General features: G+C 40.3%; 2 protein-coding genes across 3 annotated transcripts; one reads left to right on the top strand and one right to left on the bottom strand.

The window, feature by feature from the left end:
- Positions 1 to 43,715: 43,715 nt before the first annotated feature.
- LOC107782102 (cytochrome c oxidase subunit 6a, mitochondrial) lies at positions 43,716 to 47,274 on the top strand. Of its 2 annotated transcripts, XM_016602937.2 has the most exons (4): positions 43,724 to 43,937; positions 44,639 to 44,745; positions 46,007 to 46,049; positions 47,034 to 47,274. In XM_016602937.2, the coding sequence occupies exons 1-4, from the start codon at positions 43,820 to 43,822 to the stop codon at positions 47,066 to 47,068; spliced, it is 303 nt and encodes a 100-aa protein (XP_016458423.1). In that variant the 5' UTR covers positions 43,724 to 43,819; the 3' UTR covers positions 47,069 to 47,274. The 2 variants fall into 2 exon arrangements, with proteins under 2 accessions (XP_075105915.1, XP_016458423.1); XM_075249814.1 differs by lacking the exon at positions 46,007 to 46,049 and having other exon boundaries at positions 43,716 to 43,937.
- An 11,155-nt stretch (positions 47,275 to 58,429) lies between these two features.
- Positions 58,430 to 61,520, bottom strand: LOC142177114 (uncharacterized). Its single transcript, XM_075245581.1, has 6 exons — positions 61,070 to 61,520; positions 60,802 to 60,952; positions 60,502 to 60,624; positions 59,653 to 60,313; positions 59,369 to 59,533; positions 58,430 to 58,801 (listed from the first exon to the last, which is right to left on the bottom strand). Exons 1-6 carry the CDS (start codon positions 61,518 to 61,520, stop codon positions 58,430 to 58,432), a joined length of 1,923 nt encoding a protein of 640 aa, XP_075101682.1.
- Positions 61,521 to 72,089: the final 10,569 nt, after the last annotated feature.

Genomic DNA, 72,089 nt, shown 5'->3' with positions numbered 1-72,089 from the left:
GTCTGGGGAAATCCTTCACCATATGGAGAGTGACGCCACACTCAAAAAACAAGCTCTGGGAAGACGTGGCGGCTGTGACTGGCTCATGTCAGGTTTGTTGGAGTGACCACTTATAGCACCTCGTGTAAGAGGTATACTAGATACTGGAGGTGCATAATAAGGCTCCTGAGATCTAGGAGGAGCTGGAATACCACTGGCAGTTAGAAGAGATAAATGAACGGGGCGACTCACATAACCCCTACCATGACAAACTGTAGTTGGGGCACGGGCACCAGAATAATGGCCCGACTCTCGAGACCTCTTGGCCTCTCTCTCTCTTCCGTATCCCGAGAAAGTATGCCCTCTACTCTCCTAGCAATACTCACTACCTATTGATACGAGATATCCATCTCTAACTCTCGGGCCATGCTAGTACTGATGCTGGGAATGAGTCCCTCAATAAACCGACGGACCCTCCTCGAACTATAGAAATCAAGGCTGGTGCATGTCTAGACAAGTCACTAAAACAGACTGCATACTCTGAAAGCGTCATGGCACCCTGGCATAACTGCTCAAACTCCGTGCGCCATGCGTCCCTAAGGCTCAGAGGGACATACTCTCTCAAAAACATGTTCGAGAACTGAGACAATGTAAGGGAAGCTGCCTCAGCTGGACTGTCCAACTCATATGTATGCCACCACTGATATGATGTTCCTTGAAACTAAAAGGTAGTGAAAGAAACCCCATTCGACTCTGCCATGCCCATAGTGTGAGGATACGGTGGCACTCCTCCAGAAATCCCTGGGCATCCACTAGCACTAGACCACTGAATGTAGAAGGGTCATACTTCTTGTACCTTACAAGCCTACGATGTTCCTCCTCTGAAGTTGCTGCCCTACCCTCGGGTTGAACTGGGGCTATAGGTGGTACCGTTATAACCTCTAGAATCCGATCAATGTGGACTCGCTGCTCTAGGGTGTGGGCAGCGAGAGTGTGTGCTCCTCCCCCGATCTGAGATGTGGCTGCAGTAAGGGGAATCAACCCTGCCTGAGCTAGAGTGTTGTGCATGCTCATGAACTGTACAAAGGTCTCTAGAAGAGCTGGAGTAGTAGTAGGCATATCAGGTGCCTATGCTCCGACTGGAGCTACTGGTGGCTCCTCGGTAGCAGCTCACTCGGGTGCTCTGTGTACCATGTGTGCCTCATCGACCTCTACCCCGGCCTCAGGCGGCTCTAGTAGGGGTGCGGGTGCCTGGTTCCCTCTGGTAGCATGTGTACTCATCATCTGTGAGAGAACAGAAGACAGAAGTTTAGAATTTCAAAGTCAATAATCTCGCACGACTAGGAATTCAAACGAAGTGGAATTTTCCTAACAGTTCCATAGCCCCTCGAAGATAAGTACAAACATTTCTGTACCGATCTGCGAGACTCTAATAAACTGGCTTGTGACTCACGACTCTTATGAACCTAGAGCTCTAATACAAACTTGTCACGACCCAATTTTTCCCTCTGTGAGTTGTCGTGGTGGCACCTAGTCTCTATGACTAGGTAAGTGTAACACTTTGCGGAAATGAAATAAAAGTATGAACATTAACTACTATCAGTAACAAATATCTAATAAGCAACTAAATGCCACTCGGCATATACAATTATCACCTTTGAAATGTACCAAACAATTTCCCAAAACTCGGAATACGGTAAGTCACAAGTTACTAGGAAGTCTTAACTGTTCTATACATCATCTCTACAGAAAAAAGGAAAAATATGAACAGAGGGGGATAAAGGGGGACACCGAGGATCTGCGGACGCAGGTAGATGTACCTTCAAGTCTCCAATAAGCAGCATTGACTGCAACTAGTGATGAGGCTGGTCAGATGAACCTGGATCTGCACACAAAAAACATGTGCAGGAAAGGGCATGAGTACACCACAATGGTACCCAGCAATTGTCAAGCCTAACCTCGGTCGAGTAGTAACGAGATCAGGTCAGGACCCTACTGGTATAAATATAATGAAATAAGACAGAATGAAATAAGGCAGTAAAAATAAATACGGAAATCTAACAAAAATAGAATCAATGAAAGAAAATAGCTCATAATATAGTGATAACAATAGGGGATCTCCCGTGATACCATCTCGTACTCCTAAACGTAAATGTGCAGGGGGATCTCACGGGATACCATTCCGTACACCCAAAGTAAATATGCAGAATTGGGAGGTCTCCTGGAATATCGTTCTGTGTCAAAAAGTAAATATGTAGTACATGGGGATCTCCCGGAATACCGTTCCGTAGTCCCAAAGTAAATATGCAATACATGAGGATCTCCTGGAATATCGTTCCGTAGTCCCAAAGTAAATATATAGCTCAAACAACAGGAATAACAGTTACAGCTAGAGAACCTAAAGTTTAGACTAAGTGCAAGTCATGGAAGGCAGGAAATTTTACTAAACTTGTTGCACTAAGTTCAAATAGGCAGTTAAAACACGTGGGCATGCTATTCTAACCTAAACAGGATAGTTACATATGCTAGTGTAGTTCAAACTCGAACCAAACTCAAATCAATCCGTTACAATGCTCTTTCCACAAATCCGGTTCCAGATGGTCCAAATCTAGCCAAATCAATTACAAAACATAAATATAGCTACAGGAAACTAATCTAACAAATCAAAATTAAAGCCAAGGCAAGAAATTGGAAAAATCTCCCAAAAACCCTTCGCGGGCCCACATCTCAAAATCGGGTAAAAGTTACCAAATATGAACACCCATTCACTCACGAGTTCACTCGTACCAAAATTATCCAAATCCAATGTCTAAATCCCAATCAAAACTCAGAAATTCGATTGGGGAACTTTTCCCCCATTTTCCCAACTTTTCAATCGAAATCCAAAATTAAATGGAGCAAACAACTTTAGATTAATGAAATACAACTAAAAACGAGTTAGGAATCATTACCCCACAGCTCTCTCTGAAAATCCCTCAAAGAATCGCCAATTTCCTAGTTCCCAAGTCCAAAAATGGAGAATGAATTCAAACCCTCAAAATCTCTTTTTTCTGCCCAACGAACTCGCTTCTGCGAGCCTTCAAATGCATCTGCGGTCCCGCACCTACAGGAAATCCATCGCTAGTGGGAAAATCACTTAAGTCCTCAAAGGGACGCATCTACAATAAGGTGGTTGCACCTGCGTGTGCACACTTGCAGAAAGTCCCCCCCCCCCTTTTGCGGTCCTTAACCGCTTCTGCGAATACCCTAGCGCATCTGCAGGCATTGGAGATGCGGAAATCTCCTCGCACCTATGATCCCAGCCTGGTCTGTCCAAATCCGCTTCTACGCTTGTTTTCCGCATTTGCGAGCCCGCACCTACGGTCTTCCCACCGCAGGTGCGAAAACACCAGATGCCTGAAACTTCAGCAATGGCCTAAGTCCAAATTTCAACCCGTTGAGTATCCGAAACACACCCGAGGCCCCCAGGACCTCAACCAATCCTAAAACACCATAAGAACTTAATCGAGCCCTCAAATCACATCAAACAACGCTAAAAACACAAATCACCCTCCAATCCAAACTTAATGAACTTGAAACTTCCAAATTCGACAACCGATGCTGAAACCAACCAAACTACGTCCGTTTAAACCCAAAATTTGCACACAAGTAATATTCAACCCTACAGATCTGTTCCAACTTCCAAAATTGGATTCTGACCCCAAAATCAAAAATTCCACTTCCAGCCCAAACTCCAAAAATTCGACTTTCGCCGTTTCAAGCCGAAATGAGCTACGGACCTCCAAAATACAACCCGAACATTCCCCTAACCCCAAAATCACCTAATGGAACTAACAGAATTGACGGAACTCCATTCCGTAGTCGTCTTCACATAGTTCCGACAACGGTCCAAATTCTAAGGCTTAAACTCCCATTTAGGGACTAAGTGTCCCAAAACACTCCAAAATCCAAAACGAAAGCTCCCGGCAAGTCACAGTAGCAGAAATAGATATGGGGGAAGCAGTTAACAGGGGATTGGGGCTCTAACTCTCAAAACGACTGGCTAGATTGTTACAATTATTGAAAAAGTCAACAAAAGTCAACAAAAGTCAACTTCCGCACCCGCTTGGTCCAAACCCGAAATTCGGACAAAATCCGATTATCCATTCACCTCTGAGCCCGGTTATGTAATTTGTTTGGAAATCTGACCTTAATTTGAGGTCTAAATTTCAATTTTACAAAAATCCCTAATTCTACCCAAACCCCCAATTTCCACCATGAAAACACTAGATTTTTGGTTGAAACTTATGAAATATAATGGAAGATTGAAATAAAATAGGTTAGAATCACTTACCAATGAATTGGGGAAGAAAGGGTCTGGGAAAAATCACCTCTAGGGCTCTAGATTTGAAAATTTGAAGAATGAGAGAAAAATCCTATCAAGATTAGATTTTACCCAGTTGTAAATGTCGCAATTGCGAACCCCGCAAATGCGAGAGACGCTTCACAATTGTGAAGTCTCAACAATCCTGCTGCCTTTGCAAATGTGAACTTGAGGTGATCGCAATTGCGACACCAGTTTTTGCAAATGCGAAAAATCCACCCCAACCCACTTTTCGCAAATGTGGTGGTTTCTTCTACCTCAAAATTGCGTAGTCTGCAGACCTGATGCACTTGCAGTTCATTTAAGCTCAAAAACACTCCGTAGCCTATCCGAAACTCACCCAAGCCCTCAGGTCTCCAAACCAAACATACATGCAAGTCCAGAAACATCATACGAACTTGTTCACACGATCAAATCACCAAAATAACACCTAAAACTACGAATTGGACTCCAAATCAAATGAAATTCTCAAGAAAAGCTCATGAACTTCTATTTTAACCACTGGGCATCTGAATCACATCAAACCAACTCTGTTTCTCACCAAATTTGACAGACGAGTCATAAATATAGTAATGGACCTATACCGGACTCTGAAACTAAAATACAGACCCGATATCGACAAAACCAAATATTAGTAAATTCTTAAAATTATTATCCTTTCAAACTTTCAATTTCCAATAAAAATTAATAACACGAGCTAGGGACCTCTGAATTCGATTCCGGGAATACGCCAGGTCCACCAACATGCAAATTTAGGTACTGCAGAAGTTACCTTGAATGTTGATACTTTTTTTATAACTATCTTTCTAAATTTTAACATGACCCTTTATGAACCATACTTAACCGAAGCACTAAAAACCCAAGTCCAAATCCTAGGAGCCCCATAAGCCAAAGATTCTATCCAAGCCACTCTTCATCACCAAATAGCATGGCAGGTCCAAAATGATTCCAAGGATCTCTGCCTTGCCGGAGAAGAAAATTCTTTACTCTTGGACATTGATGCTACCCAAGGAAATACCATGTGCACCCAAATACCCAGACAAATTTCCAGAGATGAACTAGTTAAAATTCTTCCTAATTCCTGGATCACAAATTGTGAAAAGTTAAGGGAACCAGAAGAATCTCTGCAATCTGGTGAGCCAACTTTTACCAAAAGAAATGACAAAACCCATGAGTTTTGACCATTCCCATCTCAAAAAACCCCAATAAAACCATTTTTTCTTGCCAAATGATTCAACCAAAAGATACAGACCCTGATCCTGAAAGTGAACCCTTTTGGAATATACAAACTATTATAGAAGAACATGACTGGTGTCAACATTTTGACAAAGAAGGAAAAAGAGTTTGGTGGTTCAAATGCCCCTTTAGGGGACACTGCCATTAGGATCTTGGTTGCGACTGCTAAGACTGTTTGGAAAACCCAATTGGAGAATATGATGAACACTACCTGCGTCATTGGGAAAGATTTGGCCTCAATGATACCAAACCAAAATCCAAGAAAAAAAGGGAAAACCACTGACAAGCAATTTCGAGCCAAATATGAAAACAAAGATCCTTCAATTGGCTCATTAAGTCGTCCAGGTAAATATGAATTTCTTGTCAGTTACAAACCCCAAGAATGGCCAAAATTACCAGAAAAATTCACTCCAAGCTGGGAAGATAGTGAAACCACAGCCAAACCTAAATTACCATCATCCCATACCCTAGAATCCAAAAAGCCACTTGAACGTAAAACTTAACAAACTCAAAAAACCACAAATTCCACACAACCACAGATATTCATGCTAAGTCCTTCAAGCTCCAGTCATACTCAAGATTTTCCTTCACTTCAACCTTTTGAAAAAGAGGGTACAAGCCATGCTCCAAAAATCCCCAAGAAAAATATAGTTCTACCTACTGGAGAAAAACCCCTGACAAGTGATATCGAGGCAACAATGAACTGACAATCAGAAAATTCCATCTGCCAAAATAAAGTATTGAACAACATTGGCAACACCGTAAAGAACGTGGCCCATACACAAAACAAAATGATGAGAAAAGTGAAAACAATTTAGAAAAAGGTGGAGCAGACATCGTCTCACCATGCTGGACTAATCAAAGCCTTGGAACTAAGGTTGACATATATACAATATGAGATGTGTCCACCAGGAACTTCACTTTTCTAATTCCTCCAACAACAATAAAAGTAGACGATTTCCTTCATAGAACAAATTTAACTTTTGAGAAATGACCACTTTGAGACACAAAAGACCCCAGTTTTCCCCTCAAAATCTACCTTCTTCCCTATGCCGCCACAAGCATATTACCCGCCTTAATTGGACTACACCTTTTCTACTTTTCCAACTACCTCACAAAATCCTATTTTTTTCACCCAACCCTCAAAAGAAGAACATGATTTCGATATTGCAAAAATGGTTAGGGAAAGAAAAGATGGTCTTACGGCCCAAAAACAAACCAAGAAAAGGCAAGATCATGGTAAAAGTTTAAAAGGGTCCAACCCCGAAAATCTGATGATTTTTTATCAAAAGGCTCCAGACCTCTATGTCTCCCAACCAAGAAACATGTCATAAGGCGATACCACATGGTCGGAATCTCTAAATTCATCAGACGATGAAACAATGGAAGATAGCTCTTAATCAAGTAATGAATCCACAACAAACTCTTCCAAAGATGACGATCCCCCAATATTTATATACCAGCCAAGAGACCCAAAAATATCTGAAGTAGATGAGGAACAAGAAGGCATTACAGATGAACCAATCCCAAAAGGAAGATATGAGCCCATGGCATCAAAACCAGTTGGAACTGGTTTCTACACTTTCACCTTAGATGACGTCAAGGTTTCAAAATGGCCTCAAAGGATCCAAGACTTCTATATTTGGATGGTGACCAAAAATTTGGTGGAACGAGAAAAGTATATCATCCTATCAGAACTCACTTCACGGTTCTTAGGAATCCTCAGAGATTGGTGGAACTCACTTGGGATTCATGAAAAAAATACTTTTCTTACTTCCCAGGACTTTACCTTCAACAACAGAATCCTACATGAAGTTTTTTGTGGAGATACTGGACAAAGATATACTTCGAGATTAGTGGAGACATCAATCTGAAGCAAGCCTTTGCCTCTATCCTTCCAAAGTTATTGGCAAGCTGAACCATGACCATCATTGAAAAAAAGTTTCAGGCCATAACAATCCCACAAGTTCGTTGTATCAGGCAAGCTATTTTCGTCGCATTGGTTGACATTTGTACGAAGCTCTCTACCCTAAAACAAATCATCCAACACAATCCAGCGCTTAAAAAGCATGACGCAATCTGATGTAATCACCGGATCAGGATGTTCCTGCCACACATCTAGGCGATGGAGAGGATTCAGGAGGTTCAGATGGCCAAGAATTCCATATAGGAAATAAAGATCCGGGAGGCGCAAAAAATATTTCAGACAAAGGAGGCCAGGAAATTTTCACAAAAAGAACATATGCTTTATTTGCCACAAGATTGGACATTTCGCAAGAAATTGTCCTCAATCGAGGAAATCTGTCAAACTCTTGCAAGAAATTGAAGATTACACTGGCATACATCTCAAAAAAGAAGAAGACCTCGAGTCTATATTCTCTATGGACGATGAACCCATTGAAGACACCTTATTCACTCTTGATATATACGAAGATCATGGTGATGACCACTATCAAATTTCTGAACCAGCAGCTAAAGCTATAACGACCCAAATTATCCCTCTGTGAACCGTCGTGACGGCACGTAGTCTTTACGACTAGGTAAGCCTAACATTTGCGGAAAGATGAAATGAAAACATAAAAGCTAACAACTAACAGGGAATTTTAAATAAGAAATTAAGATGTCGCTCAGCATATACAATAATCACTCTCGAAATGTACATAAACTCTCCCAAAACTCGAACATCGTAAGTCACAAACTACAGAAAGAAAACAGTATTTCTATACTCCAGAGTCCTACAAAAGGAAATACTAAAGCTAGAAGTGAGAATAGAGAGGGACTCCTCGGTTTGCGGACGCGGCAGATATACCACGAAGTCTCTGAAGATCGCCTCGCCTCACTGTGAGTATGGCTGAGCCGACGAACCTGGATCTTCACACGAAAAACATGTGCAGGGAAGGGCATGAGTACACCACAATAGTACTCAGTAAGTGCCAAGCCTAACCTCGGCCGAGCAGTGACGAGATCAGGTCACGGCCCTAGTGGTATATATATAATAAAATAAGACAGAATGAAATATCCCAGTAAAAATAAATACTAAAATTTAACAAGAATATAATCATAGAAAGGCAACAGCTAAGATCATAGAGATAACAACAGGGGATCTCTTGAGATACCGTCTCGTAGTCCCAAATGTAAATGTGCAGGGAGATCTCCTGGAATACCGTTTCGTAGTCCCAAAGTAAATATGCAATGCAGGGGGATCTCCCAGAATATCGTTCCGTAGTCCCAAAGTAAATATTCAGTACAGAGGGATCTCTCGGAATACTGTTCCATAGTCCCAAAGTAAATATGCAACTCAAATAATAGAAACACAACTACAACACGGAATCCTACAGTTTAGACTAAGTGCAGGTCAAGGAAGAAGCAGGAAATTCACTAAGCATGCTGCACAGAGTTCAAATAAACAATTAAGACACATAGACATACTGTTCTAAACTAAACAGGATAATTACATATGCTAGTATAGCTCAGTTAAAAGGAAAACATGTATTTTACTTAATGAAAATAGGGTTTGCAACAATAGCCCGTCTATGCACTCGTTACCTCACGTACACGGCGCACATATATCAAAAATAGTACCAGATCCTAAGGGGAGTTTGTATACGGCGAAATCGTATGGTCCAATTTCTCGTCATTAAGGCATTTCAGGAAATCACCTCGAGACCTCGAGGTTGCAAGACTGTGGTCGAATTCCCTCCCTCGAGGTTCGTTGACGACCGACCTAACGATAATGTTGGCCGCGGTCATGATGGGAATGGGGAGTTCCCTAGGCATGCAGCTAGTACTGGCAGAGCCTGGTGCCATCTAGTTATCCCATCCCCCTATATTTGTAATTAATACTTTTGTACTATGTTGGGATTCTCCTCCTATATATTTGTAAGGACTCTGTTGCTCCAGCTGCTCCATAAAAAATATACAAGAACTTTCTCTTTTCCCTCTAACATACTCTCTTGATATTGTTGCTTTCATTTATTGTCTTCATACTTGTTCTTCATTTATTGCTTATCATTGGCCATAAAGAGCCTCCCTCAATTATCCCATAACTGCTATCCCTACCCCGATTGCTCTCAATAGCTCGTAGCTAAGCCCTGAGATCGACCTCGAGGCCCAGAATTGACAGCCTCAAGCCCCAAGTAGCTAGCCTATCGGTTTGATTATAGCTCTCTCCTTAACTCCATTTCGTATTTAAATCTCATATACTTAACATCAACTGCTTAACAAACTAGCATAAAAATAGATCACGTATTTTTAGAGTCCCATCAACAAATTTAATTATTATTACCATTTTCACGGTAAACAGTTTGGCGCCCACCATGGGGCTAAAAATAATAGTGATTATTTTCTTGCTGGTTTCGTCACTCAACGCAAGTTATCTTTCACACTTTTTCTTGTCCAAGATCTTTGATTTCAGGTCAATATGTCTAACTCGGTGAATGGAGGCGAAAACAACAATCTCGTGGAACACGGGAAGAATGGTAAGGATGTCTGGGTGTTGGCGTGCTACCACAAAACCCTGGGAATGTGCCTGAACCAATCCCCATGGATGCGGTCTCGCGCGACGCCCAACGCATCAATATAAGCTTGCATACTGACAGGAGCGTGCGTTAGGGAGATCCACCAGAAGCTCAGAAAACCTCGACCAGGGAAGAACGTGAGGTTAGCCTTCACGTTATTTTTGAAATGTTGCAGGCACAACAGCTAGCTATTGCTCAGGTGCAAAGTCACTAGAAAACTCTCAGCACGGTAGCCCCGGAGAGAGCTCCCCCAGCTGAACAGGTACCTAAGAGATCAAGCAATAACGAGTCGATGACCAATCCCGCCATCGTAAAAATGCTTGAGGACCTCACTAGGAGGATCGATTCGGGCGAGAGGATGATATAAGCCAACGACAAAAGGGTTGAAACCTATAACTCCAGGGTCGACCAAATTCCGGGCGCACCCCCAGTCCTGAAAGGTTTGAATTTGAAGAAGTTCATACAAAGGTTGTTCCCCGAGGAAGCAGCCCCGAAACCCATCCCAAAGAAGTTTAGAATGCTAGAACTCCCGAAGTACAACGGGACCTCAGACCCCAACGAACACGTTACTGCCTACACCTGTGCGGTAAAAGGCAACGACATAAAGGACGACGAAATCGAGTCTGTCTAGTTAAAGAAGTTCGGGAAAACACTCTCGAAGGGGTCCATGATGTGGTATCACAACCTAGCTCCCAACTCCATAGACTCATTTGCCATGCTAGCAGATTCCTTCATAAAGGCACATGTCGGTACTATCAAAGTCGCAACGAGAAATCTGACGTGTTCAAGATCAAGAAAAGGGAAAATGAAATGCTGCGTGAGTTCGTGTCTCGCTTCCAAATAGAACGAATGGAACTACCGTCGGTCTCTGATGACTAGGCGGCACAAGCCTTCACTCAAGGCTTGAATGAATGAAGCTCGGTGGCTTCGAGACAGCTGAAAGAGAATCTGATCAAATATCCTGTCGTGACCTAGTCGGACGTCCATAACCGATAACAGTCAAACATCAGGGTCGAGAATGACCAGCCGAGAGCCCCATCGGGCTCAGTATATCCAAGAAGGCTCTTGGCAAAAGAGCCAAATCCAAACAAAGAAAGATACCAACCATACACCAAAGACAGAAGGAACGCTCCGAGGCGCAACCCACCTCACAACAATCGAAGGATAGACCGAGGACAAAATCCTCAGAGACTCATCAGCAGAGCCGGATTTGATAGGAACGTGGGGCCAACAGAGGTGCCTCGCTTATTAGAATACAACTTCAATGTTGATGTATCGGACATCGTGTTCGCCATCAGCAAGATCAGAGGTGCCAGATGGCCCAGACCTGTACAATCGGATCCTTCGCAAAGAAACTACAATTTAGTATGTGAATTTCACAACACACACAGGCATAGGACCGAAAATTGCCGGCAACTCCGGGAGTAAGTGGTCCTCTGTTGGCCAAACGGTCGAACGAACAGTGCCTATATAGTCGGTCCACCGATAACGAAACTATGTATACTTGTGTCAAGCAATCAAAGGATATCTTTTGTCAAAGCATCTCATACTCCAAAGGAAACTCAGCATTTTCGCTAAAACGATTCCTTCATCAAAGACGTCCCGAATACTCAGAGACTAGCGTCAACAATTCGATACCTGCATAACCTTAGGGTCAGAACTCCAAACTCATAAGCCCTCAATGAGGCAGCATGAAAAGCACGAAACATCTCCAAGACCAAAAGTGCCCCGAACACTTGGGGACTGGCACCGATATCTCCAAAAGCGCACGACCTTAAGGTCGGGATCTCCAAAATCCTAAGCCTTCGACGAGGCAATACAAAGTTTGCTAATAATGGCTCCCGAGTCAAGAAACCCTCGATGACTCAGGGACTGCCGTCAAGCGCCATCTCCATCGACTTATCAAGATCCGAGGCTGTACGACCCCGAGCGGGCAAACTCGGTCTAGTAAGACCTATACAAGGCAGCAACTATATCTGTAAGACCTCAAGCAAGGCATGAACCACACTTGTACCAAGCGACAAAACTGTAAGACCTCAACGACATGAAAAAACTGTAAGACCTCAATGGCATGAAAAACCTGTAAAACCTCAACGGCATGAAAAATCTATAAGACCTCAATGACATGAAAAACTTGTAAGACCATACTAAAGGCATAAACTCGATCTCAAAGTTTCGGCTATATATCGAACTTGCAAGACCCCTAAAAAGGCATACCCTCGATATAGATGCCGAAACTATTTCACTCGGGACTCAAAGGCTCCGGCCAAACACAAATGATTTCGGTCATATGGCTGTACCAACCGAACTAATGTGACTCGGGGACGCCCGACCGTCGCTACAAGGCGTAAGAGCCATTGTCGCCAACCCACACAGGCCTTCAATTACTCTGAATCTACTTTGAAAAGAATCGATTAAACAGGCTACCCTCGTCATAGGCAAAAGAGCTTCGACCATGTTGGCTCCAAATCACAGGCTTCGAGTTACTCAACCTCCGAGCCAAACCTCCCGAGGTGCTCAAACATCGCTGCAAGTTACTTGAAATTGAGGTTCTTCCCGAACCGACGAGTCAGGCAAAAATTACTTCAAAAGTCCTTAATGAGAGAAAAATAAAGCCTACATAAAAGGTCTCATCGACCAAGCGTGTAAGAGCCATTGTCGCCAGCCTAATGAGCCTCATAGCCGCACACACGAAAGGCCACTTCGTCCCAAGGCATAAGAGCCATTGTCGCCAGCCCACACAATTTGGAAAACTTGAGGGTCGATTGAGCTCGAGTCGAAACCCGACTCGGAGACTGAACCCAAAATAGTTAACTATATATGCCTAAGGGCAAAGCGTACCAACTTACATTAAAAGGCCACTTCGGTCCGAGGCGTAAGAGCCATTGTCGCTAGCCCACGCAAACGAAAAAGCCTGAGGGTCAAATGAGCTTGAGTCGAAACCCAACTCGGAGACTAAGCCCGAAACGGTTGAACAAAATCATAAGAGCACAAACGCGAGCTTATACTAAAGGTCGCACCGACCTAGAGCGTAAGAGCACCCCGAGCCAGTCTAATAAGCCCCAGGGTCGTATCATCGAATATAAAGACTCCTGCTAACTCAAGAGATCGGATTGATATGGCTAAAATCTTGGCAAATAGAAACCCAGACGATACAAAATTGCGAGGTTCCCCTCTTATACATACAGGTAATAGGATACAAGCTCCGTTTACAACATACTATGAAAGTTATACACACAAGAACAAGAAGAAAGCAAACGCCTCCCTTGGAGACTATGGCCCAATGGCCCCATCCTTGCCATTTTCGGCATTGAACAAAAGGAACTTGGCATCATACTCCTCCGCCTTGGCTTGCTCGATCTCTTCCGAAAGATTGAAACCCCTAGCGTGAACTTCCTCGATAGCTTCCCTCCGAGATTTGCACTTTGTGTACACTTTACTACTGCTTGCTCGACCAATAGTTCTCCTTAGCTCAGCTCTAGCCGTGGTAGCACTCTTCAAATGGGCCGCTGCCTTCTGATCCGCCCTAGTGCTGCTCATCACAGCCTCGGCCCAGGTATTCACCACATCGGCTTTCGCCTTCGAAAGCTCAAACTCGAGCCTTGCGATCATGTTTGCCCGTGTAGAATCACTTGCACGAGCGGTCCGGCTTTGCATTTCTAGGGTGGAAACTTTAGCAAAAGCACTCTTCTTGGCCGCAACTTGGGCATCTACATGGGTTTGCAGCTCATCGAACTCACGTTTGACCCTGCCAACTTCGCCCCAGAATTACTCCAGCTCCTCCATTTTGCTCTCCAACTGAAATATCAAAATGTTAACCTCCGAAAGCGAGAGAAGGAGCATACGTCAACATGAAATACATGGTACCTGTCTCTCGAGGCAGCTCTCGCGACTCCGGCTTTGATCCGCCTCACACCGCAAGGATACTAGCTCGCCTTCTTTTTTCACAAAAAAAGCTTAAGGGATTTCTTACTATCTGAAGTTCTCTGCAATCGAGCCTCATAATGAAGTAGCTCAGATTTGAGCCTATCAAAGGCCTATGAAAGAAAATTCAATGAGAAAGGAAGGGTGTGAAACCAGAATATTCCTATGCCGGTTACCAAACTTACCATAATGCCAAGCCGCTGGGACCAAAGGCTAAGCCAATGTCTGATGGCTTAGTATCCTCCGAAGTGCCTTTGTCAAAAAAAGAAGGCACCACGTTCCCCTCGCTCTTAGAAGCACCATCAGTAGAAACAGGGAATGTTCTCTCGAGAACGGAAGCCTCTGAAACCAAATGATTGGTCGGATCGCCTCTCTTGATTCGGTGAGAAGGACTCGCCCCGCTGCAAGCCTCCTCACACCCCGGAGATTCTTTTTGTTTATCATCGACCCTCGACCTCGAGGTTGTCAGTCTCTCCTCCTCTCCTAGAGATCACGGTCTCAATTCAGAAGAATCTCCGGCACCTACGGTAACTAAGTTAGTACGTTGAAAAGAAAAACACCATTTTGGGGAAACAAGCCACCAGGCGCTTACCATGATGCTTTGCCTCCCACCTCCCTTTGGACAGGTCTCGCCACCTGCGCCTATCTCAAGTCAAGCAGACTGCTAGCTAACGAGATCACCCGGCCAAATCAGGGACCTCGTTCGGCAACCAGGGAGTCGCTACAGAAACGAAATAGAAAAATGTCATTATGGAGCCCGCCTCCAGTCAAAACAATGAAAAAAACAAGTGCGGCACTTACGCGTGAAGTTCCATTTCTCAGGAAAGGGCAGAAACTCTCCAGGAATGATATCGATCGTTCGAGCTCGAATGAACCGGTTCATCCATCCACGATCCTCATCCTCTACGATGTTAACGACAGGAGCCCGGGTAGATCGATGTTGCAGAATAATCAAACCTCAATAGCGCAGTGGCCGATATAATCTCACGAGATGACTGAGGGTAAACTCAATCCCGACCTTATTGGCAAAATATCTTATCGTCTGCACTATCTTCCTAAAGAATGGGTGAGCTTGCACCAAGGTAACCCGATATCTCCTACAGAACTCAAGTACGACCTGGTCGGGGGGACCCGATGCAAAAGTATAAGTGTACACGCTCAAAAATCCCTTGACATAGGTCATAATGCTCTCCTCGAAAGAAGGCACTTGCAATACCACGCCTTCCCCCCATCCACAATCTTTTCTGATCATCTCGAGATTTTCCTCTCCCACTGATAAGATAAACCTCGACGCATGCTCCCGATGTCCTGGAACAGTAGGGGGTCTCCCCAACATTATGTCTTTTCTCGAGGAAAGGCACCTCGAGGCCCGCTCACCGGGCACCGGCGGTGTACTACCAACCGAATGCGGAACGTAAGCAGAACTTCCTTCTCCTTGGTGGGTAGATGTCAATGTATCAGTCACGTCTATGATGAAATGAGGAGGCGGAATATGAATTTGAGCAAAGATTTTGAGTAGGAACAACGGGAGAACCAGAACAGAGCGCTAGGTCCTATGGTTACTCAAAGCAGCGGAATCTCCAATTGAGAGGCAAATGAATGAATATATTGGGGCAAGGCAGCGGTTGCTCGCCTACCCAGAGGGCCAATTAATTCTAGCCGCATTGACATCACCTTTTTTCTAGGGAAATGTACTAACAGGACCACCCCGGGGTCCCTTCAACAGATTGCTCGAATGCTACCATCCCACGATATTCGAGAAGCAATGAGGCTTCGAGGGCTCTTCGCTATTACTAGCACCGGCCCTAAAGAAGCTGCTGATCAAACTTCGGAACAGGACCCGATTTAGGGGTCCCGGTCGCTCCGAATACGGTTTTCAAAAAGCTAACACCAAGAGTCAAAGGTTAACCCCACTCGAGCAGCAAGGTAAAACGAACAAAAAGACAGAGAGAAGAAAAACCCTTTCTTTTCATTACCAAAAATATATTTACAAGGGACGTCTTTACAAGACTCACTCCCCCGGGAGTACATGCACAAAAAGAAAAAGGGGAAAAGGCAAAAGCGACACGAGGCATACTCTTCATCGCCACTATCCTCCGAACCATCTCTGGGACGATCAAAAGTGCCAACTTTATCTCCAGCCCCCGGGCCTCCTCAATTCCAACTGATAGATCGACGCCTCCGGCCTCGATCTCCTCCATGGTTTTCCTCCTTGCCTCTGCCCTAGAATGTTCGATGGCCCGAGCCAGTTTTTGCTCGGCCTTTATCGATATGTCATGGGCTATTTGATTCACTGTGGCTGCGCCCTTCAGGTAAGTAGCGACATTTCCTATCAATTACTCTTGTTAGACTTACTAAATTTTACGGAATCACTTCCCAAACGTTTTGAATAACAATTGAGGATATTTCTACTAACTAGAACTGATTGCAATTAAGTAACTAAAGACTAACTATGATTAAGTTGTAAACAATTAAGAGAAGGATCTAAGGTTGTGATTTCCCTTATTGATGGAATCCCTTCCTGTTATATTTCATACAGATTTGACTAATCATCTCTATCCATCATGAGCACTCTTACTACCGTAAATCTCTCCCGAGTAATTATGAAAATTTACTAGACGCACTCTCCCGAGTTATGCTAGTTGGCCTTGATTTCATCTCACTTTAGATCATACCCAAGGCTTCGTTTTCCCTAATCCCGCCTTTAAACTCTCGGTTATTGATCCCTCATATACTTTGGGAGTGGTGATGTTCAATAATTACCTAAATATGCACTCTCTCCCGAGTAATACATACTAAATAGGCACAACTAATTGAGGATCCTATCAATTAACTACAACAAAAATGTAGTTGAACAAATAGAGATTAAACTGGGCAAACTATATTAATATAACAAGAAGTTCATCCTCAACAGGTTCTATCAAAATCCTAGACTACGGAATTAGCTACTCATAGCAAAGCAAGATAAAACTACAAAAGTATTCATAATGTGCAATTGAAATAACAAAGAGAACATTGAAAAACTCTAATGGTTGATTGCTCTTCTCACACTTGTTCTTGCCTCCAAATCAGTCTAAAAACAAGCTTTTCCTTAGATTGGGCGAGTTTGTTGAGTTTATAAAGGGTTGGGATAAGTTTCCCCCGATTTGCACTTTAGTCCCAAAATTTCTGGGTAGTTACACAATCGACCGCGGCCGCGGCACGACCGCGATGAAACGCAACTATTCTGCCTCACTTTCTTGGCCTACCGCGGTCCAGCCGCGGTCGCGGTGGCATCTTGCCCAGTCCTCCTTTGCCTCTTTCTTGCTTATTTTCGCTTGGATTCACATGGATAGACTACTTCAGTGCAACTTTCTTGCCTCAAGAGAGGACTCCTTCCTAGCCACGCAATGCCCCTAAACAACTCTCTTACTCTCAGTCAGAGGTCCAGACTTACCTTCCTTTCATAAATCATGTGCCTACTTACTACAAAAGAGACTTATATCGTTTAAAAACCACACATTGAGAATTCGAATCCAATATTTCACTCACCCTCAGAACAAATTCTTATTCCACAAACAACACACCATAGGCTAGCTCGTAGTGTAATACTCGACTAATCGAGCTCATTCGGTCTAGAATCAAATAGGACTTAATTTGGTTGTAATCTTGGTTACGGGACGGGTATGATACATCTGGGTATAGTGACTATACCTCCCTAAGCACTCCACTACATTGTGTACGTTTAAGCTCTTCACTTTATCACACCTTCCTTCCCCTATTACATTATTGTGTTAACCTCTTATTTTTTTTCTTAAGCACACCTTTCTTTTAATAGCTGCCACCACTTTGAGGCTTCTCTTTTCTTTTTTTTTCCTCTGGTGGCCTCTAATATTGTTTATCCACCAGTGCACTTTTTTTTTCTTTTTGTCCCCTTAATTCCACTTAACAGCCCAACCAACTACCCCACACTTATATTTTTCCATATCCGTTACACTTTGAGTGCTTCTAAGAGGTGATAGGGTTCTACAAGATAGGCTATTTAAAGTCGGGTTAGTCTTGTAATGTGGTTGCCAAGAAAAATAGGCTTACAGGCTCAACGGGGTTGACTAGGGTATACACAGTTAGGTGGGAACAAGCATACATAGAAGGGTTAAGTAAGGAAATGCCTATATCACTTTCCAAACCAAACAGGGCTACCATTTCGCTTTGCACACACACAGGGCAAGTTCTAGGCATTGAATGTTAACACAAAATACAGAAAACCTCACTCACACACGGCACATGACTCAATTCAGTTAGGATCATCAGACACTTTGTTCTAAGTACTTGAGCCATTCAGGAACACACAATTTAAGGCCTTCTTTGAGTCAACTAAAGAGCCTAAGTGTCACACTAAAGCAGTCTTTATTCAAGGTACCATAGAGTTAAGGGTCCCTATTTCTATTTTTGCTTTTCGCCCAAGACTTCCTAAACCAAAAAAGAAAAACTAACTACACCCGGTTCAAATAGAAACCCTTGAAAAAGAACCGTGGTTTAAAAAAACCAAGGGGGAGTTGATACACTACCTAATCAAACGAAAATCTTTTTTTTTCTTTTTTTGTTCGACTTATATCCCTCAAGAGACCTGTCGAGAGGTGTTCGTCTTCGGGACAAGTCGAAGTTAACTAACATAAACCAACAATACCAAACAAACAAAAAAAATACCATACAAAGTTATACAATTTTACAACAACAACCATCCCCCACCCCACACTTAAAGCTTTGGCATGTTCACATGTCAACGAATATAAAGCAGAGTAAGGTAAGGGGACTTCCTTAATGCTCAATCCTGATCAGATACGGTGCTAGGATAGAGGTGACATGCTCGTCCTAGTGCCCGAAGCCAGCCCATGATCTTTTCTCTGACTTGGCATGTTGAGTAGTCAAATTGTCAACTCTAGTGCCCAGGTCAGTGACCGAAGTGCGGAGGCCAGCCATATCTTGCTCCAGGGCTGTCATGCGGGTACTTTGGCGGGCTTGTGATGGGCCTGCTTCATCATCTCACGACGGTGGTGGGGTAGCAGCATCCTCATCAGACTCATCATCATCATTAACCATCACTACCGACTCTCTCCCAACTGTGATTTTGCTACCCCGGAATGGGGCTTTCAATGGAAATTTCCCATCTACCCTGGGAGTTTTAGGAACTCGTGCAGCACGGCACAGCTTGGTAACCAGAGAGGGGAAGTAAAACCCTTTGAGTACTTCTGGGGAGCGAATGAACATCTTATCATGAAGGATCTTGGCGACATCAAAATCTTGGTGGGTCATAAAACATTAGATAGCTACTGCTCGTGGCCCATTGACATCAGTAGTGTTGCTGGAGGGTAGCAAATGGCTGTTGATAATTTTGAGCCAGCACTTAGCCTCCCAATTGAGAGACTGTGAGTTTAATATGATCTGGTGCTTTATCCATATATGCTCTCTGTTAGGCACACATATTGCTTCAAGAATCGACGCCCACCAGATAGTTGTGCGATGCTAAGCAATGTAAGTATCTCTATCCCCAGTGAATATTGGCAGCCGGTACACTCGGAAGATGGCCTCAAGGGATGCATTTACCCGAGTGTTTCATACTGTGACCACCCCATTTTTATGCTCCGGGCAGTTAGCGTAGAACTCCCTAACCATCAATACATTCGCCTCCTCCGGTTCATCAAAGAAGATGTCCAGCTGACACCTCTTCAACTCTACAAAGATATTTGGGCATTCCACTTGCAAGGCTTGCCTGTCAATATGTACTTTAGTTAACAATTTCTTGGATGCCTTGGCATTATACCTGTCCTCAGCTGGTTTGGAAACAAACCTAGCGTAGTCAAACTGTTCCGTACTAGCTTGACCTCGAGCCCTAGAAGAACGGCCCGGTCCACTAGCGGAGGACCATGTGGTACGTCTCTTCCTGGATTGATGCTGCCAAAAACAGAGCCTCCTATTAGTGAGGGTTTGAGTTGTGTGAACCCTGGGTAGTCACTCAGACTTCACCACTACCGTGGTCACATTAGCCATTACAACTTCATTGGGGCAATTTCACAAACACCTTGTGAGTAAGGTTCTATCCTAACACACCTAGCCCCATGGAAATTTCAATTCATCCCCCAAATCAACTATTCTTACTTCACCATTCCACCCCACCACAATTAGTTTTACACACCAAGTCACACACTTCTCTACAACATTGTGCACACACTTCTCTACAACATTGTGCACATAACCCACTACAAAGCAGAAAAGAAAATCAAAAGAAAAAATCTACTATAAATACTATACAATTAAGGCATTGAACTTGCAAAATACTAAAAAAAATAATACAAGAGAAGAGAGAAAGAAGCTTGCCATACCTAGTTCGAGTAGAGGGTGAGAGGAATGGAGGTTGTGGAAGAGAGAGGGTAAAGTGGGTGATGTGTGTGTGTGGAATTATGAGAGAGATGAAGAAGAAGAAGAAGAAGAAGAAGAAGAAGAAGAACAAGAAGAAGAAAGGGGAAGGGGCGTTGATTTAGGTTTTAGAGAGAGAGGAGATGGGGAAAATTAAGGGGGCGGGTGTTTTAGGTTTATTAAGGGGGGGGGGGGAATTTAGAAAAGAAAAGAAAATAAAAAAATTAAATATAACTTACCTGGGCGACCGAAAAAGCGCGAATCACCATGGTCGACCGCGGTCCCACCGCGGCTACAGTGATTGAATGAACAAGAGACAAAATATTTGCGTTTTGCCGCAGTCCCACCACGCTCGCGGTGGATGACGCAATCCTGAGACAGAATACTCTTCATTTACCGTGGTCGCAGTCACGAGGAATTTTTTTTATTTTTTTATAAGGAAGTTACAAAAGAAAAGAAAAACAACAATATTCATGGGTTGCCTCCCACGCAGCGCCTGGTTTAACGTCGCGGCACGACGTAGATAAGCGCATTTAAGGTTCGCTCGACCTCTGAGGTTCAGTCAGGTGGATCTCTGTCACTTCCTTTGGTTCATTCATGCCCGCATATAGTTTCAATCTCTACCCACTGACTCTAAATGTATGAGAGTCTTTCTCTGATGCAATCTCTACAGCCCTTGAAGGGAATACTTCGACCACTCGAAATGGTCCAGACCATCGTGACTTAAGCTTACCCGGAAATAGCCTTAATCTTGAGTTATAGAGCAGTACCATGTCCCTGGGATTCAAATTTCGCTCCACAATATTCTTGTCGTGCAACCTCTTCATTTTTTCCTTGTACAACCTTGTGCTCTCAAAAGCAAGATATCTGAACTCGTCAAGCTCATGCAATTCTGTGATTCTCGTTGTGCCCGCAGCCTCGATGTCTAGATTCAGCTGTTTCAGTGCCCACCAAGCTCTATGTTCAAGTTCCACTAGCAAGTGGCAGGCCTTTCCAAACACCAACTTATATGGTGACACCAATCGGTGTTTTAAAAGCAGTTCTATAGGCCCAGAGTGCATCATTTAGCTTTTTCGCCCAATCAGTTCTTATGGCGTTCACAGTCTTGGTTAGCACACTTTTTATCTCTCTGTTTGACACTTCAACCTGTCCATTGGTCTGAGGATGATATGGAGTTGCCACCTTGTGGCGCACATCATACTTCGCTAGCAACTTCTCGAACGCTCGATTGCAGAAGTGAGTGCCTCCGTCACTGATAATAGCTCTCGGGGTCCCAAAATGGGTGAATATATTCTTCTTCAAAAATCCCACCACCACTCTTGCATCATTAGTGGGAAATGTTGCAGCTTCTACCCATTTGGACATGTAATCTACAGCAACAAGTATGTACTTATTGCCAAAGGAGCTGACGAAGGGGCCCATGAAGCCAATCCCCCAAACATCGAACACTTCAACCTCTTGAATTGGGTTCATGGGCATCTCATGGCGACGGGAAATGTTCCCGGTTTACTGACATTCATTACAGCCCTTCACCCATTGATGTGCATCCTTAAACATTATTGGCCAGAAGAAACCGGCCTCTAGCACTTTTGCGGCCTTCCTAACTCCTCCAAAATGCCCTCCATACGTTGTTGCGTGACATGCCTGCAAAACAAAATATTGTTCTATCTCAGGAACACACCTCCGGATCATATTGTCAACACATATTCGAAACAGGTAAGGTTCATCCCAATAATACATGCGGCAGTCACGATAAAACTTTTTCTTTTGTATAGAGAAAGGTCATAGGGAACTATACTGCTTGCCAGGTAATTTGCAAAGTCTGCATACCATGGCACTTCCTCAAGGTTTGTAGCGAGCTGCTGCTCGTCTAGAAAGGTTTCCAGAATATCCTCAACCTCAACTGAGTTTTCAGCTCCCTCAAGTCTTGATAGATGATCAGCGACTTGGTTTTTTGTGCCCTTACGGTCACGAATTTCGGGGTCAAACTCTTGCGGTAATAACACCCAATGAATCAGGCGCGATTTAGACTCCTTCTTCTCAATCAAGTACCTGAGAGCTGCATGATCAGTATATACAATTACCTTAGAGCCAATCAGGTATGATCTAAATTTGTAGAATGCAAACACCACAACCAGCATCTCCTTTTCAGTCACAGTATAGTTCAGCTGGGCTCCACTCAGCGTTCTACTGGCATTGTAGATTGAGTGCATTAGCTTGTCTTTCCTCTGTCCCAGCACTGCCCCCACTATATAGTCACTGGTATCACACATAAGTTTGAATGGTTGCTCCTAGTCGGGGGCAACAATGATGGGTGTTATGACTAGCCTCTTTTTCAACTCCTCGAATGCTACCCTACAATCATCAAAAAACAAGAAGGGGTGATCTTTTTCTAACAACTTACAGAGAGGGTTGGCAATTTTTGAGAAGTCTCTTATGAATCTCCGGTAGAAACTGGCATGCCCGAGGAAACTCCTGATTGCCTTTACTGAAGTGGGAGGTGGCAACTTTGCTATCATGTCAACTTTAGCACGGTCCACTTCGATTCCCTTGCTTGATACCTGGTGTCCCAAGACTATGCCATATTGTACCATGAAATGGCACTTCTCCCAATTAAGTACCAGGTTAGTTTCAATATATCTTTTCAGCACACGGGTTAGATTTATAAGGCACTCGTTGAATGAGTTTCCCACCACTAAGAAATCATCCATGAATACATCTATTATGTCTTCGACCATGTTAGTGAATATGGGCATCATGCACCTTTGGAATGTGGCGGGTGCATTGCATAGGCCAAAGGGCATCCTCCGAAAAGCATAAATGTCATATGGGAAAGTGAAGGAGGTCTTCTCTCTGTCCTCTAGTGCAATGGAGATTTGATTGTACCCTGAGTACCCATCCAGAAAATAGAAGTGAGACCTCCCTGGCAATCTGTCTAGCATCTGATCACTGAAGGGAAGTGGGAAGTGGTCTTTTCGGGTGGCCAGATTTAATTTTCTGTAGTCCATGCAAATTCTTCAATCTATGATAGTTCTTGTAGAGATCAGCTCATTGTTACCATTTTTTATCACCGTCATGCCACCCTTCTTAGGAACACATTGCACCGGGCTAACCCAGTTGCTGTCAGAGATTGGGAAAATGATTCCTGCATCCAACCACTTAATCACTTCTTTCTTTACCACTTCCTTCATGTTGGGGTTCAGCCTTCTTTGGTGCTCCCTGGAAGGTTTGTGTCCCTCTTCCAGCCAAATTATATGCATACAATATGCCGGGTTGATCCTCTTAATGTCTGCCATGGTCCACCTAATGGCAGTCTTGCACTCCTTGAGTACCTGCAAAAGTTGTTGTGCATGCACATCTAACAAACTAGATGAGATAATAACAGGTAATGTGCAGTTAGGTCCTAGGAACGCATACCTGAGATGGGCGGGCAGTGGCTTCAATTCCAACATTGGTGGTTCTTCTATGGATGGCTTGGCTGGAGGATTTTCTCTGTTTTCTAAGTGCAGGAGCTCAAATTCAAGAGTTCTATCCCAAAACCCTCTGCCCTCTAAAGCCAACACCCATTCTGCCAGTTCTTCCCCATTCACCTCATCTAAATTTACCAGACATGCAACAAGAGGGTCCTCAATAGTCAACATTTCATCATCAGCTTCTACGATTACATCCACGGCATCAATAAGAGAGCAATTGGCGAATTCACTCGGTTGCCTCATAGATTTCTGCACATTGAATGTTATCTCCTCATCGTTCAACCTCATCTTGAGCTCCCCAGTTTTACAATCAATGAGAGCTCTCCTAGTGGCCAAGAATAGCCTTCCCAATATTATTGGAATTTTTTCATCCACCTTTCAATCTAGAATCACAAAATCTGCAGGGAACACAAATTTCCCTACCTGAATCAACACATCATCCAAGATACCAGAGGGTTTTTTCACGGTCCTGTCCGCCAGCTGCAACAACATAGAAGTGGGTCTAACTCTTCCAATCCCCAACCTCTTATAGATCGCCAGGGGCATAAGATTTATGCTAGCCCCCAAATCACAAAGTGCTTTGGCGAAAGCAAAGTTACCAATAGTGCAGGGAATTATGAAACTCACTGGGTCAGACAGCTTCTCAGCAATTGGTCTAGTCACCACCACACTACAGGTCTGAGTAAGAGTCACTATGGCCAAGTCTAGGAAATCGAATTTTCGGGACATCAAGTCCTTCATCACTTTTGCATAACCAGGTATCTCCTTCAAAGCATCAATCAATAGAATATTTACCTAGATTTGTTTCAGCATCTCCAAGAATTTCTTGTATTATTCTTCTTTTTGGTACTAGCCAGCCTCTGTGGGAATGGTGCGGGGGGTCTCTTCTTCCTAATGATTTGGTTATTTTCTTTGTTAGCTACCACCTCAACTACTGGTTCCTAGGCTGTCTCAGCTACTTTCTCAGCCTCAATCTGTGTGTTATGTTCTTCCTGGGCAGGTTGTACTGTCACCTCTGTCAGTTTCGTTGACTCATCTAGCTCAATGGGCACGGGTATAAGTGTCTCAGCTTGTTTGCCTTCTCGAGCCCTATCTTGCTTCAAGTCTAAGTCTCTGTCATTACGTAGACTCACTGCCATCAGCTACTTTGGGCCTTGATCTTTTGGATTTACATGTGTGTCTGTAGGTAATGTCCCAAGAGGACGATTATTCAATAACATCGAAATCTGGCCCATCTACACTTCAATATTCTTAATAGCTGACTCATGTGCGTCTACTTTTTCACTCATTTTTGCATTTGACCCAATAATCTATTGCATCATTGCCTCGAGTCTAGAAAACCCATCTTCCTATCTTCCACCATGCTGTTGCTGAGGAGGATGATAACCTTGCTGCTGATTTTGATTATTATATCCCTGTGGCCTTTGGTAAGGGGCCATATTATTGTGAGGTCTCATACCTCCCATGTTTCTATTGTTGAGCTGTGACTGGACTGGCGTATACTGCTGATTTTGTTGGCCCCAATTTTGACCACCCTATCTCTGGCCTCCATAGTTAGACACATAATTCATGTCCTCAAGGTAGTGATAATGATCACTTTCTGCATTCCACTGGTTACCAATTGGCTGACTAATGCAAGATGTGCATAAGCCCCCATTGGTAGTATCTACAATGTGTACCTGTTGCTTCTGCCCTGACTCTTCCACCTTTTTGGTGAGTATACTCATATGTGTCATTAATGTGGCCATGTTTTCAGCAAAAGTGTTGGATGGATCTAAGGGCACTGAGTGATCCACTGGAGTGATCGGTGCATTCCTGGTTGTCCACCCCAAATTCTGTGCCATCTTGTCAAGAAAACTCTGGCTTTCTATCCATGTTTTTCTCAAAAATGCTCCACCAGCTGAAGCATCAACATTATCCTTCACACCATCTTCCAAACCCATGTAAAACCGCTGCCCCAACATCTGATCTGGAATACCGTGGTGCGGACATATAACCAACATCCCTTTGAATCGTTCTCATGTTTCTTGCATTGTCTCCATTGGTTTTTGTTTGAAACTCAAAATTTCATCAATTTGTTGAGCAGTCTTGTTGGGTGGATGAAACTTGTTCACAAATTGCTTGGCTAACTCCTCCCATGTCGTTATGGAATTAATGGGGAGTAAGTTTAGCCAGGTCTGGGCAGCTCCTGTTACTGAGAATGGAAACAACAACAACAACAAATTTATTGCTTCTTGAGTTACATTGGGTTGCCTTTGAGTTTTGCAGATTGACAGGAAATTCTTCAAGTGCTATTGAGGATCTTCGATTTGTGACCCCGAAAATAGTCTCTTGTTTTGCAACAAGTGCAGCATGTTGTTCGTGATTTGAAACTATTCAGCATGTATCTGCGGGACTAAAATCGTTGTGGCCAAGTTCTCTAATGTGGGTTGTGCCCAGTCATATAGAGCAGCCTCTGGCACAAGAGGTGCCACTGGAGCTAATAGCAGAGCTGGGTCTACCACGTTATCCCCCATGTCTGGTTCGAATTTTCAGTTGTTTGTTGTTGTTTGTTTTTCTAGTTGGCCCGATTCAAGGCCTTCAAAACTTTCTCAGGATCTAATAATGCTTCAAATACTTCACCGGTTCTCGATGAATTTCTAGGCATGCACCTATACAACCAAGTCAACAGACGTTAAAATTTCAATGTATAGACTGGATATAGAGAAAACTGACTACACTAAGAATTTTTGTATTTCTTTCAACTGTAATTGATAACATCGTTAATTCTTTGGCAACGACGCCAAAATTTGATCACGCCCAACTATGCCTTATTAAAAGGACTAAGTGGACGTTGCAAATATAATCTGAGTATTTAGCCCAGAGTCGAACCCACAAGGAATTAACCTATCAATTACTCTTGTTAAACTCACTAAATTCTAGGGAATCACTTCCAAACGTTTTGAATAACAATTAAGGATATTTCTACTAACTATAACTGACTGCAATTAAGTAACTAAAGACTAACTATGATTAAGTTGTAAATAATTAAGAGAAGGATCTAAGGCTGTGATTTCCCCTATTAATGAAATCTCTTCCTGTTATGTTTCATAAAGATTTGACTAATTATCTCTATCGATCATGAGCACTTTTACTACCGTAAATCTCTCCCGAGTGATTACAACAATTTACTAGATGCACTCTCTCGAGTTACGCTAGTTGGCCTTGATTTCATCTCACTTTAGATCACACCTAAGGCTTTGTTATCCCTAATCCCACCTTTAAACCCTCGGTTATTGATCCCTCATATACTTTGGGAGTGGTGATGTTCAACAATTACCTAAATATGCACTCTCTCCCGAGTAATACATACTAAATAGGCACAGCAAATTAAGGATCCTATTAATTAACTACAACAAAAACGTAGTTGAACAAATAGAGATTAAACTAGGCAACTATATTAATATAACAAGAAGTTCATCCTCAACAGGTTCCATCAAAACCCTAGACTAAGGAATTAGCTACTCATAGCAAAGCAAGATAAAAATACAAAAGTATTCATAATGTGCAATTGAAATAACAAAGAGAAGATTGAAAAACTCTAATGGTTGATTGCTCTTCTCACACTTGTTCGTTCCTCCAAATCAGTCTAAAAACAAGCTTTTCCTTAGCTTGGGCGAGTTTGTTGAGTTTATAAAGGGTTGGCATAAGTTTCCCCTGATTTACACTTTAGTCCCAAAATTTCTGGGCAGTTACACAGTCGACCGCGACCGCGGAAGAACGCAGTGCGGCCGCGATGAAACGCAACTATTCTGCCTCACTTTCTTGGCCTACCGCGGTCCAACCGCGGTCGCGGTGGCATCTTGCCCAGTCCTCCTTTGCCTCTTTCTTGCTTATTTTCGCTTGGGTTCTTCTTGATTGGTGTTTTCTCCATATTATTGACTCCAAAACACTCTATAGTATCTTCCTAACTTGAATTAGTCCATGCGAAGCAAAAGAACACTAATTAGAGTATTTCGTTATCATTTAGCCTTTAAAACAACAATAAAGTATGGTACATTTAGAGTGTAAATAGCGTCTATATAGCCTACTATCAGCCCGAGTCAGTTTCTGCTCCACCTTTATCGATATATCACGAGCTATTTGATGTGTTGTGGCCGCGTCCTTCAGGTAAGTGGCTACATTTCTTTCGATCTCGGACTTGGCTACAACCAGCTCAGCTAGCTCCTTTCGAGCATCCTTCAGAAGATCACGGGTCGATGCCAACTCCGAGGTCACTGCCTCATTTTGTTTCCTCAGCCCGAGGACCTCCATATTCAGTCGCCTAATTTGCGAGTCGTTTTGCTCGACCTACAAAAAGAAAAGTAAACCAGTCAGTATCAAATTATGGGAATGAAGGAGTGACTCATGCATAACAAAATACCTGCTTGACTAGGGCACTTTTTTCTCGGAGTGCTCCCTCAAAAGTAACCCGGAGTTCGCCTAACTCTTTCTCCTTCTGGACAGAACGAGCCTCCGACTCTCGCAGTCTTGAGGACGGCTTGTCAAGCTCCTTCTCACGGCCCGAAAGCTCCTCGTTAAGCCTGAAGAGGGCATGATCATACATCTTCTTGCACTACAGCAAAACAGAAGAGTTAGAAGAATGAAGAAAGATGCCCGAGGCTAAAAGGAATATACTTAAAACAGCTATCACCTACTATATGAACCTCTCGGTCACGTTGATAGAGCCGGGAGCGTCAAGGTCGACGTTTCCGCTAACATTGTCAAAGATATTGCCAGACGTGCCTCCCCCCTTGATAGGACCCCCGACTTTGACGGCGTTCGCATCTTGAGCATCCTTTAGCTCCCTTGATGATAAATGGGAGCCGAAAATGAAATCGCCTATGTCACCAATGTCCACGATGGGCAGTTCTTGCTCCTGAATAGCTCCGAGTCCAGATCCTTCGGGACCAGCAACAATGGTCCCCCTACCAGAAACTGCACCATGCCCGGCCACAGGACCGGGAACCACGATAGCATCCTCCTCGAGGGTCTCCGCCGCACAGGGTTGACCTAAGTTAGCCGTCCCTAATTCAGCAGCTTCCGGTCGGAGTATCTGCGGAACTCCCGTGTCCGGCCTTGGCCTCTCCTCCAAACGGTATCCATTCTCATCCCATTTTCGTCCCCAGCAATGAGGCTTGCCTCGAAAGCAGAAGTTGAGGTCCCAATGGCGGTTCTAGGCCTGTGTGGCTTAGGTTTCTTCGTCACAGAAGTGTCGGCAACCTCTTTGCCTTTCCTTTTATTACCCTCGACAGGCTTCGAAACCTCCGTCCTACCTTCAGGAGTGGTCTCATTAGCACATTCTCGCCAAGGCCTGCATAAGCATAGCGGCAACAGCTTATCAGCATAAGAAAGTACATGAAAGAAAGTAGGGTTAAGACGTAGGTGGCAAGAGAAACTTTACCATGGTTCTTGGCCAACCACAATGTCTTGGCCAGGTCGGTCCAAGATCGGGCAAGATACAGAAACTTGTTATCCAATAGCCCAATCCACCCCAGCAGATCCGGGACCGCTTCAGGATACCAAGTGGCAGCTGCAGAGAACAAAAAGAGGTCATCTTTTTTGGAAGAAAGGAAAGAGGGTCACGAAACACGTCCGAAGGGGAAAACGCTTAAGCTGCATGTTCCACCTCTCCGGGAAAGGTATCCTCCCGGCTGGAATGATGTCCGAGGTTTTAACCCGGATGAACCTGCTCATCCATCCCCGATCTTTCTCCTCGTTGGTGCTCGAGAAAAATGACTTCTTGGATCGATGACAAAGCCTAATCAAGCCTCGATAGAACCGGGGGCTGTACATCCTGATCAAGTGATTCAGGATAAAGGTCTCGCCCCCAACCTGGTCGGTGAAATAATGGAGCATCAAGACTATCCTCCAAAAGAAGGGATAGATTTGAACCAAGTGTCACCTGATATTTATCGCAAAAGTCGAGAATGACCGGGTCTATCTCCGGGGAGAGGGGATCCAAAAAGCTCAACCGGACTCAAAGTAAAGGGATAAGTATACACGTAGAGGAAACCGTCTTTGTAATCCGTTATGTTCTTATCCGGGCCAAGAATCTCCACCTCTACCACCTTCTTCCATCGGAAGTCCTTTTTTACCGTCCTCATATCGGTCACGACACTGACGTAATGGGATACGTGTTTGCATCAGCCCGGTGTAGCAGGGGGTTTATAGATGGTATAATCTTTCGATATGTTAAGATCGGGGGGAGTACATTGTCCCATAGTGAGTATCACTTTTGTTTTCTCCTTAGACGACCAAGATGAATAGGCGACTTCGTTCCGCCGAGGAACTGTCCTGGAAATTCTAGCCATTGCGATGGTAAAATTTTCTCTAAAAGAGTAAGAAGGAAGAATGTAAAAGGAGATGGGTCTGGATTCGCGAATTGGAAGGTGTTGGGAAAATAAGGATTATCAAAGGGTTGATATATTTATAGGAGCCACATGAGCAGCGGAACGGATGAGCCAATAGCGATTCGTGAGTTTCTCGATAGTCCCATTTGACGGCGACCCCCACACGGTTTTTTGGGTATGGCATTTAATGCTCTGGTAGACTGACGTCATGGCAATGATGTCCTCGGAATGGAGGTTCAAAATCGTTTCATATTACTTCGTTCTATGAAACGTGGAAACTATCTGTATACGGTGAAATCAGAGGGTCCAATTTCTCGTCATTAAGGCATTTCAGGAAATCACCTCGAGACCTCGAGGTTGCAAGACTGTGGTCGAGTTCCCTCCCTCGAGGTTTGTTGACGCCCGACCTAATGATAATGTTGGTCGCGGTCATGATGGGAATGGGGAGTTCCCTAGGCGTGCAGCTAGTACTGGCAGAGCCTGGTGCCATCTAGTTGTCCCATCCCCCTATTTTTGTAATTAATGTTTTTGTACTATGTTGGGATTCCCCTCATATATAAAGGGGGTCTTTGACATTTTGTAAGGACTCTAGTGCTCCAGCTGCTTCATAAAAAATATACAAGAAATTTCTCTTTTCCCTCTAACATACTCTCTTGATATTGTTGCTTTCATTTATTGTCTTCATACTTGTTCTTCATTTATTGCTTATCATTGGCCATAAAGAGCCTCCCTCAATTATCCCATAACTGTTATCCCTACCCCGATTACTCTCAATAGCTCATATCCAAGCCCTGAGATCGACCTCAAGGCCCAGAATAGACAAGCCTCAGGCCCCGAGTAGCTAGCCTATCGGTTTGATTATAGCTCTCTCTTTAACTCCATTTCATCTTTAAATCTCAGATACAACTGCTTAACAAACTATCATAAAAATAGATCATGTATTTTTAGAGTCTCATCAACAAATTTAATTGTTATTACCATTTTCACGATAAACAGAGTTCCCCCATACAAGGTTAGGCAAGCCACTTAACTCGATCAAGCTCAATCAATCAGTCACAATGCCTTTCCCGCGAATATCTGGCTCCAAGTGGCCCAAATGTAGCCAAAATCAATTACATAACATAAATATAACTACAAGGAGCTAATTTAGCTAATGAAGTAAAACCTAAAGCAAGAAATTGAAAAATCGCCCAAAAAGCATTCCCGAGCCCACATCTCGGAATCGGTAAAAGTCACCAAATATGAATACTCATTCACTCACAAGTCTAACCATACAAGAATTACTCAAATCTGACCCCAAATCGACTTCCAAAACTTGAAATTTTAGACTATGAAGTTTCTACCATTTTTTCCTAATTTACCAACTCAAATCCGTAATTACATGATGAAATCAACAATGGATTAATGGAATACAACCAAAAGAGAGTTAGGAATCATTACCCAATAACTTTCTCTGAAAATCCTTCAAATTATCTCCTTAATCCGAGCTCTCAAGTCCCAAAATTGAAAATGGGATAAAACCCTCGAAATCCTCTCTTTTCTGCCCAGCGAACTCGCTTCTGCGAAGCTTCAACCGCACCTGTGGAAAATCCATCGCAGGTCAAAAATCACTTATGAGGGTTGGGTCCGCATCTACGGCAAAGGGCGCTGCACCTGTGTGCGCGCGCTACGGAGCACTGTCCGCTTCTACGGTCCTTCTCTGCGCCTGTGATTCGTTAGGCGCATCTGCGGGCATCAAAAATGCAGTACTTCCCTCGCACCTGTGATCCTTGGTCGAGCCTCCAAACACTACATCTGCGCCCTTCACTCCGCACGTACGAGTCCGCACCTACGATCTCCCCACCGCAGATGCGAAAACACCAAAAACTAACAACTTCAGAAATGCTAAGTCCAATATTTCATTCGTTAAGCAACAGAAACATACCCAAGGCCCACAGGACCTCATCCAAACATTTCAAACAATCCTAAAACATCATACAAACTTAGTCGAGCCCTAAAATCACATTAAACAACGCTAAATTCACAAATTACACTCCAATTCAAACTTAAAGAACTTGAAACTTCAAATTTCTATAATCGATGCCGAAACCTATCAAACCAAGTCCGAATGACCCCAAATTTTGCACAAAAATCATAATCAACATTATGGACCTAATCAAACTTTTGGAATTGAATTCTGACCCCAATATCAAAAATTCCACTACCGGTCCAAATCTCCAAAAATTTGACTTTCACCATTTCATGTCTAAATGAGCTACAGACCTCAAAAACACAATCCGGACATGCCCCTAAGCCCAAAATCACCCAACAAATCTAATGGAATCGACGGAACTCCATTTCAAAGTCGTCTTCACACAGTTTCGACTACGGTCCAAATCCTAAGACTTAAGCTTCCGTTTAGGGACTAAGTGTCCCAAAACACTCCAAAAACCAAAACGAAACCTCCCGGCAAGTCACTTAAGCAAGAAAGATATAGGGAAAGAAGTTAATAGGGGATCGGGGCTATAACTCTCAAAATGACCCACCGGATCGTTATAAAGGCCCAATAAGCGATCAACGCTCTCATAGTCATCCCTAAAGTGGAACTCAAGGTTTATTCATCCAAATAGGATAAACCAAGTCGAGTCATTGCTTTCATTGACACTAGAGCTACTTGTTCACTCATGAATCCTGCTATTCTCCAGAAAGATCAATAGGTGCCGCACTTTAAGGATTTCAACACTGCATCAAATGGAATCTTGACTACTACCGTCATCACAAAGCACCCGGTCACAATTGAGTTCTTTCCAGGATTGAAGTACAGAACCAAGCTGATAGGGTCCGATGTACTAAGGAAAGATCTTATTGTTGGATGCGATATTTTTAGACAACTAAAAGATCAACTCCATATCAGGGCTAATGGAATAACCTTTAAGAAGCAGTTTAAACCATATTCTGAAATTCCAAGGCTATTCCAAATGACCAATGACAAATAAATCAAAGATATTGAAAAAAATCTCACTGGCATTCATGTGCTGAATCCCACAAGGATTTTATGAAGAAAGAGATAAGCCCATTATGGATGAATGAAGAGTTTTTTTATCAAGCTCCCTTTCAAGAAGAATGAAAACATCAATCCAACAAAATTCAGTCATTCAGGCATGAATCGAAATCATCTTCAACTTGCAAAGAAAGATTGTGAAGAACTTTTGGAATTTGATCTAACAGTGTCATCAGATTCACAATGGGCATGCGAAGCATTTTATGTCAACAAAAGAGCTGAGCAAACAAGAGGAAAACTCAGGTTATCCATTAACTACCAGCCACTTAACAACTTCCTCCAAGATGATAAATTCTCTATCCCTAATAAACTCACTCTTTTCTCTCACTTAGCCAAGGCCAAATGTTTTTCCAAGTTTGATCTTAAATCTAGATTTTGGCAATTAGGAATCCACCCCGAAGAAAGAGCCAAAACGGGATTTTGTATCCCTGATAATCACTTCCAATAGAAAGTCATGCCCTTCGGATTAAAAACGACACCCTCCTTGTTCCAAAAAGTCATGATGAAAATATTCCAGCCCATCCTCCATAGTTCTTTAGTTTGCATTGATGACATCCTGTTATTCAGTGATACATTGGAGGAACATGTCAACTTGCTTCGTCAATTTGAGGCATTGGTAACACAGTATGGGATCATGCTTTAAACAAAAAGGATGGTTCTTGCTCAAAAGAAGATTGATTTTCTCGGAATGCATTTTGTCCAAGGTGCATATAGTCCAGGACCATATATATGCCAGGAACTACTCCAATTTTAAGATACCGACCTCACAACAAAGCAAATCCACAGTTCTTGGGTGTAGCAAATTATGTAAGAGATTTTATTCCAAATATCTCTACATACATTTCTCCAATCATAGAGATGCTCAAGAAAAATGCTCCATCATGGGAAAAGAAACAAGATGAAGCAGTCAGATAAATAAAGGAGATATGTAAAAATGTCAAGTCCCTTTACATCCCTTCAAAAGGCAAGAAGATACTGCAAACTGATGTCAGCAATAAATATTAGAGTGTCGTTCTATTTGAAAAAAAAAGATAGCCAGAGAAAAATATGTTGATATGCCAGCGGAAAGTTTAAAAAAGTCGAGCAACATTATCACTCCACTTTCAAGGAAATTCTTGCAGTAAAAATGGAATCAAGAAATTCAATTTTTCCTTATTCATACAGAATTTCTGATAGAGATGGATATGAAGGCCTTCCAAAGATGATCCAGATAAATGCAAAAATTATTCCCAATCCTCAGATTCTCAGATGGGCTCAATGGTTCTCTCCGTACAAGTTTCAAGTCAAACACCTAAAAGGAAAGGATAATATTCTCGTAGATTTTCTATCTCGACCGGAAGAATTCTCAAAATGATTTTCCCCAATGAAGATGATGTCAAAGCAAAAGTTAATCAGCCATATCTTCATGTTTTCAAATGTACCAGGAACAAGTCATTAAAGCCAACGAATCATCCACCGGAGTTGTTCCACATCATGGATCCCTTTGATCCATCAATTTTAATGGAAAGAAGAACTTATTATGAGCTCCAAGTTTTCCGGCAACATGGAGGATCAATTCTTAAGCCTTATATGGTTAATCCAGATTATCCATTCTGCCATATATTCATAGCACAAGCCAAGGATTTTCTACAAGAACTATTATAGTTTTTCTAGTACCTATAACATCAGTATTATATGTTCATGGAATTCAAATGCAACGTCTTCAAGGATTTTGATAATATTGAACCAGCTCTTAAAGTACTTTTACTATGGTTCAAGCCTAGAAGATATTGGATAAAATATTTCAATGATTCCTACACAATAAAGGTATTCATGTTCCATAGGCCAGTGAAGATTATTAATGGAAAAGTCCAGGCGCAAGTAGAGGCATCATTCTGGTGGAAATTTCCCGTGTCCATTTTATTCATGGAAGAAGAATATAGTGAAGCACAAAAAATTATCTTCTAGCAAAACAGGTGCATCCGGAGAGAGATATGGCCAAAAGATTGGGTAAGTTGGAATTATACTAGCACTTATCCTCACTAGGAAAGGGTTTGGAAAGCAGCAAAGGAATATCAAAACCCATACATAGTCATCCAAGAAAAATATCACTCACGACATCTCTAGATTAAGGTTGCGAATTACATCTCTCAATCCAAAGGAGAAAGAACACAGCGAAAAAGGACCATCAAGTTCCAGGCATGACTACACAAGATCTTTAAAAAGATGCCTAGAAGACAAACCCTGAGGATCAATGAAAAATCATTATCTAAATCCCTGCTAATCTCACCATGATCCCACATTACCTACCAAAAAACCCTAAAAAATCATATACCCATGCCAAGCCAAATTCCCACATCTTTCCATACTATCCGGGCCCCATTTCCACATGCTTCGAGACATGCAATACCCTACTTTCACATGTCGTCACATGCTCCCGCATACTTTCACATGCTATACCGTGTATATTTCACCTTTTTCACATGTTTTCATGAGCTTTTGAGTTGCTTTGCCTAAGGTCCTTCACATGACAAAAGGGACCCACTTGTAGATAGGTTTTCCATGTAAGATAGATTTATTTTATAATATAAGTTTGTCTTGTAATAACCTCCTAGTCCTATATAAAGGAGGTCATGTAGTAGTTGTAAGATCATCTTGTAACCTTTGTAAATCTTTGTGATATATTACATATGAGTTCTTTCTAAACTTCCCTCTTGTTTCTTTCGAATGGATGGAAAGGCCGGTCCATGTATGAAAATAGAGTAAGAATACTCTAATAAAGTTAGCTTATTGTAGTACGAAAGTTTTCTGAGTTATAACAGCTAAAGTTAGTTATAGTACAAAAGTTTTCTGAGTTGTGTAGCTTGGAAAGTCGTCCCCTATGCGTTGTTGAAGACATCCCCTTTGTAGGAAAACTTTTGCGACTATAAGCAAATTAACTGTTTGTGTAGCTTGGCAAGCTGTCCCTTATGGGTTGTTGAAGCCAGCCCCTTTGTAGGGAAACTTTCGTATCTATGATTTAGTTTGTTTTCTTTGAGTCTCTTGCTCTGTTCCTTATACTTTGGTACCTATATTATAAAATAAACCTATCTTACATGGCAAACATATCTACAAGTGGGTCCCTTTTGGCATGTGAAGGACCTTAGGTAAAGCAACTAAAAAGCTCCTGAAACATGTGAAAGAGGTGAAATATACATGGTATAGCATGTGAAAATATGCGGGATCATGTGACAGTATGTGAAAGTAGGGTATTTCATGTGACGAAGCATGTGGAAGAATGTGAAAGCAAGTGGAAGTGGGCCGGATAGTGTGGAATGATGTAGAAATTTGTCTTGGCATAGGTAGATGATTTTTTAGGGTATTTTGGTAGGTAATGTAGGATTACAGTAGGATTAGCAGGGATTTAGATAATTATCTTCCATTGATTTTCTAGGTTTGTCTTCTAGGCATCTTTTCAAAGACCAAGTGTAGTAACGTCTGGAACTTGACGATCCTTCTTCGCTGTGTTCTTTCTCCTTTAGATTGAGAGATGTAATTCGCAACCTAATCTGGAGATGGCGTGAGTGATTTTTTCTCGGATGACCTCGTATGGGGTTTGATATTCCTTTGTTGCTTCCTGTACCCTTTCCCAGTGCGGATGAGTGCTGGTATAGTTCTAGCTTGCCCAATCTTTTTTCCATATCTCTCTCGGGATGCACCTGTTTTGCTGGAAGATAATTCTTTTTGCTTCACTATATTGTTCTTCCATGGATAAAATGGACACGAGAAATTTCCACCAGAATGATGCCCCTGCTTGCGCCTGGACTTTTCTATTAATATTCTTCACTGGCCTATGGAACATGAATACCTTTGTTGTGTAGAAATCGTTGAACATTTTATCCAATATCTTCTAGGCTTTAACGATAGTAAAAGTACTTTGAGAGTTGGTTCATATTATCAAAATCCTTGAAGACGTTGCATTTGAATTCCATGAAAATATAATACTGATGGCATAGGTACCAAAAAAACCACAATAGTTCCTCTGGGAAATCCTTGGCTTGTGCTATGAATATATGGCAGAATGGATATTCTGGATTGACCCCATAAGGCTTAAGAATGGATCCTTCATGTTGTCGAAGAACTTGGAGCTTATAATAAGTTCTTATTTCCATTAAAATTGATGGATCAAAGGGATCCATGAGGTTGAACAACTCCGGTGGATGATCCGTTGGTTTCAATGAACTTGTTCTTGGTACATTTGAAAACATGAAGATGTGGCTGATTAACTTTTGCTTTGACATCATCTTCGCTGGAGAAAATCTCTTTGAGAATTCTTCTGGTCTAGACAAAAAATCTACGATAATATTATCCTTTCCTTTCAGGTGCTTGACTTGAAACTTGTATGGAGAGAACCATTGAGCCTATCTGAGAATCTGAGGATTGGGAATAATTTTTGCATTTATCTGGATCATCTTTGGGAAGGCCTTCATATCCATCTCTATCAGAAATTATGTATGAATAAGGAAAAAATTAAATTTTTTGATTCCATTCTTTACTGCAAGAATTTCCTTGAAAGTGGAGTGATAATGTTGCCCGACATCTTTGAACTTTCCGTTGGGATATCCGCATATTTTCCTCTTGCCATATTTTTCTTCAAATAGAACGACACTCCAATATTCATTGATGGTATCAGTTTGTAGTATCTTCTTGCCTTCTGAAGGGATGTAGAGGAACTTGACATTTTTAGATATCTCCTCTTTTTTCTAACTGGTTCATCTTGTTTCTTTTCCCATGATGGATAATTTTTCTTGAGCATCTCTGTGAGCGGAGAAATGTATATAGAGATATTTGGGATGAAATCTCTTACATAATTTACTACACCCAAGAACTATTGGATCTGCTTTGTTGTGAGGTTGGTATCTGGAAATTAGAGTAGTTCCTGGCATATATGTGGTCCTGGACTGTATGCACCTTGGACAAAATGCATTCCGAGAAAATCAATCTCCTTTTGAGCAAGAACCATCCTTTTTACTGAAAACATGATCCAATGTTGTGTTACCAATGCCTCAAATTGACGAAGCAAGTTGACATGTTCCTCCAACTATCACTGAATAACAGGATGTCATCAATATAAACTAAAGAGGTATGGAGGATGGGCTGGAATATTTTTATCATGGTTTTTGGAATAAGGGAGGTGCGGTTTTTAATTCGAAGGGCATGACTTTCCATTGGAAGTGATGATCAGGGATGCAAATCCCGTTTTGGCTCTTTCTTCATGGTGGATTCCCAATTGCCTAAATCTAGATTTAAGATCAAACTTGAAAAAATATTTGGCCTTGGCTAAGTGGGAGAAAAGAGTGAGTTTATTTGGGATAGGGAATTTATCATCTTGGAGGAAGTGGTTAAGTGGTTGGTAGTTAGTGACTAACCTGAGTTTTCCTCTTGTTTGCTCAAGTTTTTGTTGACATAAAATACTTCACATGCCCATTGCGAGTCTGATAGCTCTATTTGATCAAATTCCAAAAGTTCTTTGCATTCTTTCCTTTCAAGCTGAAGATTATCTGGATTCATGCCTGAATGACTGCTTTTGTTGGATTGATGTTTTCATTCTTCTTGAATGGGAGCTTGATAAAAAAACTCTTCATTCATTCATAACGGGCTTTTCTCTTTTTTCATAAAATCCTTGTGCGATTCAGCACATGAATGCTCAATGAGATTTTGTTCAATCTCTTTGATTTGTTCGTCATTGGTGATTTGGAATAGCCTTGGAATTTCAGAATAAGGTTTAAATTGTTTCATAAAGGTTATTCCATTAGCCCTGATATAGAGTTGATCTTTTTGTTGTCTAAAAAGGTCGAATCCAACAATAAGATCTTTCCCTGGTACATCGGGCCCTATCAGCTTGGTTATGTACTTCAATCCTGGAAATAACTCAATTGTGACCGGGTGCTTTGTAATGACGGTGGTAGTCAAGATTCCATTTGATGCAGTGTTGAAATCCTTAAAGTGCGGCACTCATTGATCTTCTGGGAGAACAACAGGATTCATGAGTGAACAAGTAGCTCCAGTGTCAATGACAGCAATGACTCGAGTTGGTTTATCCCATTTGGATGAATAAACCTTGAGTTCCACTTGAGGGATGACTATGAGAGCGTTGATCTCTTCCTGGGCTTTAGCTGCTGGTTCTAAAATTTGATAGTGGTCATCACCATGATCTTCGTATATATCAAGAGAGAATAAGGTGTCTTCAGTGGGTTCATCATCCATAGAGAATATGGACTCGAGGTCTTCTTCTTTTTCGAGATGTATGCTAGTGTAATTTTCAATTTCTTGCAAGAGTTTGACAGATTTCCTCGATTGAGGACAATTTCTTGTGATATGTCCAATTTTGTGGCAAATAAAGCATCTGTTGTTTTGTGAAAATTTCATGGCCTTCTTCGTCTGAAATATTTTGTGCGCCTCCTGGATCTTGATTTCCCGTCTGGAATTCTTGGCCATCTAAACCTCCTAAATCTTCTTCGTCGCCTAGATGTGTGGCAGGAACATCCTGATCCGGTGATCAGATCAGATTTGCGGCATGCTTTGTCACGCATTGGAATGTGTTGGATAATTTGTTTTAGGGCATAACGCTTCGTACAAATGTCATCCAATGCGACGAAAATAGCTTGCCTAATGTAGCCAACTTGTGGGATTGTTATAGACTGAAACTTTTCTTCAATAATGGTCATGGTTCGTCTTGCCAACAACTTTGGAAGGGAAGAGACAAAGGCTTACTTCATATTGATGTCTCCACCGATCTCGAAGTATTTCTTCGCCATTTTTTGAAAATGCTTGTCAATGTCATTTCTGTCGAATGACACACACTTCATCTCAAAGAGTTGTCTTCGTATCTTTTCTTGTCTTTGTCTAGTATCTCCACAGAAAACTTCATGTAGGATTTTGATGTTGAAGGCAAAGTCCTGGGAAGTAAGAAAAGTATTTTTATCTTGAATCCCAATTGAGTTCCACTAATCTCTAAGGATTCCTGAGAACCGTGAAGTGAGTTCTGACAGGATGATATACTTTTCTTGTTCCACGAAATTTTTGGTCACCATCCAAGTACAGAATTCTTGGATCCTTTGAGGCCATTTTGAAACCTTGACGTCATCTAAAGTGAAAGTGTGGAAACCAGTTCCAACTGGTTTTGACGCAATGGGTTCATATCTTCTTTCTGGGATTGGTTCATCTGTCATGCATTCTTGTTCATCATCTACTTCAGATATTTCTGGCTTTTTGGCTGGTTTACAAATATTGGGGGATCGTCATCTTCGGAAGAGTTCATAGTGGATTCATTATTTAATTGAGAGCTATCTTCCATTGTTTCATCATTTGATAAATTTAGGCATTCTGACCATGTGGTATCTCCTTCTGACATGTTTCTTGGTTGGGAGACATAGAGGTCTGGAGCCTTCTGATAAGAAATCATCAGATTTTCGGAGTTGGACCCTTTTGAACTTTCACCATGATCTCGCCTTTTCTTTGTTTGTTTTTGTGCTGCAAGAGCATCTTTTCTTTCCCAAACCATTTTTGCAATGTCAAAATCATGTTCTTCTTTTAAGGATTAGGTAAAGAAATAGGATTTTGTGAGGTAGTTGGAAAAATAGAAAAGGTGTAGTCCAATTTTGGTGGAGAATATGCTTGTGGCGACATAGGGAAGAAGGTAGGTTTTGAGGGGAAAACTGGGGTCTTTTGTGACTCAAAGTGGTTATTTTTCAAAAGTTGAATTTCTTCTCTGATGAAAATCGTCTCCTTTTGTTGTTGTTGGAAGAATTGGAAAATTGAAGTTCCTGGCGAATAAATCCCATATAGTAAATTTGCCAACCTTAGTTCAAAGGCTTTGATTAGTCCTGCATGATGAGACGATGTCTGCTCCACCTTTTTCTCAATTATTTTCACTTTGCTCATCATTTTGTTTTGTGTATGGGCCACGTTCTTTATGGTGTTGCCAATATTGTTCAGCACTTTATTTTGGCAGTTGGAATTTTCTGATTGCCAGCTCATTGTTGCTTCGATGTCACTTGTTGGGAGGTTTTTCTCCAGTAGGTAGCATTATTTTTTTCTTGGGGATTTTAGGAGCATGGCTTATACCCTCTTTTTCAAAAGGTTGAAGCGAAGAAAAATCTTGGATATGACTGGAGCTTGAAGGGCTTAGCATGAATATATGTGGTAATGTAGAATTTGGGTTTTTTTTTGAGTTGGTAAAGTTTTAGGTTTAGGTGGCTTTTTGGACTCTAGGGTATGAGGTGATGGTGGTTTGGGTTTGGGTCTGATTTCACTATCTTCCCAGCTTTGAGTGAATTTTTCTGGTAATTTTGGCCATTCCTATGGTTTGTAACTGACGAGAAATTCATATTTACCTGGACGGCTTAATGAGCCAATTGAAAGATCTTTGTTTTTATATTTGGCTCGAAATTGCTTGTTAGTGGTTTTCCCTTTTTTCTTGGATTTTGGTTTGGTCTCGTTAGGGCCAAATCTTTCTCAATGACGCAGGTGGTGTTCATCATATTTTCCAATTGGGTCTTCCAAACAGTCTTGGCAGTCGCAACCAAGATCCCAAGGGCAGTGTCCCGTAAAGGGGCATTTGAACAACCAAATTCTTTTTCCTTCTTAATTAAAATATTGACACTAGTCATGTGTCAATATTTTGGTTGGATCATTAAAATATTCCCATAAGGGTTCACTTTCAGGATCAGGGTCTGTATCTTTGGGTTGGATCATTTGGCAAGAAAGGATAGTTTTATTAGATTTTTTGAGATGGGAATGGTCAAAGCTTATGGAAACGATTTTGTCATTTCTTTTGGTAAAAGTTAGCTCACCAGATTGCAGAGATTCTTTTGGTTCCCGTAACTTTTCATAATTTGTGATCCAGGAATCAGGAAGAATTTTAACTAGTTCATCTCTGGAAATTTGTCTGGGTATTTGGGTTCACATGGTGTTTCCTTTGGTAGCATCAATATTCAAGAGTAAAGCATTTTCTCCTCTAGGAAGGCAGAGATCCATGGCATGATTTTTTGTACCCGCCATGCCATTTGGTGATGAAGAGTGGCTTGGATAGAATTTTTTGCTTGTGGAGCTCCTTGGATTTGGACTTGGATTTTTAGTGCTTCGGTTAAGTATGGGTCATAAATGTTAAATTTGGAAATATAGTTATGGAGACAGTCCCAACATTCAAGGTAACTTCTGTAGTACCTAAATTTACATGTTGGTACTCCAAGTATCTTGTATCTAGAAGAGAAAGTCGAGCTACAACATGTTGACCTTTTCTTCTGTGATATGTTAAAAGCGATTCGGATAGCACTAAAATAGATATGGGTAAAACCATGATCTCTCCATTGTCTAGGAAAATCTTGTAAGATTTGAAGGGTGATAAATTGTTCCTCTCGTGTTGCAAGAATAGGATGTTGGTCAAGTTTTGAGGCAGCAATATATTCTTTGATTCCTTTTGGTATGTGTTGGACTAGGGAATGGATTTGGGTCCAACGATACGGACCCATCGGGACTGTCAAAATATGGATCCGGGTCCATTTGCTCAAAACGTTGATCGAAGTCAACTCAAAATGGATTTTTGAAGCAAAAATTTATATTTTATCAATTTTTAACATAAAAACTTTCCAAAAAATACCCGGACTGTACACGTAAATTGAGAAACGCTAAAATGAGGTATTTGAGGCTTCGAAACACAGGATTAGGTTCTAAAACATAAGGTGGCCTATCAGGTCATCACAATTGTATGTCATGTATTCTTCTATCAAGTCTAATCTTCACGAAACACCCTCAAAATTGAGATATAAACTCCAAACAATATTCTCAATTGTTTACAACAACACCCAATCCAAATAAATAATGATTGAAAACCCAAATTCGAATTCAAAGCTTTAAAGCTTTTTAATGGTTGTCAATGGTGGAGAGTCAAACACCTTCAAAATTTATTGATTGACAATTTAAATTTTAACACCAATTGTGCAACATGAAATGAAATTGCTAAGTTAAAAGTTTATAATAAAACGATTGAAATCCATTTAAACTATATACAACATGAAAGGATAAAAAATAGAGAACATTTTAGGAAGAAAAAATAGGGAAAGAACAGAGAATGAGAGATTGAGAGACGGAAAGAGACGGAGAGAGAGAACGCAGGAGAGAGAGATGGGACAGAGAACAAGGATAAGAAATAATTAATTCCTTATTCAATTCCTAATATAAAGGAATACTTATTTAAAACTAATTTGTATATAATTGATAAATTGTATATGACCATATAATTAAATTAAAACTTGATTAGGGAGGATAATAAAGTTTTAAATATTGTATATGAAGGTAAAAATCTCTTTTGGAAATTCTCAAGCAAACGCTACCTTAAACTTGGTCAACAGTCCAAGTGGGCTACAAACCCGGCCCTTAAAAGATCTTGACACGCGCGAGAACGGAAAGTGTGCGAATTTGGTGTTTAACAAGGGCAAGGGCAGTAGTCTACACAGAGACGGAAAGTTCAATCCACCAGCACAGAGAACAAGAGAAATCCCTAAATGGCGACGGCGATGTTCAGATCTAGTATTCGCTCCGCCCTCCGCAGCGGCGCTCCTCGTGTAACTCCGGCTTCCAAGAGAACCTTCTCTTCTCACTCATCCGTTGAGGAAGAGGCCCGTATGTAGTCTCATTCATTTTTAATTTGAATTAGGTTTTATTCGTTCATACTTGCATTGAATCCGATCTTTAATTTTCAATATACAGCTTTTTCTTCTTTCTGGATGCGCTTTCATATGCTATTGTTTATTCACTTTGTCTAGATCTTATGCTCCGTGTATGCTGTATTTACATGTTTTATTGGAATGTAATTAAGTGAAATTGACTTAGAGTTACATTTCATAAAAGATGCAAAAATTGCTTTTTTTGAGAAGTGCTTTTTTCAGAATTGCTTTTCTCAAAAGTACTTTTGGCGAGAAGCAGTTTGTGTTTGACTAATTAGTTTGAAAAGCGCTTCTAAGCAGCAATTAGTGTTTGGCCAAAAAGGCAAGATGTTGGAATAAAATTTGCCTGAGCTGAATTAGTAAAGAAGACTTTTATAGCTTATCCCGACTAGTTTGGGATTGAGGCTCAATTGATTGATTTGTTGTGTTTAAAGTGCTATATTTACATGTTTTATTGGAATGTAATTAAAGTGAAATTGAATTAGAGTTACATTCTGTAGAAAAGACAAGTTACTTGGAATAAAATTGGCCTGAGCATAATTAATATAGAAGATATGTATAGCTGATCCTAACTAGTTTGCGATTAGTCCTAGTTGCTTGATTCGTTGTGCTTAAAGTGATTAACTTGGATGTGTATCTTTCATATGATGTGGCCAGGTGAAGCCTCTAAGTGGGAGAAAATTACTTATGTTGGAATAGTTTCCTGCTCTATTCTTGCTGCGATTTGTCTGTCAAAGGGTCACCCTCACTCTGATGAGCCTCCTGTAAGCATTTTCTTTTACTTTATTTAATGTCAGGAATCTGAACTTTTTGTGTTCAACAGTATGTTCCTCTGTCTATCTTTCAATTTTAGGTGCCGACCTTAGGCTAAAATTAGAAAGTCATATTGGCGTTATCAGAGGGATTTTCACTTCTTCCCTTCGAGTAGTGGAAAAAATCCTCTTAATGGCCTAGAAACAATGAATTCACCACATAAGTGCAATGTGTAGAAATATATCACATATTCAGTGAGCCGTCAGCCTTAAAAGGTTTAAGCAGCTGGAAAATTGCCAACACTTACGAATGCAAGGAAGATATTTAAGTTCTTTTTGTATTAATTCAAAAAGAGAGTTGTGACAGAACATTATAAATCCATAATGGAGGTTTTGGTTGGTTTTCATCGAAAATATATACAACTATGAATAAGATGACATAAGTTCTCTCTATTCTGAAATCTCTCAGTTATTCCTCTTCTATGCTTGAGAAACTCTAATAATTTAAGAAGGTAGTTAACAATACTATTTGAAGCAAGATATCAATGCCCTAAAAATAGTGGATAAAGCGCAATAGGGTTGGCGGGGGGAGTAGGAGACAGTAAGTAGGGAGGTGCAGTTAAAGAGGAGGTTGAATGCCTTCTTTAAGAAAGACAAAATGCGGGAATATGGTTTTAATTTCATATTGTTAAATTTTCATTATTTGTTGATAGATCCAATGTAAAGAAAGGGTAGAATGTACTTATCAGGAAAAAAGAAAAGAAATGGTAGAATGTTATTCCAGCAATTCTATGTTATGTGACAATTTGACTTGTGTTATATAAGTCGTAGTTGAATAAAATATTAAAATAGTAGTTGAGAAGTTAAATTGATATGAGCGGAGTAGCTTCTTCATTTTTTTCTCTTATTTAAATGGTTTGCGGGATTTCTGTTATAGAAGGGACTTTTGAACAGTTGAGTCATAGTATAGAGACACTTGCTGCAAGTGGCCTCCTGAAAAGCAAATATCTAACTTTTATTCCCGACAAGGTTTACTCCTGTTATGCATGTTTTGGTGATTTATTTGGGGTTGCACAGAGGGAAGTGGCTTGATGAGATTAAAAGGATAGTTACAGGAGTAAAGTGTCTCGATCTGTTAACTTCACGATGACAATGTGGAAAACCGTTCTATTGTCATATGCTTTTGAATTCAAGTGTGTAATATGTTATTTCCCTCATCCTGTGTGACTTAATATTACAACTTCAATTATACCGTTGCTTATTCCGCTCGCAGGCTTACTCATATCTGCACATTCGCAACAAGGAGTTTCCATGGGGTAATTATGTAACATAAGTCATTTTTTCATTTTGCTTCTCGATAATTTCATGTTACGGGCTCTTACTTTATGGATTAACTTATTTAAACGTGATGGTTTAAAAAAATTAAGTTGGCGTTTGGACCATATTTGGTTGAAGTTGAAAGAGTATTTGGATGTTGTTATGTTTGGATATGCATTTCATCTGGAAAAAAAGTTGACGTTTTGTGAATGAAAATCAATATTTCACTTGAAATGCTCAAACATGTTTTTCAATATTTCACCAGAATTTTAAATAGTGAAGTTCAAAATTTGCAATTACTGATTGTCAAACAATTATTTGCAAATACTGAACTAAAGAAAGATTTGGATCATGTGCCTCCAAGTAGTCTTTTACAATTACACTAATTAAAGCTAGAATTTGTCTCAATCTCACATAAAGTTTTAGAAGATAGTGCATTATATGAACAATTCAAAAATGTAGGACAAAATTTGCTTGGCCCTTGAAGCTAGGTACAATATATGCATTTTGCTCTTCAAGATTTTACCTATGTGATTGCTCTCTTGATCCCTAGTCCCTTTTGGAATTGCATAAATTGATTATGTCATATGTTGAACTAATTACATATTGTTGGCACCATCCCCAGATAATGAAATGACTGGATTTTTCTTCTAGTTGCATCTGTTGCAAATAGGAAACTGTGATCTGAAATCAAGAATGTCATGTTCTGCTGCATATCTATTCCTGTTTTGGTTGATCAATCCAAGCTCTGAATTGCCTGTGCTACAGGCCTTGTTTTCAATTTAAACATGATTTCACGTATTCTCATTATTTTAATAATTAATTCAGTGCTTATAGCATGTTATTATACAGTTTCTGTGGTATACATCTCTCTGAGGATGTAATATCCATGTTTGCCATATTTTGTGTTTGCATTTAGATCTTCCGTCTGGCTACACAATGTTTTAATACCATACTTTCTCTCTGGCCTTTGGTGAATGCAGGTCCAGATGGGCTTTTTGAGGTCAAGCACCACTGAAACTGCGTGGTTTCTCTGTGAAGGCGTTAAAATAATTCCTGTCCATCCGCGAGGATGATCACATTTGTTGAATTTTCATTAGATGTCTACTTTTGGTTCTTTGCTTATAAGAAACCTTTGCCTTTTCTTTGACATATTTCCATCTTTTGCTGTATACTTACAATGTGCTTTAAAGAATAAGAATTCAGGATAATTATTCGTTTCGATATGGTTGCTCTTAAATGTCCCATTATTAGAGGGAATTATAATTAGGTTGGAGCTGAATTTCTACTAATTTGCATTCTGAATGCCTTGATGCATGACCTTCATTTACTGGATATTATTGACATAGGAGGGTGCGTGTCTGGTGATTCATGGTTTTTGTAAATCTTCTAAGATATGATTGAAGCGTATCTTTCGAGTGATGGAGGTTGGTTATTTAGCTCGAGTAAGCGTGCTGATATATGTGATATAATTTGGTATTCGCGACAATGACCCTCGCCGAACTTTTGGTATACGTATAGTTTAAGAGCTGAAAGATAACGGTAAACAGGTCTTCTTCGAACGCTTAAAGGACTGTATTGATGACTTTGCTGCTAGTGCCGGTATCTTTCCCTTGGCAATTCATTGTTTCTACTTCACAACCTTCAAATTGTTTACCAAACTTAAGTACTTTATGCACGGAAAAGGTCCAGATATGCCAATAAATTGTACGAAATTGTACACATTCGCCCATTGTTAAAAGATGGACTCAATCCTGCTTTTACCGTGTATAAGTTGGATCACATATGTCTTATTTTTAAAAACCTCACTAATAAAATATTTAGTACCAGATTTTGACACGTGTCACAATCCGGAGAACATTACATCTATACCTTGATTTTAAATAATAAACCAACCGGACCCATCACTCTTACTTTGTTAAACCGTCCCGACCCGTTATTCTTTTTTAATAAATTCCAATTTTATTTTATTAACCCACTATCTCACCTAGCTTTCTTCTCCCGATTTCTCCTCTCATCATAGATGCTCCATTAGGGGTTTTTCCCAAATCGTTGACCCAATTTCAGCATTACTTAGGGCTTAGTCTTTGATTTCCAACAACTTTGGTCTTTTATTTCTTTTCTTCGTTCGTGAAATGCCGCAAACATTGAGCTCTTCTAACCGGAGTGTAAGGAATTGTCTCTGTGGAAATGTTGTGCTCCATCTCACTTCGTGGACGCCTGAAAATCCTGGGAGACGTTTCTTTAAGTGCTATAAACGTGATGTAAGTTATTGTTTTCTTTTAAATTTTAAATTTTGTGTTTATAGGTTTTTTGTTTTTTGTTTGAATTAACCAAATTTAGTTGTTATGTTGCAGCCAATATCATGCGCCTATTGGGAATGGGATGATGACAAATTTCATCCAAGAGCCACTATTGTCATCAACAAATTGAAAAGGGAAAAGGATACTCTTGTTGGTGAAAATGATTACTTAAAAAAAAGCTAATTTTTTTAGAGAGAAACCATGTATTTGAAGGAAAAAGTTGTTGATGTTTCAGCTTGAAACTAAATTGTTGGAGGATATAGTTGTTGATTTGGAGGCATCTTCTGTTTTGATAATCTTCCTTCCTCAACTGAAAATGATGGGAGATATGCAAAGAAGAGAGAAAATATATTTGTTATGTTATTGTTCATCCTTGTTGGGTTTATTGTTGGTTATGTATTACATAATTAAGTTATGTAGCTTTTGAATATTAGATGGAATGTAATCATATTTTGTGACGAATGAATGGAATGTAATGACTTTATGTAATTTTTTCTTGTGTAATGATTTGATCTTTATGTAATGAGTTTGCAACAATCTAGATGAAATGTTTAACCAAAAATGATGGTTTGAACTAATAATGTACAACTTAGAATGAGTTTCAACAAAACTAGTTCACTTGTTAACAACGTGTAAATGCAATCTGATCAAATATGCCCTTCAACTAAACGATTCTGATCAAATATGCCCTTCAACTAAATGATTTTGATCAAATATGCCCTCCATACATATAAGTTCTTTCGGAATCTATACAATAAAACCACAAACATACACATGCTTGCTTACTGAAACCATTTCAAGTCAAGCAAAATCCAACAGCTACAAACCAACAGCGAGAACAACAACCAGAACAACATTAACAATATTCATTTGCATAAAACTATTTCAAGTCAAATAGAAAAGGTTTGAATTCACCAAAAACCAATAGCCAGAATTTTATACATAATGTAAGTTCTTAACTAAAAAGCATCTATCCCAAAGGTCTGAAATTACCAAAAACCAACAGCCAGAATTTCATCCATAATGTAAGTTTTTAACAAAAAGACATCTACCCCAAAAAGGTTTCTAAACTTGCTAAACTTCACAATTTGATGTCATCTTCAATTTTTTTTTTGCTTCATCTTGAATCTGCTTGAGTGTGACAGTTGGTTTCCCCTTCCAAATTGCCTTAGCTGGTGAGTAAGGCAAATTTGATGGCATTGTCACTTCATCTGCATCTTCACAAAATTGAATTCTTCTTGTTCCTATTGGTGGCCTTACATGCAGCTTTCTAACTGCAAGTCTTATTTCTGATTCAGCAATAATCATTGGCCTCAGAGGTGGATCTTCATCAGTACCAATAACAGGACCATAGCCTTGTGATAAACCATTTGCGGCATAAGAGGATTCTTGTGTCTGTTATGTTGCAGGTTCACTATCCAAGTCCATTCCTTCATCTTTAGAAGCAGCAGATGCAAGTGGAAAATCTGGAGCTGAGGTCTAACTTGAACCACCTTTTAGGTGTTTCCTTTTCCTTTATTTTGAAGTGTCTGCATTAGTTTCTCCTGGCACCCAAAAAAAATTATTCGAAGTTGTGACAAATCATAAAAGCCAAATCAGAATTCTTTACCTTGAAACAGCCCCTAACATTGTGGTTTTTCCCACAACAATTGCTACATGTCATCACAACTCCCTTTCTTGAGTAACTCCACTCTTCAACCCTTTTCCTTACTTCATCTGATTCCCTGGTTCTCTTTTCTCTAGGTCTTCCCGCATTCTTGGAAACATCAGGAGGTTCCCTTGTCTGAGATGGTTTTACTTTCCAAAAAACTTTCCCCCTACTTTCCATGATTAGATTGTCTAAGTTCTTGGCCCTAGGCCTCAAGTTTCTTATAATCATCAATAAAACTGCCCTCTAACTTCTTAAGTGCCAAATTCTTGGCCCTTTTAAGCTTAGATATTGACATATTTAATTCAAACTCAGTCTCTAAATCATCTTTCATTTCCTTCAGGCTATACTGATAATTATATTGTACTTTTCTCTTTAATAGGTGTGCTAAAGTATTCTGATCGGCTCTAGAATTTTTGAAGCAAGGATCACATGTATGGACATCTTTTCATGTCTTCATTTGATAGCTATCACTATTGCCATCCTGTGAGATATAACATCTAAATGAACAACCAGTAGCACACTTATAGCTAGCCCTAGTTGAATCAGTTTTTGATCACCTGCAACTCTATTCTACTAGCCAATGCATAGAGGTTGAATATTCTTCTAGCTTCTTCAATATCCTTAAATGTTATACCTAAATCCAACTCCTTAAAATGTTCTAACCTATCATTTACAGCCCTTTTTTCTTCTAGACTAATAGCTTTAAGTTCTGAATAGTCATATTTAGAACCTTTTGAATCATCAAAACTACCACCACCCAAACTACTTTCACATTTAGAAGCTGCATCAATGTCTACAAAATATTCTCTTTATGATGAATAATATTTGGGCAAACACCATAGCATCAAACTCATCCACAACAAAAAAGTTAATGACATTGAACTCTTTAGAGAATAAGTACTGAAGAGTCCTCACACCATCATCATCAGTTACCAGGTAGTACCTCCCGAAGGTCCAGTCACTAAAAGTTGCTCGACTGAGCTAAATCCTAAATTTTTGATAAATTCTTCACACAAACTTTTATAGTTGACAAGGCAAGAATCATAACCAGCTAAAGTATACACATGCTTCTGATCATATACTATTTCATGTGAAAATACCCAATTACCTCCATAGTGAAATACCAGGTCCACTTTAGCAATCATCTTCAGTTTGTATCATATGCAAAGGTATAAAAAGATGGACAAGTGAGGGTCCACAACAGTAAATAGAAAGCCATAATCATGACACACGTAAAAAAAAACTAAAAATAAACGGCTTCAATGCAGGACCACAATCAGACAACAAAATCATCAATTACAACACATTATTTACTTTATTTTATTCTTTAGTAGGATAAAGTACAATATAGATATCAATAAACAACAACCCTATTATAAGACAAGAAACCCTAACCCCACATATAAAATACAAACAAACAAACCCTAACCCACAAATAGAAGAAAAAACAAGACAAAAAAATAACATACCTTGAAAAAGCATACAACCTTTGAATTTTCTCTGAAAAGGAAACCCGAGGTCCAGCTTTGTAGTGTGGTCGGCTGAGGAGAAATTGAGAGAAGAAATCAAGGTGAGAGAGTGAGTTAATAAAATAAAATAGAGATTTATTAAAATAGAATATCGGGTCGGTTTAATAAAATAAGAGTGAATTTATTATTTAAATCAGGGTATAGATGGAATGCACCATATTATGACACGTGTCAAAATTCGGTACTAAATATTTTATTAGTGAGGTCTGTTAAAAAAGGCATATGTGACCCAACTAGCCGTAAACGGCAAGGGCAAGATTGAATCCACTTTTTAGCGACGGGCAAATATGTACAATTTCGTATAGTTTACTGGCAAAATTTGGACCTTTAGAAACTTATTTAAGTATATTGAGATCACAATCTCCAAAATATTTTTCAATAATATTTCTCCATTATAAGATTGTCTTTCTTATAACATAGGATTGTATCCCTCCATAAGCGTTTTTATGAAACACAACTTACGCGATTTAACTTCACAACATTGGAATAAAAAAAAACTCAGTTGTTTATAAAATAAATATTAGTAACTGAATATGCCATTTTAGATATATAAACAAATGATTTATTAAAAAAAATTTGTTTAAGTATGTTCAAATTACAATCTCGACAATATTTTGATTTTAAGATCGTCTTTCATATAACATAGGCTATTATATCTATTCTTAAGCATTTTTTTTTTTGAAACACAACTTAGGAGATGCACTTTATTATATAAAAATAGACAATATATATAGTTTACCATCGAAACTTAGGATCAAATCCATGTGACACACTTTCTGAGCACGATTAACCTTTTACACACCCAACTTATTTCAAAGTGTATTTAAGACAAACCATATTTGCTATGTGGTCTACGCGTGTGAACCAAATAAATAAGACCTTGAACCCTTTAAATTTTTTTCCCAAATCCTCGTTTATATACTTTCCTTTTTAAAAAAAATTTATTGGTCCCCACTAGTGGTGGCAAAATGATTCAAAGAAAATAGTTAACCACCCATATTATCCACTAAAAAATGGGTTGGATAATGAACTTTTTAAAAACGGGTCAAATATGGATAAGAACCATATTATCCATTTAGAAAATAGATAACCAATGAGTAACCAATGAGTCTAATTTTTACATTTGTAAAGCCTCAAATTGGGGGTTCCTCAAGTTAAGGAGACTAAGAATTCTCCCAAAAGTGACATATACAAGAAGTCATGGATAATATGGGTTCCGCTGATTAACCTTTTTTTATCCGTATTAAATATAGGTCGGATCGGATAATTGATCTGTTTTTTCATTGCCCGTTTTTAACTTGAACCATATCCGACCCGATCCGCCCGTTTACCACTCCTAGTTCCCACAAACCCATCCCTTCCTTCTCCTCTTTTTCTTCCTCATACCCCTAACCCTAAAAATAGGGACAAAATAAAAAGCTATGGGGAGTTAAAGCATCCAACTAACCTAAAAGGTTTTTACTACTAAAAGAGAAGCATCTATAAAATACTCTTTTCTGTATTATTTTTAAAATTTTCAATTCCAGAAAAGATTAAAATACTGTGAAAACGTATATTACTCTTCTCTGTGAGTAATGCTTTTCTCTCAAAAATTTGGGGAAACGTGTGATAAATCTTAAGAACCAAAACGAAGAAAAATACAGTTATTTTTTTTGACAAAGGTCCTTTGAGATTTGACCTGGGGTTATCGTTTACCTCTCTGGTTTTTTCTCAAAGGTGAACAATGGAGAAGTTTCAATTTACTTTTTATGTCTTCCGTTCTTTGTCTATGGTTTGTTATGGGAGGTATCATTGCAAAAGTGCATATGTGTGAAGCTTAGAAGGTGGTTATGGCTCTTTTTTTCAGTGGTCTCCGGCGACGGCTGAGGGCAAAAGAAGATGGGATTTTAAATTAGGGGTTGTAACAACAAATTTTCGCGTCAGAGAAAAATAAATAATCAAGACTGAAAAATTGCGTAACAAATGTAGTATTTGATTTCAATAAATGAAAGTGTTATAATATCTATGGTATTCCTCTGATTCTTCAAGAATGTAAAGTATCTTAATGAACTTGACTTTGATTTGATTCAAGGGCTTGTAGAACATGGTCTTGAATCTCCTTCTTGAACTTGAATTTGGGTTTGATCACAAACAAGTACTTTGATCTTGATCGCCTTGGTATTTGATTTGACTTTGTTCTTGAACTTGTAGCTTGAGTACTTGAACTTGTAGCTTGTAGATAAATTTGCAGTGTTTGATCCACGAGCTCTCTGCTTGCCTTTTGTTATCACTTCTGGTGTCTTCTAGCTTTACGAAGACCTCTATTTATAGTTGTTGATGTGGTTCTGCGATTTGATTGGTCCGTTTGAACTGACCAGTACCATCCAGACACTTGGCATGATTTAATTAGCTCATTTATTTAACTTGGATTGCCACATTTCTTGACACATGTCATGATTTCATTGGCTCATTTACTTGTCTTGGATTGCCACATCACTTGACACATGACATGATTTTGTTGGCTCGTTCTTTTGACTTGGATTGCCACATCACTTGACACGTGGTATGAGCCTGAGCTTTAAGATGGGCTAATAGCCATTTGGACCTTGGGCTAATGAAGTGAGCTTATCATTTAATTTGTAGTCCAATTAAATATACTAGCCCAACACTTATATTTTGAATTTAAATAATTAACCCAATTTACTAGCCACAATATTTGTTTGGACTAATGTCTTGAATATGATTCGAATAATTTGTAATTTAAAATCCAACTAAATTTAATACTTACAAATGTCCTCTGCTTCAAGGCTTATCGTGGCGTGAACTTTGCAGATTAGGCTTGAAGTAACGAGTAATTTGTTTTTTTGTTTTGTTTACACGTTGATTGATCAAGCGCGTGAGGCAATCATTGCCTTATTTAGGAATTACGTAAGAATTTGTGTTTGACACAAATTTAATACTCCAAAATGGCCTCCTTATCTAGCATCCCTTTTTAAAACAAAAATAAGAAGTCATCTGAGTCCCCCTTTTTTTTAATATAGCAAAATTCCATGATTATAGGAAATACTTGCATCATTCCACGTGAGTTTATGCTTCTGCAAATTTTATTTGAGCTAGATTGTAAACCCATATCTAAGAATTTGAATTATGGATAGAGTTTCTGCTCAATATTATCCGGGAGATTATCTCCTAATCAAATTAGGATCCTTGATATGTTTATCATTTGAGATCAAGTAGAATCAGATAAAAATATCCATCTCCATCTAGGACTCTATGTCTTACTCAATTTCCATCTCTATAAATATGGAAGCATAACACCGTTTTTTACTGTGCAATTTCAAAAGAGCATAAGAGTCCCTTTTTTCTTCTTTAGAAGGCGATCCTTTTTTGTTTCTATTACGGCTAAGAGGTACATGTAAGACTTAGTGCTTCCCTCTATGATAAGAAAAAGAAATGCCATTTGTCCTCAGAATTATCTTTGTTGAATGCTTGGCTTGTTTCTCTTTGTATATTTCCACTTTAGATAGGCTCTTTATTTAATTTTTTGAAAAGCTTGGTGTTGACCATCATCATTCCATGGATATATATATGTAAGATTTCAATGCCATAGAAATTTGCATGTTCTGATCTTAAAGTGTCAACATACAAAGTACTGTAATTTCTAACTATTTGAGACGGTAGAAATCACAGTGAGATTGTATCCTCATATTTATGTGTTAGAGTGATAATGACTATTATATTCAATGACCTCAAACGTATGCATTAATCTTGATGTATCCTCTGGATAATTAAGTCATGTTATATTTGGCTGTATATCAACACATAAATCGCCAAATACTTGCACCACCCGCCAAGCAAGATAAAATATATCATGGGAGCTAATTTTTTTCCGAGGGTCATGGTCCTTAATTCTTTATTCTAATGTTTTTGATTCCCTTTTTTGGCAAAGACATCACTTCATACGAGGCAGAGGCTATACTTCGTACGAGGTGAAAGTTTTCAACGTCCGAGGCAAAGACTTTATTTTATTTAAAACTTGACTTTCTTTGGCTACGACAAAGACCATTATATCGTTTGAACTGAAAATTTTATTTTATATGAGGCAAAGAACATTACATCATGTTGGCCGAAAAATTTATTTTATTTGAAAATTTAACTTTCTTTATCTGTGGCAAAGATCATTACATTATTTAAGTCAAAAATTTTATTTTTATATGAGTCATAGACCATTACACCATCTAAGCCAAATATTTTACTTTTATCTGAGGTGAAGACCATTACACCATCTGAGCCAAAGATTTATTTTATCTGAAGCGAAGACCATTACACCGTCTAAGCTAAAGACTTCACTTTATTTGAAAATTTGACTTTCTTTTATCTGTGGCAAAGACCATTACACCATCTAAGCCAAAGATTTTACTTTTATCTGAAACGAAGACCATTACACCTTCTAAGCTAATGGCTTCATCTTGTTTGAAGATTTAACTTCATTTTATCTGAGGCATAGACCATTATACCGTCTGGGCCAAAGATTTATTTTGTCTGAAGCGAAGACCATTACACCGTCTAAGCTAATGACTTCATATTGTTTAAAGATTTAACTTCATTTTATCTGAGGCATAGACCATTACACCGTCTGGGTCAAAGATTTATTTTGTCTGAAGCGAAGACCATTACACCGTCTAAGCTAATGACTTCATCTTGTTTGAAGATTTAACTTCATTTTATCTGAGGCATCCATTACACCGTCTGGGCTAAAGATTTATTTTGTCTGAAGCGAAGACAATTACACCGTCTGACTTAAAGACTTTACTTTTTATCTAAGGCAAAGACCATTACTCCGTATGAGCCAAAGATTTATTTTGCAAAGGCGAAGACAACCATCCAAGCTGAAGACTTTACTTTGTCCGATGCTAAGACCATTATACCGTCTGAGCTGAAGACTATACTTTGTCCTAGACGAAGACCAGCAAAGTCCATTATACAGTCTAACTTGAAGATTTTACTTCACCACTAAAAGATTTGACCTTTCAGCGCAAAGGAATGAAAACTCGTCCTCATTTCGAGATATATGAATCAGAGATTATATGAAGCATGATTTATCTTTTTTCAAAAAGCTGTCCACCAAGAATATCTCTTCAACTTCAATCTTCACAGGTAATTTTATGATCTCCTTTATACAGATATGTTTCTCCTTTTTTTTTTTGCAGGTAGAAGAAGAAATCAATTCCAAAGATACTACTTTAGTAAAGATAACCTCATAGTCAAAGAATCTTTTTTTTACATTTCAACTTAAAGACATGGCAGACTTTAAGGCTTCTACTTGAAAACTTGACAGATTTGAAGACTTCGACTTGAAGACTTAGTAGATTTGAAGACTTTAACTTGATGATTCGATTTGAAGGTTAAAGTATAAGAGTTAAACTTGAAGTAGCCACTTTGAAGAATTCAACTCGAAGACGTGGCAGACTTGGATAGTTGAAGACTTAGCGGACTAGAAGAATTTAACTCAACTTCAACTTGAAGATTTAGCATGCAGAGACTTCAAATCAATGATATAGAAAATATGAAGAATTCAACTTGGCGACTTGGAAAACTTGAAGAATTCAGCTAAAAGACATGACGGTCTTGAAAACTTTGCAGCCTACTAAAGACTATAATTGTCTTGAAGATAACAATCTCGGTGAAGAGGATCAAGTCATTCTGCAGTTTATAACAAGTGAGCTTCTTTGTTTTTAATACTTTATGGATTTGATGACTTGGCACACTTGAATACTGCAACTTTAAGACCTAGCGGGCTTGAATACTTCAAATTGATGATGTAATAGACTTGACAAAATTAACTTGGCTTAGAATTGGAGCCTTCAACTTGAATATTTAGCCTCTTATTAAAGAAACTACAATAATTCCATCAAAGACCTCAATTTGACATGGAGGGCTTGCCCCTATTGACCCATTAAGATAAGACAAAGAGTTCAACAAAAGAATACATGTACACCTAATTTTCAAGTGTCAATCAAGTGAATTATATTCCATCATACCTCATTTGAATAATGTTTTGGGTAATTTATATTTTTGAACTCATATGATTGAACTTAGAATGAAACTTTAAGCTGCCTACGTACCTCGGTGAAGAGGATCAAGTCATTTCGCAGATCGAAATGGGTGAGTTCTTTTTATGTCCTAACTTTTGCCTAGGCTGCCTCTTTCGAGGTTTTTAACCTAGCAGACCCTTTTTTTATGGGCTGAGCACAGTTTATACTCTTGCGGGCCAGGAGTAACATGCAGTTTATGCTCGTGCGTTAAGGAACGTATTTGTTTTCTTCAAGGATAGTATCTCTTCATGAATTTCCCATTGATGGGGCCAATCCGCAAACCTTCCGAGTCAACTATCTTGTAAGCGCCACTTGAGTATACCTCTTGTACGATATATGGTCCATCCCACTTAGCAGAGAATTTGCCCCCAGATCGACGAGAGGTAATAATAGGCCTTTTGACCACAAGAACTTGGTCACCCACTTGGAAAGATCTAAGGCGTCCAATTCTTCAAGTCATAACCAAGCATTTTCTTCATTAGTGAGTCCTTCTTGAATGGAAAGCCACAATGATGGGATTTGACGCTCAAGTGGAAGGACTGCTTCAACTCCATAAACAAGCGAATAAGGAGTCGCTTGCGTTGGTGTGCGATATGTGGTCCTATATGCCCAAAGAGCTTCTTCCATTCTCTCATGACAATCTCTCTTAGACTTAGAAACAACTTTTTTCAACAAGTTACAGAGTGTCTTGTCCATTGGCAGCCGCATAATATATGGAGGAATTGCGTTTCTTGAAGCCAAAAGATCACATATTTTATTCATCAACTTGTTATCAAATGGCTTACCATTGTCTATCAATATATATCGAGGAATGCCAAAATGTCAACATATTGACTCGGATGAAGTAAGCCACATTTTGATCACTAATTTGGAATCTCCAAAAACTTGTAATTGCAACTGTTTGATATCTATAGACATTTCAAGCCCACGTATGAGCGCTTGATATTCAGCAACATTATTGGAGTACCGTTGTGTCAGAGTGAAAGAATAGGGCAAAATTTTTCCTTGAGAAGTGATAAACACTATTCCAGCGCCAGCCCCTTCACAATGTGCAGCGCTATCAAAATACATCTTCCAAGGAGGCTGAATTTCTATGACCATTACATATTCATCAGGCAATTCATCAGACAACTCCCAATCATCTGGAATCGGATGGTCAGCTAGGAAGTCTGCTAATGCTTGTCCTTTTACTACCTTTTGAGGAACATACAAAATTTCAAATTGTTGAAATTGGAGGTACCATCTCGCTAATCGATCACTTAGGACTGGTTTAGATATGACAAACTTGATAGGGTTCGCTCTTGAGACGAGTCGCACAACGTGAGCATGGAATTAATGCTTCAGCTTCTGAATAGAGAAGACAAGTGCCAAACATAACTTCTCAATAGGCGAATACTTGATCTCATTTGGCGTCATCATCCTACTCAAGTAATAAAACACATTTTCTTTGCCTTCATTGTTTGTTTGAGTGAGAAACGCTCCTACTGATCTTTCCTATGCTGAAATGTACAATATTAATGGCTTTCCAGGTATGGGGGCTACCAGTATTGGAGATTTCATCAAATAAGACTTAATGCTTTCAAAAGCATTTCTGCAAGCTTGGTCCCATTCAAAAGGAACCCCTTTCTTCATGAGGCGAGTAAATGGTTGGCATCTTCCAGCCAGATTCGAAATAAATCTCCTAAGATATGCCAACTTACCCTAAAAGCTTTTTAATTCATGAATATCTTTAGGCTCGGGCATTTTCAAGATAGCATCCACCTTAGCTTGATCAATTTCGATACCTCGATGTCGAACAATAAAACCGAGGAACTTCCTAGAAGTAACTCCAAAAGCGCGCTTCAACGGGTTCATTCTGAGTTGGTATCTCCAAAGCCGTTCAAATACCATCCTCAAATCTTGCAAGTGATCATCCTTCTTCCTTGACTTTACCACCAAGTCGTCAATATAACATTCCACGTTTTTATAAAGCATGTCATAAAAAATATTTTTTGCATGGCATGTTGATATGTAGCACCGACATTCTTCAAACCGAAAGGCATTACCTTGTAGCAGTATATTCCTTTAGGGGTGCGAAAGGTAGTAAGTTCTTCGTCCTTCGGTGCCATGAGAATTTGATTATATCCAGATGAACCATCCATGAAAGACATCGCCTCGTATACAGTTATTGCATCAATCATGAGCTCATGGATAGGAAGAGGAAATTCATCCTTAGGACAAGCATTATTTAGGTCCCTAAAGTCAACACAAACTCGGATTTGGCCATTCTTCTTTCTTACAGGGACGATGCTTGAAATCCATGTAGGATATTTAACTTCACGAACAAAACCGGCCTTAATAAGCTTGTTAACTTTGGTTTCAATCAAGGGAACCAGTTCAGGTCTGAAGCAACGTTGTGCTTGCTTTACAGGACGAGCACTTCGTTTGACAGCAAGATGATGAACAACCACCTTGGGGTCTAAACCTGACATTTCTTTGTAGCTCCAAGCAAATACGTCTTTGAACTCCTTAAGTAGCTCAATATATTTGCTCTCTTCATCACCAGTTAGAGAGGCACTTATATATGTGGGCTTTGGATCTTCAACTACTCCGAGATTGACTTCTTTTAGTGCATCAACCGTTGTCTTCACCCCTTCTTCAAGCTCTGGTGGTGCATCTTTAGCGTCTTCATCCTTTTGAGGATCACCATTATTGAAAGATATATGACTACATGAATATCAAGGCACTTTTCCTCGACTTACGTATAAGATGAAGCATTTTGTTCATCATGAATGGTGATATGATATGATGACCCCACACTTTCTTCATCTTCCTCAAGTTCTTTAGTGTGTATTATAGTAGGAGCCTTTGCTTTGAGGGCCTCTTCACATGAAACTACAAGTTTGGTCTCTCACCTCATTCTAAAAGGAATCAGACTGGGACAACGTGTGGTCAAAATCTCCTTTTTAGCAAAGATAGGTGCTCCAATCCTTCTATCACTTCCATGACGCTTGTTTTCCTTCTTCAGTGGTCCCAACCTATCAAAGACTTAGGTCTTTGGCTTTGTAAGTCGATCAAACATATAAGGCTTCTTATTAAGCATCGTAAACACTTCTTTAGCAGTAATGTAGTTACAACTTGCCCTTTTAATGGAGATACGGATTGGCGGGGGTTGTTTGTAACCCAATCCTTCACGTGATTGCTTCAGTAGGTACCTTTTCTCCATCATCATCTTTTGAGTAGGGTTTGAAGCTTTAGGCGGGAGCTTTCCGAACTTGGATGGTTCGTTGGGATCATATCCAGCTTTTGCCAACAACTTGTAGGTGTTTGGGTCAAAGCCCTCATTTGTGTGCTTTGCAGGAAGTGCTAGATTTAGAAGCGAATTGTGGTTTGATGATTTGACAAACCCTTCAAGCAACTTTGTAGATGACTTAATTGCATCAATTCATTTGATAAGAAAGGTCAAGTCTCCTAACACCTTACCTTGTAGTTCAGAAGATGGATCTTCGACCTTTCTTGCCTTTGGGACATAGCGAAGAACAAGAGTCACTTTCTTACTTGAAGATGCCTCATTCAACTTGTTCCTATCATGAAACACCTGCTCTTTCTCAACTGTAATATTTTCCTTGCTAGTTGTTGCATCAACCTTCTTTGCAACACTTTTGGTCAATATCACATCATCAACCTTAACCTCCTTTGAGACGTAATTCTTTAAGTAGAATTTTGCATCGGCAAAGTATGATTCAGCCTCGGTAAAGGGATTATCATCAGCAATTATCTTTTTTTCGACCCCACCTTCGCAATATTTCAAGAACTGATGGTAGGTAGATGAAACCACTTTGTTCTCATGTAACCATGGCCTTCCTAACAAGATATTATATGAGGTTTTTGCATCAATCACGTGCATCCATGCACTCGAATGCAAATCTCCCATATTTATTTCCAATTTGATAGACTCTATAGCTCTTTGCCCCCTTGATTGGACCCTTGAATCATCAAACGACTTTCACATAGTTCATTCATCGGTATGCCAAGCTCTTTGATAGTACGAATTGGGAGAATATTGACACATCATCGATCAAGATTCTACTGATTCTCTATTCTCGCACAAAGCGAACCATAAATAGGGGGCGATTATGGTGTGTTTCACCAAGCAAAAGATCATCAATAGTAAATGTGATTTTTGCATCACAAACTTCCACTTCTTCAAAATTCCCAATGAGTTTTTCAAGCAAGGGAGGTGGCAGCAATGATGGATCCTCCTTCTTTGTCTCTTCTTCATCTATCTTACAACATGAGGTCTTGATATATTCACAGGAAGCTCGTGGGTGGGTGTAACCAACTTGGCAGGAATTCCTCCAGTGTCACTGGACGACATAGCCTTTAATAGTGATTCTCCGCCATTTTTGCTTTCTTCCAGTTCTTCTTTATCATTTTCCTCTTGGGTCTTTTCACCATTTTACCCTAGTCAACTGCTTATTTGACTCCCTTTGTGAATTTGTCGTGCAGCGTCTCTGCCGAGTCACAAGAATCCAACTGTTGCACCCTATATTTTCGTACATGAAAATACCCCATAAATAAATTAATGAGTTCCCGGAAGTGAGATGTCACGTCCCGCAGTATTACATTACGACGATGTTGCACCCTATAATGTTGTACGTTAAATTGTCATAAGGTAATTGACATCAGTCCAAGAAAAAGATTATTTGGGGATTATAAGGATTATGCTATTTCACAACTGATTAGTAAATTCATGAAGGTGAAAGGGGAAGAAAGTCTAACAAAATGAATTTTGTCAAAGTTTTGCATTTTGGGATAAAATACGGTCCGAGCTAAAATTACCTGGCATTTATGGACTAGTACTATGCAAGATACCATATCACCACGGTAGTATAACATATAAAGTATATATGAAGTATTTTAGTAATAAATAGAATTTTAAGTAATTTTGGGTAATTGGTTAATTACCGGGTAACGAGACATTACTCGGTTAACTAATAAGTGGATAAAAATTTATAATTATCTCCAAAACAAAGCGTGACAGCCACATGGATATACCTATAATGACTCTTGCATTTAAGTGAAAAGGTGTCACATTAGTACACAACAAGTTTTATATTCTTTAAAGCCTTCTAACGTGCAAGCATATAGGTATTCATTTTAGCATTCTTGAAAGCCTTCTGAAAGTAGGTTAATTTGTTTAAGAATTTGATTGATCTCTTTACTTTGAAAGCAAAGTCTTTTTGTTTGCTAAGAAAAGTGAAATCTAGCTATTGCATTTTTGGGTGTTTATAAAAAGATGGCAACTTGTGGTAGTATGTTGTTCATGATTTTGGGAAGTCCAGTAGTGTCAAAGTTTTCAAAAAAAAAGAATGGTGTGAATCAGTTCGTTCGAAACTGTTTTATTCCACGCCTCAGAGGAATTCTAGTTATAGTATTAGGTGTATGTACGAGATCAGTAGATATAACATCGCATTTCAAAGTGACTGCATATGTGAGTTACAATGGTCGGAGATGTAACGTGAAATTTTGCTATTCTAAAGGAGTACGGTGCAATCTTTTCCAAGAGTATTATACGGAGTTTTCCTTACTCCAGGTATGTTAAGGATATCCCTTCTTTCTTTTGGCATTATCCATACGATATGAACGAAACGTGCAAATGCACAAACTCCATAAGCGACTCTACTCATAGAAGTAATAGAAATATCTATGCTCTTTAATTCCCATGTGTCATAATATTTTATCATCTATTCATGGGTCTCAGAAAAATACGAAAGTTGAAAAGATGTTACTTTATGATATTTCTCAAGAGGCAAAGTGGTCTTATGACATTCCGAATGATTTTATTGATGTACTTTTCATGCATTGCATTCATGTGCATTGACCCATGACCAGATGGCGTTGTATACGCGTATATATGTAAATATATTTATATGGGATATGGGAAAAGGTTACGGCGTTATATACGCACCCCCCCACCTGATCAGCTGGTATATGATGATGATGTTGCCCACAGTGACCGAAATATGATTCAAACGGCGTTATATACGCATATATATGTAAATATGATTCAAACGGCATTATATACGCATATATGTATATATGTATATGGGATATGGGAAAGGTTATGGCGTTATATACGCACTACCACCTGATCAGCTGGTATACGATGATGATTTTGCCCGCAGTGGCCGATATGATATGATGAGATGCCCTCAGAGGCTGATGATGTTATGAAACATGTATCTATGCATGACATGACATTCATACGCATACGCATGATGCTAAAAGTAATTTATGATTTACAAAGTTATTCAGACTTACAGGTTGAGTCATGTACTCTATATGTCTTCCATGTCTCTTATGTATTTATTTATGTGCCTTACATACTCAGTACATTATTCGTACTGACTGCCCTTTTGCCTAGGACGCTGCGTTTCATGCCCGCAGGTCCCGATAGACAGGTCGAGAGCCCTCCATATAGGCTATCAGCTCAGCGGAAGATGTTGGTGCGCTCCAATTGCTTCGGAGTTGCTTGTTTGGTTAGTATGAGTTAGACGTATATTGTTTGGTATGGCGGGACTCTGTCTCGACCTTTATGATATTTATGTTTCTTAAAGGCTTGTAGACATATATCGTGTATGTGAAAGATTGTACGGCCTTGTCGGCCTATGTTTTGAGTTTATAAATAATTATGTTGGCCTATTAGGCCCGTATGTCACGTGTATATGATGATGTAATAAGAAAGATGCATTACGTTGGTATTCGGTTGAGTAAGGTACCGGGTGCCCGTTGCGGCCCATCAGTTTGGGTCGTGACACCAACCTTCATCATTAGTTTGATCATCACATGATTCACCTTTCTCTTGATATTTTTCCTCTATTATTAGTTTATACGCCATAGGGAGAAGCAATGGTTTGCTTACATCGATAGGTTTAAAGTCACCAAATTTAATCATATTTGGTGATGATGCAATTTGGATGTCATCATATTCATGTACTTTGACAAAATTGCAAAGGACAATGGGATCAAGTGAACCAAAAATGAAAGAGACTTGATTCGAACTGTCTTTCTCATCCTCAAGCAAGATTTTTCCTTCAGCGGCCAAGTCCATGACTTTCTCCTTGAGGACAAATCACTTTTCAATAGGGTGGCTAATCAACCGATGGTACTTGCAATAATTTGGATCATTAGTCTTTCCAGCTTCGTCTGGCCTCTTCATTTTGGGTAACTCAATGAGTTTCAACTCAAGGAGTTCTTCAAAAATTGCTGGGACATCGGAGTCCAAGAATGGATATTCTTTCGCTTGCATTTCCTTCAGAGTTAACTTTCGGCCAACTTTATCCTGTAAGGACGTTGTCTTCACACTTTGCTTCTTACTCACTTTTGTAGTGACCTTTAATGGTGAGACATTAACATTCATTGATTCCTTGCTCTCAGACTTTGGCAAAAACTTGCCTCCTTTCTTTATTTCTTATTTATCCTTCGCTTTGCGAGGTTCATACACAGGTGGCCCTTGATTTCCACTTGAAGACATACTTAGCTCCATATTATGAGCACGTGTAGCAAATTCGTCAAAAAACTTAGGCTTGATACTGTTGATCACTGCAAACTCGATGCTACACTAAGGTAGGAAGAGCGGGTCACAATAGCTTTTACCCGATATGAATGTCGGGATCGAATTCCTCAGGGAGATAGTAGTGGAGTTGGATTGTTTGTCTATCCTAGAGGTGTGTTTGTACTCCTAATGTCACTTCAAACATTTTTGGGTTTTCAAATTATAACTATTGTTGTAAAACTATTGATTAACACTAAATTATGCTACGAGAATATTGCTAAGTTGTATCTAATGGGAAGAAGGGCACTAGGGTCATGACACTACCTAGGTGGCTAATTGACGGGTAGATGTTACTAAGGTTCGATTGACATAATTAGGGCTTATGCTATAACCGTTGCACAATTTTACCCACTCTCACACCTCTCGGTAGAGAAAGTGGCTTTGCCCAATTGACTCTCTCGAGACCAAATGGGTAGGCAAATTAGACCAAGCAACTAGGTTTCAAGTAGGGTAATTACTCTCTCGAGGTTTAGCCCGTTAATTGGGACTATCATTTCTCATGAGTCCATCCCAATTCCTTGTTGGGTCAATTTTGGGGTTATAGACTCTCTTTCTTAAGAAGAGTTAAACCCACAAAGGTTGAATCAGTGTTTGCAACCACCAATCCTAGATTAAAACATAAAATCAACCCAAATAGCAAACACCCATAGTCAATCTAACACTAGATGACAACACCCATCAATTACCCGCACTAGGGTTGAGCCACAACCCTAACTAATGGGTTTAGCTACTCTTGCTAGATAAAGAAATTGAAGAAATAGATGAAGAACTAAGAATATTAATTAATTGCTAAAATTAAATTACAAGAATCTATCGTAAATGTAAAGCAAAAGTGCCAAAAATGGCTACAAAATATGTTCTCACGAGCGCAACTTTCCACTGATATATCTCTTTCCCTAAAAAATGGTAAAATATTCTATTTATACTTGGCTGGAAAAACTGGACAAAAATACCCCTACGGGGTCAGTGCGGGCCACATTAAATGGACCGCGGCCACACTGGGCTCACTCCTGCTTCTCTGAACTTGGACTCCGCGGATCGCGTAGAACGGACCGCAACCGCGGAGGGAGCTGGCGCGGTCCGCGCAACCACGACCGCGGACCGCATGGCACTAGCTTTGCAAACTCAATCTCTCTGAACCTTATGACCGCGGACCGCACAAAAGAGTAGTGCGGCCGCGGAGCCTTCACTGCGGACCGTGAGATGTGTACTGCGGCCACGCTTCTTTTAGTCCTGATTCACCAACTCTCTGAACCACCTAGTGCGGCCGCATTCCACTTTGCGCGGTCCGCACTAGGCCTTCTTTTCTTAATATTTCTTGGTCTTTGATACTTGAGCAGGTTTCACTTCTTTTTGAGCCGATCTTTGACATTTCGTCACTTTGTCGATTAAACCTGCGATCAAGCACAACTTGTGAGCCTTTTAGGACTATTTTGTAACAATATATGATCAAAGCATAGGCAAGTAGGGGCATAAAATATGTTAAAATCCTAACTTATCAACTCTCCCAAACTTAAACCTTTGCTTGTCCTCAAGCAATCAAAATAAGACCCACCCCTTAAAGGAAAATCCAAGTAATTCCAGTTGTTCTAAAGTAACCTCAACAAGCATCAATTGGGACTAACAATTGCCCTCAATACGAATGGATCATTAACACAAATCAAACTTTGAAAAACTATGGATCAAGTGTGACACAAGAGCATTAAGAATTGACCCATTACATCAAAGAACTCTCTCAATTACTTTAGTCGTTGTGGACCCCAAACTCACACATCCTCAACTCTCCTAAAGCAAACCTCACCTTTTTAGAGTATAAGCACGCAAACCAAGGTTAATGGGAAGTCACTCGTCTCTTTCAAGGAAAGGTCACAAGTCCGGTTCTAAGTACCATATGCTTGACCCTCATGTAAGTATCCACTAATGCGAGCGTCATCCAACTCAAGATCATATAGGGCTTTTATGGAGTCAATGTGAAGGCTTTTGGTTCAGGATAGGAAAAGTTGTTGGTCTATATGGGTTCCATCTTCCCTTAAGTACTTCTTTTGATTCATTCTGGCATAATTCTCTTTGACTCTTTGAGTATTCCACTTCTTTTCAAGGGGTTAGAGAGACACATTGTCACTCTTTCTTATGAAATTCAAAGCATTTCTCCTTTTTCTACTTTTTTCCACACCTTTTTCACTATTGTTTTTCTTGAATCCCATTTTATTCTTTGCACATTGGGTTTTCTTTTAGTCGTTTTCTTTTCTTTCTTTTTCATCGCCTTCCTTTCCTTTTGCTTTTGTTCCTTTTACCCCTTTGTTTTCTTTCTTGTCTCTCCCCCCAAACTTAGACTTTTGCCATTACTTAAGGGAAGATTTGGGTGCCAAGAGAGGGTATAATTTAGAACGGGTATAGGCTTGTAGCATTGGTTCTTGAAACAAAAAGGTTTAAGGCTCAAAAGGGTTAGCTAAGGATTATATTATTGGTAGGCTATGGAATTGTTCGACTATTGTTTGGATCAAGGAGAGCCTATAATCACTTCTCAAATCGAATTTCACTCAAAATTTCGCCTCAACAAACATTCAGGCAAGTTCTAGACCATTGGCTCGGGACTTGGACTCACAATTCGATTTCTCACCATACACACTCAAGGATTGCTAAAGACATAGAGTCGGGGGCCCACAACAACCTTAGATGCGATTGAGCACACAATAGTCCTGAAAGACCACATGATATTTGTTTGGTCAAAACAAGAGTCTCAAGGTCACTACTTTCACCATCCTAAACACAACCACTTGTCTTTGACCATGGGATCAAAGGTAAATGTGTTAGGCCCAAGTGAAGCTTTGCTTGAAGCACCCTTAACTATAAACTACTAAAAATGAGGGGAAAATAAAAAACGGACTCAAACCCTTAAGAAGGTTGTCACGCCATCCATCGGGAAGAGCCACCCGGTTCGCACAATACTCCACCCTTGGAAAGAACCGTGGCATTAAGAAAACCAAGGGTTTATTGAAAGCGCCAAAACCGAAACAAAAAGGCTGCGAGCCTATCTACTAAGCTAAGAATGAAAAATTTGTACGAAAATAGAAAATAGAATGAATATTTACAATAGGGGATTAGGATATACAACGGGAGATGAATATATATACAAAAATGTAACTTTATATACAGACCAAAGAGAAGATAAAAAGTGCGATAAAAGTAACTAAATGTAAAGTTATATACAGACCAAATAAAAAAAATCAACAGAAACATAAACTAAGTCAACTAATATATACAACCATCTAGATAAAAAGTAGGGAGCAACCCCACAAATAAAAGCTGGCATTGTCCCTAATGCCAACTAAACAAATAAGCATAAAAAAAATAAAGAGGAAAGGATATAGGAGCTCCCTAAGCCTCGTCTGTCTTCATGGGAACATGAATGGTCCCCTGGTCCTCTGTATGTACGGGAACCTTGGACTGGTCTCGGTCTCCTGCTGCTCAGCTGCTGGGACTGGGGCCTAGACCTGTACGGGCTAAATATCAGGAACATCTTGTGGCTGACTGGAGGAAGCCTCCGATTGGGGCAGAAGCAGGCGGCTTGTAATTTTTGTCCTTGGGGTTGTGTGACCCCTTCAAACTGTACCATGAGAACGGAGCCACAAGTTTGACCTTTACGTCAAAAGGTCTCTTCTCCACCTTCAGGTCCCGAAAATACATAGTGAGGGTGTTGGGAAAAGGATAGTTCTGGTCATGCTCAACCCCCACTGCAGAAATGATGCGGGACATCACATTGCCCATGTTGATAGGATATCCTGCCATAATAGAAGCAACAAGAACAGCTCGAGCAAGTGGAATAGTCTGATCATGGGTAGTGGGGTCGAGCCGACTGCATACAAAAGTCAACCACCCTCTAGCCTCAAAGTTGAAATTTCTCTAAAGTATTTTGGCCCCTGCTTGCAACCACTCTGGAACCGTACCTGGGATTGCCAGGTATGAAGCTAACCACGGACGAACCTCCTCGCCCATTGCCAACTTTTCATTGTAAAGGGACTCATCTTCATCATCGAACCCCAGGTATTCATTTAGTGCCTTCCCGGTAAATATCACATTTTTGTTTCTCACTTGGTCACCTTAGTGCCCTTCAAGATGTGGGCCACATTGCTATAGAACTCCTTGACCATATGCTCATTCGCCTTCACACAATTATCTTTAAAGAACTTCCAACCCACTCGAGCCTGAAGCTGTCTATGTACATTGGGGTGTAGGGGTAGGAGGTCTCTGTCAATGAAACTCCTCTCAAGAATCAATTTCTGCCGGCCACCATTCCCTAAACTTGTGGAACGCCACCTGGCTGACGAATCTATCCTCCCAAATAGTGGGATTCCTAGTCCGGTCAACACCCCCAATCTGTGGCACACCATCCCCCGGTAACTCCCCATCTCCCTCATCACCTCTAGCACCCTCTCCAGATATTGATGTTGTGGGAGAGGTAGAGCATTCATCCCCACTACCTGCCGCTGAGCCCTCAGACGACCCAGAAGAAATGTTGATTGAGGCTCGAGCATCGGGGGAAGATGGGGGAGTGTCTCTATGTATGGCGTTCTTCGGATATGGGATGTATAAAGGGACTGAATCTGAGGAGATCTCCCGGGAGGGCTCGTACTCACTCCCCGAGGTGTCAAGGGCTCTATCAGCCGCTTTGATTACTTTCATCATGTCCTTTATGTTTTGTCTAGCCTGGGGAGTGAGTTTTACCATCCATTGCTTTCCTCCCTGGGAGGAATTACCTCGGCCGGGTTGTTTGGCACCTTTACCTCGCCGTTTGACCATTATCTGCAAGCATACACATCTAACATAGTTAGTATCAGCACAGGCAGTGAAACAAGTCTTGAAATTGAATTGTAGGCAGCAAGTTAAATGTTGCAGAAACAGTTGCAGAACATGGCACCGCGGCCCGCACAAACAGGAGTGCGGACGCACTAGGGGCACCGCGGTCCGCGGTCCACATTGGGACAAGGCCCTGGACAACATCTCTCTGATTCTCCCCACTGCGGCCCACACAAAAAGTAGTGCAGCCGCATTGGGGCACCGCGGACCGCATAAAAGCGACTGCGGTCTGCACTGATGTAAGGACTGTAACACCACCTCTCTGAATCCAACCACCGCGGCCCGCACAAAGTAGCACCGTGGCCGCGGTGGGCTAGCACGGACCGCATAAAGTGCAATGCGGCCGCGCTGGGCATAGGTTCAATTCAATCACATGGGCACCGCGGTCCAAACAAAATGGTAATGCAGACCGCACAAAGGCGACCGCGGGCCGCGGAGAGTACTTTGAATAGGCACTAAGTTAGGGTTTAAGTTTTTGCTATTTTTGTTTAAGTTTTCCACCTAACTTGTCCCTACTCATTTTACCCAGTTCACAAAGGTCTCTAAACACACAATATCCAACCATTACACTTTCCGAGGCTAACAAATGAAATAAAAATGAGAAGAAGAATAGACTCTAGCTACTGGGCATGAAAAACAAAACGAAATTATAATATAAAACAAAGAAAGATGATGAAATGTCACCAGATTGTGATGATGAGATGCAATTAATCAGGCTAAACAAGAATTACTATCAGAAGAGAGAGTGGACAGTAGCTTTTAGGGGTCTGAGTGTTAAAATTTGAAAAGTGTAAGCTGTGACCCTTGGGCTCTATTTACAGAAAAACAGTGGGACCCAACCTTACCTACCAGCGTGGCTGCACAAAACCGACCGCGGACCGTGCTGGGTTTATTTAGAATGAAGCTTGAGCAGGCAACCTCCGCGGTCCGCACAAAATAGACCGCGACCACAGAGGTCCACCGCGGTCCGCACTAAATGGAATGCGGCCGCGGTGACAAACTTCAGAGAGTACCACTTTTCACCATCACCAGTGCGGACCGCACAAAAGCAACCGCGGTCGCACTGGCAATCTTCAGAGATTGTTCAACTCTTCTTCTTTTTTTCAAACTATTTTGCACTGCATCAACTCAATCCCTGCAACATCTCACAATCAGTTAGCTCAAAAATCAAACCTACACTACTAAGAAAACACAGAAAACAACAAAAAGGAAAAGATATGGGTTTCCTCCTACACGGTGCTTGATTTAACGTCGCGGCACGACGCATGTTAACAACACCTTACTTTAGATGGAGAAGTGCCACCACGTGGCTATCATAAAATTTCCCAAGATAATGCTTGACCCGATGTCCATTGACTCTGAATAATTCACCATTCTTGTTCCTTAGATCAAGAGCACCAAATGGGGTCACAAACACAACTTCAAACGGCCCACTCCACTTTGACTTGAGCTTACCCGGAAATAGACGTAACCGAAAATTGAACAAGAGAACCATATCTCCAATCTTGAACTCCTTTCCCTGACCATATTTGTCATAAAGGTACTTCATTTTATCCTTGTACAAGGACGAGATGGAGTAGGCATGGAATCTAAACTCATCAAGCTCATTAAGTTGTTCAACCCGCAGATTTGTCGCAACATCCCATTTTAAGTTCAACTTCCTCAAAGCCCATATGGCTTTGTGCTCTAATTCCACCAGAAGATGACAAGCTTTCCCAAACACCAACCGATACGGTGACATACCAATCGGAGTTTTATAAGCCGTCCGATAAGCCCAAAGAGCGTCATCCAACTTTTTCGACCAATCGGTCCTATTAGCATTGATAGTTTTAGACAAGATACTCTTAATTTCTCTGTTGGAGACTTCCACTTGGCCACTAGCTTGAGGATGATAGGGGGTCGAAACCTTATGATTGACATCGTACTTAGAAAGCAACGTGTCGAAAGCCTTGTTGCAAAAGTGGGACCCCTCATCACTGATGATAGCACGAGGAGTGCCGAACCTTGTGAAGATACTCTTTTTCAAAA

This window comes from Nicotiana tabacum, chromosome 3, assembly GCF_000715075.1.
Source record: "Nicotiana tabacum cultivar K326 chromosome 3, ASM71507v2, whole genome shotgun sequence".
Classification (NCBI taxonomy): Eukaryota; Viridiplantae; Streptophyta; class Magnoliopsida; order Solanales; family Solanaceae; genus Nicotiana; species Nicotiana tabacum.
Note: the sequence above shows the minus strand (reverse complement) of the source record. Positions and strands in the feature narration are given on the sequence as shown.

Bases quoted from the DNA above. Each gene is read 5' to 3' on its own strand.
- LOC107782102 (XM_075249814.1), top strand. From the start codon at position 43,820: ATGGCGACGGCGATGTTCAGATCTAGTATTCGCTCCGCCCTCCGCAGC. The intron at 43,938-44,638 runs GTATGTAGTCTC...TGATGTGGCCAG, and splicing joins ATCCGTTGAGGAAGAGGCCC to GTGAAGCCTCTAAGTGGGAG. The intron at 44,746-47,033 runs GTAAGCATTTTC...TGGTGAATGCAG, and splicing joins CTCACTCTGATGAGCCTCCT to GTCCAGATGGGCTTTTTGAG.
- LOC142177114 (XM_075245581.1), bottom strand. From the start codon at position 61,520: ATGGGAGATTTGCATTCGAGTGCATGGATGCACGTGATTGATGCAAAA. The intron at 60,625-60,801 runs GTACCTACTGAA...AGTCTTTGATAG, and splicing joins AAGATGATGATGGAGAAAAG to GTTGGGACCACTGAAGAAGG. The intron at 60,314-60,501 runs GTGAGAGACCAA...ATATTCATGTAG, and splicing joins CTGATTCCTTTTAGAATGAG to TCATATATCTTTCAATAATG.